General features: G+C 38.9%; 1 protein-coding gene and 1 long non-coding RNA gene across 6 annotated transcripts; both read left to right on the forward strand.

Moving 5' to 3' along the window:
* The first annotated feature begins 11,989 nt into the window (after positions 1-11,989).
* On the forward strand, positions 11,990-15,159 carry LOC127425158 (uncharacterized). The gene is made up of 3 exons (XR_007894568.1): positions 11,990-12,385; positions 12,660-12,743; positions 13,810-15,159. It is a non-coding gene; the product is annotated as an uncharacterized LOC127425158 (long non-coding RNA).
* A 1,468-nt stretch (positions 15,160-16,627) lies between these two features.
* LOC127425137 (oxysterol-binding protein-related protein 7-like) lies at positions 16,628-58,334 on the forward strand. 5 transcript variants are annotated; one of them, XM_051670812.1, is made up of 22 exons: positions 16,628-16,691; positions 21,580-21,790; positions 22,202-22,330; positions 22,426-22,479; positions 24,988-25,101; positions 25,193-25,363; positions 25,713-25,848; positions 26,067-26,185; positions 26,316-26,402; positions 27,275-27,413; positions 27,526-27,659; positions 27,791-27,883; positions 27,974-28,148; positions 29,724-30,013; positions 39,796-39,933; positions 40,031-40,094; positions 40,301-40,379; positions 40,841-40,985; positions 43,660-43,810; positions 44,702-44,828; positions 54,331-54,453; positions 57,309-58,334. In XM_051670812.1, the coding sequence occupies exons 2-22, from the start codon at positions 21,656-21,658 to the stop codon at positions 57,418-57,420; spliced, it is 2,715 nt and encodes a 904-aa protein (XP_051526772.1). In that variant the 5' UTR covers positions 16,628-16,691; positions 21,580-21,655; the 3' UTR covers positions 57,421-58,334. The 5 variants fall into 5 exon arrangements, with proteins under 5 accessions (XP_051526772.1, XP_051526776.1, XP_051526775.1 ...); XM_051670816.1 differs by having other exon boundaries at positions 27,278-27,413; XM_051670815.1 differs by lacking the exon at positions 16,628-16,691 and adding an exon at positions 17,160-17,279.
* The last annotated feature ends 13,755 nt before the right edge of the window (positions 58,335-72,089 follow it).

The following is a 72,089-nucleotide window of genomic DNA, read 5'->3' on the forward strand; positions in this document are numbered from 1 at the left end:
GTCTTATATCTTCTGTGTGCAATGTGTGATTTAGATCAAAATTGAGATGTATGTTTAGTCTTGGGGGCTAATGTGACTATTTTGGGTCACATCCATAGCATCACCGCCTGGCAGCAGGAAGTGTGGCTCTACCAACAGTCTTTAAATTAGTCCTTTTATATTTACCCAAATTGCTTCAAAATTGTTGATAATGTCAAATGCCAAATGCATGTGTCCACCTTGCATTGTTTTCCAAAAGTCACCAGGTGGAAATGGACCCATGGTGCTTGGGCCCGTCATCGCTGCTTGCAGCTATATTGTGGGCTTCTTTTTCCAGACTTGTTTCTCTTTGGAGATCTGGAAAGACTGATCTGCCACCCTAATTGTGGAGAAGGGTATAGCTGCAGGCATAGCTCCAAAAAGGGGCATGAGCTCCAAATCACCATTAAAGATATAGGGTGCCCCTTACTTAACACTTTCCCTAACCTTAACCCTTTTGGAGTTGGCGCAACCCCCTTTTGGAGTAACCCCACCCTCTTTTGGAGATTCCGCCCCCATTTGGAGGTCTCCGGCCTGCAGCTATATCTATTTGCAATTGTGGAATGACCTAGCTGTAGTGTGCTTGCTGTATTTCGGTTGTACTGGATTAGTAGCTGTTGCTATCTAGGAGTTTGACCTACACTTCTTTGACTGCTAAGGTAATCTCTGTTAATGAGTTCAAGCAATTCTGTCAGAGTTTCAGTCATTTTGCACTTAGTCACTTTGAGTGGTTAATTAAAGAGTTGGACTCAGCACTTGTTTGATATAGGCTATAAAGTACCCTCAATTCAATTACTACACAAGAAGCATTTTGCCTGTCAGAGTGAACAGTAGCTATAGTATGTTTGCTGCTTTTAAAACTGTATTAAATTTATATCTGTTTTGTTCTGTTAAAATCTGAAATGATTTGGAAATAGAATGCTGTGGGCAATAAATGTGACAAGAATTGCATTCTTTTTTTTCAGGCATTTATTTCTCAAATGTTCTAAATGAAATGTTAATGGAACCAGAGTAGTTAAGAGGAATCTGAGTAAGAACCAGAATCATTAACTTCCTAAAGATTTCCCTGTATGAAACAGAGTGCATTCCATTCAGAAGTGATCATCATCCCTCTTCCCTTCAAAGACTTTACCATGAACTGTGAGAGCTTTGAAAGGCTGAAAGATGTAGGGCTCAAAAATAAGTTATTTTATTGGAAATTCAGTTTGAAGCGATCTCAAAGCATGGCTATTATGATTATTCTCCCTTCGAAGTGGCCTTCGGAGGCTGATTTACCCGTTTGGAAAACAGGGACAGTCAACAGAAACAGAGAGTTCTTCCAAAATAAAAGATCCACCTGAACAAAAAGAAGAAACAGTAACCCAATGTGTTCACTGAGGAACATCCCAGAACAGTTCACTGCATTGAGTTTAATCACAACATTCAACTATTCTGAATGGACACACTTTACTCAGTCCATGAAGGCATTATACCTAAGGTTACTGCAGATGGATTGCACCTGTAATAACTCGACTGTAAGACACTTTGATTAAGCATCTCCTAACTGAGAACTTACTTGAAAATTACTAGTCAACTGAATGTGTTCTCTTTAAAGGAATAGTTCACCCAAAAATGAAAATTTTCTCATGATTTACTTATCTTTAAGCCATCCCAGATATGTATGTCTTTCCTACAATAGGGAACCAATAAGGCCATGAGGTCTTCGGAGCGCTTATTCGGTAGCTCCGTGGACACTGGTTCGTGGTCGCTGTGCGACGCCCCCAGATGATTTTTGCTGATGTGCAGTGTGTTTCCGCGTCGACCGGTGGTCCTCTGAAGATGACCAGAGGTGTCCCTGAGCGGCTTCGCCCCACGGTGGCCATGCTACAAGTGTTCAAAACTAACCATTTTTCTTGCAGTTCAGCAGCCGACCGCTGGGTGGCACCACCACGTCCCACCGCAGGCTTATTGCATTGGGCTCCCTCTCCGTTCAAATAAACCACAGGTGAGCTCTTTTTTGGGGAAGGTGGGGGCTGACCACGAAAACCCTATCCGTCCAAATACCCACTATATTGCATCATTTCCTCCTTGGGGGGCAAAGGACCGCCCCCACGTCCCATGGAGCCACTAAACGTCCCCTTACCAGCTATTTTGGGGGAAGAGCCCACGGAAGCGAGCCTTTGATTGGCCAACTGCGGGGGCGTGTCCGGTTGTGGGGGCTGACCACAAACACACTATTTGTCCACGTATCCACTATATTACAGGACTTTGTCCCTGGGGGACCACAGACCCCTGGAGTGTGTCCGGTAGGTGATGGGGTTGACCACAAAACAACTATTTGTGCATTTACCCACTAAATTGAACAACTTCCTCGCTGTTGGTCCGAGGACTCTCGGTGTGTGTCTGTGATACGGTGGGGCTGTCCAAGGACAAATTATTTGTCCACATTGACCACGTTAAAGTATTTATGATTTGTAAGTGGGTGCAATAGCATCATGGGGATGTGCTAAGTGCCGTACAGCTGTTTTTCTCAAAATTAGAACAGATTGGATTCAACTTTATTGTCATTGTGCACAGTACAAGTACAAAGCCAATGCAATGCAGTTAGCATCCAGCCAGAAGTGCAAATCGTAATATATTATAAAAATAGATGCAGGTAAAGTGCAGTTGCAAATGAGGTAGATATGTAGAATAGTGCAGATGAACATTGTAGTGCAGAGACATGGTAAGGCATGAGGTATAAAGTGGTTCAGAAGTGTATTTTATATATATATATATATATATATATATATATATATAGAAAATATATAATATATACAAGTAAATATACTGTGTGTAGGCATATAGTTATTGTAGTTATGGGAGTACAGCATAGTACTCTGTGCAAGTGGTAAGGGTTATGTAGTATTAAGAAAGGGCAAGAATGCATCATCTAGAACAAATTTCCATTAACCATCTTTTTTGTGGCAATTGAACAGATTACACATGGTCTGTCCACCTACAATGTATTTGAATGGCACCAGATGGTTGGTGGACATTTGATTTACTTGATTCATTTTTTATTTTTTTTTATTATTAACATTTTTATTGATTCATATACACATGATGGAGAAAAACTCAACACATATACGAAGAATCAACATTTGACATTTAAACCCCACTAATACAATCCCACCCTGACCCCCAACGAACACCCCTGTGGTCCCACATAATAACACATACACACACAATCCAAAAAATTAAAAGAATAATAAATAAATAATAAATAAATAAAATAAAATAAAAGAATAATAAACATACATGATTGAACTAAACTACACTCTCCACATCCCCTCCCCAAGAGTCCCCCCAAAAAACTAAATATTTGCCCCATTTTTTAACAAATAAGTCCCTAAACCCCAGCCTTCTACGTACCACTTCCTCAAATGCAGCTACCCTCCCCATTTCTACACACCACTCCGAAAAAGAGGGTGCTCCACTTGACTTCCAACCCCTTCAAATGACTTGCCTGCCGATCATGAGACTGGTCAGAACCCAATTTTTAATGTTACTATCCCCCAAATTCATGACCACCCCATCACCCAAAACACCGAGTCTGGGACAAAGCAAAATACGTTCAAAACATCACACAAATAATTCTGAACCTTTAACCAAAAATCTTGGATCTTAACACACCCCCAAAAGACATGGGTAGTGTCTCCAACTTCTGATTGGCATCCAGCAGGTGGGTGTGTCTTTAAGACCAAGCCTATATAATCTAGAGGGGGTCCAATAAAATCTATGTAAAATCTCTAGATACAGACTTGACATTTTTCAGAATCTTAGTCCACACTCCATCCTCCAATACCAAATTCAAATCATTCTCCCATAATCTCTTGAGAGAAGTTAAAGCTCGATCCCCCAGACACTGTGTTAGCAGGGAGTAATACACTGATGCCTTATGACCTTTTCCAAAAGCAGCAATCACCTCTCCCAAAGCACCTGCCGCCTTAGGGGGATGTGTGCTACTCCCAAAAACAGTACAGAGCATGTGGCGCAGTTGTAAATACCTATAAAACTGAGATCTGGGAATCCCAAAATGATGACCCAAATTCTTAAAAGATCTCAACATTCCACTCTCATACAGGTCGCTGAGTGTAGTAACCCCCCTCACAATCCACTCTGACCAGCAAAAAGGGGACTTGTTGATGCATAATTTGGGGTTCAGCCATATGCTTGAGGCAACATTTAAATAAATGTCAGAATCAAATACTCTGGCCACTCTTGTCCAAATCACGTGCAAATGTGAAATAACGGGGTGTGATTTAACTTTTCTGGTTAGTTTGATATAAAGGCTTTGCAGTGGCAAAATAGGGGCAAGGACTTCCTGTTCAATAGAAAACCAGGGAGAAGCTCTTTCAGGTGGAAGTGACCAATGAGCCAAATGCCTGAGACCAAACATGTGGTGGCTCAGTGGTTAAGGCTCTGGGTTATTGATCAGAAGGTCAGGGGTTCAAGCCCCAGTACTGCCAAGATGCCAATGTTGGGCCCTTGTGCAAGGTCCTTGACCCTAGCTGCTCCAGAGGTGCCGTATCATGGCTGACCCTGCACTCTGACCCCAGCTTAGCTGGGATATGTGAAAAAAAGAATTTCACTGTATATGTATAATGCAAATGTATAATGTGTGATAAATAAATACAATTATTAATAATAAAACAATAATAAAAGGGTAGACCTAGCCCACCTTTGTCAATTGGCCTATGTAGTTTGTTGAAATGTAGTCTGGGATGCTTACCATTCCAAATAAAGGACTTTGCTATGCTTCAAATTGCATGAAATAAGAGAGGGGGACATCTATATGGAGTGACTATAGTAGGTAGTTGAATTTTGGAATGCAATTCATTTTAATAACATTAACCTTCCCAATCATTGATAAATGTAATGAAGCCCACCTGTCCGCATCGCTCGAAAACCTTTTTATTAGGGGATCAAAATTAACTCTGACTAAATCAGACAAATTTGCTGGGAATAATACAATTACCAAATACTTAATGCCCTGTTTGGGCCATTGGAAGGCGCCTGGCTGAAAAGCTGTTACCGGGCAGTATGCTGTCAGAGCTAAAGCTTCAGATTTAGACCAATTGACTTTGTATCCTGAGAGCTTGGAGAAGGAATTAATAATTCTGTGGAGGCAAGGCATAGATCTAGTGGGGTCAGAGACAAATAATAAAATATAATCTGCATAAAGCAGAAGCTTATGTGCCACACCTCCCGGCATCACCCCTGGAAAAATCATCCTCCTTTCTTATCACGGCTACTAATGGTTCCAAGGCAAGACAGAACAGTAATGGGGAAAGAGGGCAACCCTGCCGAGTGCCCCTATTCAGAGTAAAATAATCTGAAATTAATCCATTTGTTTGTATCGCTGCTACAGGGTGTCTATAAAGTAACTTAATCCAACCAATAAATGTACTCCCGAACCCATACATTTCCAAAATCTTAAAAACTTAATCCCATTCTACCATATCAAATGCCTTTTTGGCGTCAAGTGGCAGCGACCGGAGACTGATCATTCGCCACTTACCATATGATATTAATGAAATGCCTAATGTTATCAGAAGAGCTACGGCCCCGAATAAACCCCACCTGATCTATATGTATAAGAGATGTCATAACTTTACTCAACCGGTTAGCCAAAATTTTAGACAAAATTTTAACATCTAGCTGAATCAGGGAAATTGGACGGTAACTCTTACACTCGCTTGGATCTTTGTCTTTTTTAAGAATCAGACTGATCTGGGCTTGTGTCATGGTTGGCGGCAGCTTTCCATTCTTTAGTGATTCCATATAAACTTCTAACAAAAGTGGAACCAGTTCTGTTGCATAAGATCTAATAAATTCAGTAGCAAAACCATATGGCCCCGGAGACTTGCCTGTAGGTAAGGCCTTAATTACCTCTTCAAGTTCCTCCAAGGTTATCTCAGAATGAAGATCATTTTTTTGCTCAGTCGTCAGTTTAGGAAGTTCTAATGGTTCCACAAATTTTCAAATAGCTTCATCAGTAGACAAAGACGTGGAACTATAGAGATCAAGATAGAACTCTTTAAAGGTATTTTTAATATCAATGGCCAAAGTAAAAATGTCACCCCCAGCAGATTTCACTGAGGGAATGGTAGAAAAAGACTCTCTGCTTTATATATCTAGCCAAAAGCTTCCATGCTTTGTCCCCCGACTCAAAGTATGACTGTCTTGCCCTGAACAACCAAAACTCCACTTTCCGTGAAAAAATAGCATTATATCTGTATTTAATCAAGTCAATTCTCTGAGGCCATCAGATGACATTCTGTGCTTCAGCTCTGCTTCGGCACTTTTAATATTCCCTTCCAACTCCACGAGTTCTCGTGCTTTGGATTTTTTGGTGAATGAGGCATACTGTATGATCCGGCCCCTAAGAACCACCTTAAGTGCCTCCCAAGCCGCGCCCACAGAGGACACTGAGGACCAGTTGGTTTCCAGCTTCATTGATTTCAGCCTTTAACATTTGTTGGAATTCAGGATTTTGCAAAAGGGATACATTAAAGCACCAACTATATGATTTATTTTTCTCCGTATATGGCAACACCTTTAAACTCACCAGGGTGTGATCTGAGACTAAGATGTTTCCAATTGAGCAATCAACAACAGATGAAATGAGGGACTTAGATATATAAAAAAATCTATTCTAGAATAAATCTTATGGACTGATGAAAAAAAAAATTATATTCCCTACCGGATGGGTTCAAAAGTCTCCAAATATCTGTTAGACCAAGATATTTACACATCCTGTGAAGCATCAGTGTTGCTCTAGGGGGCTTACACACTTATGCTTCGCTATGATCAAGGACTGAGTCCATCAATAGATTAAAGTCTCCTCCCAATATTATATCATGAGGGGTGCCAGGGGCTTGCAACATCCCTTCATGATCTATAAAAAAGCCCTGATCATTAGCGTTAGGTGCATAAATATTAGCCAAAATCAGACTTTGCCCCTGAATTTCTGCTAAAACAATAATGACTCTTCCTAATTTATCTTTAATCTGTTTGAGACATTTGAATTGTAGATGCTTACTTATCAGTGTAATGACTCCCCTGCTCTTACTTGAGCCAGCACTAAAGAATATTTTCCACCCCATATGTTCCCAAATTTTTTAGCTTCCTGCGGGGAAAGATGCATTTCTTGAAGAAACACTATATCATATTTCTTATGTTTAAGAAGAGAAATAACTTTCCTATTTTTTATGGGGTGCCCCAACCCATTCACATTCCACGTGGAGAGAGATAATCCACTCATACTAACATTTGAAATTTTGACATATTAGAAAAAATAGATTGTGTGTCAAAAATAAAATTATAAAGACCACATTCCACATTAGTGCAACAATCAAACCCCGAACCAAACAAACACAAAAAAGAAAAACATGCGCATTTACCCTGCGCATGACAGCGTCAACCGGCGTCCATCCCTCTAAAGTCAAACAGTCCATGTACACCTACAAGAGCCCCTGCAACAAATTTTCTGTCGGATTGCTCAAGTCCAGTATTTCTATACAATTTTGTAATACTGAATTAAACAACAGAAGATAATCTATAAAACAAACTCCAGCCAATAGGCGGGATAAACACAATGAACGTGTAGATTCATCCACATAACTGTCCCGAAGGTGTGTTCCTCCATAATACAAACTCCAGACTCTAGCGGAACCAGCACACACACACACACAAAAAATAAAATAAAAAAATAACAATAAATAAATAAATAAATAAAAATGTGCTTAGCTTCCTCGGACGATCAAGTGGATGTTCAGTGAGTCAGGCTCACTTGGCTCCAACATGAGAACCACAAAATAAATTAGTCATTGACTTTATCAAGGACATTGCTTGCTGGGGACATTGTAAATAATTTACGGCCATCCTTATCATCTATTTTAAATTTTACCTGGAACATCAGTGCAAAAGTGACCTTCCGTTGATGTAAGAGTTTCTTGCATTCCTTGAATCGATCACGTTTCTCTCTTGTCGAATTCGCAAAGTCTGGGAATAAGAAAATGCTGTGGTTCTTCCAAGAAAGCCTTCCTTTTCTCCTTGCGTAACATGAGATCTTTATTGGATGATCTTAGAAATTTGGCCCAGAATTGATCAGAGCCTGTCTCCCTCAGCGGATCGCCGAGCTGGGACCCTTTGAGCTCACTCAATTTCCAGCTTATGGCCTGTTATGTCAAGCAGATTTGGAAAGAGCCCATCCAGGAATTCCACCATATTCTAACCCTTTGCTCCATCAGGAATTCCAACAATTCAGACGTTATTCCACCAGTTACAATTCTCCATATCCGCCTTGTTCGCTAGCAGATTAGCAGCTAATTCCCTCACAGATGACTCTAGATAATCGATCCGTTTCTCGACGTACCCCACTCTTGTAACCACCTCAGTGAATTTCGTCTCCATGGCCGTGATCGATTGATGTATTGCAGCAAGATCCTCCAAGACAGCAATGACCTTCGTCAGCATTGCCGATACGTTCAGCAATTCTCACCGAATTTTTTCACATCTCTGGCCAAATCGACTCCCTAGCTCGAGGCCTCCGGAAGGGCGTTAGCTTGAGCACGTAAGTGTCTTTTAATTCTCCAGAGCCCGAGGATTTTGAATTCTTTGACATATTGTCTTCCTAGAACAGTTATGGATCAGGGTGTATCGAATCTCACCGGTTTATGACACAAAAAGTATCAAAGAGCGCAGAGCTCGCCGTTCACACATCCGAACCTCGCATGGCATCACGTGACTCCCCCAGGAAAAGTCTTTTTTGGAGTTCAAGCAAGATTCTCTCACACAAGCCTCTTGCACTCATAGTTTGACAGATTATTTTGAATGATTAAGGACAACTAGGGTTAGGGTTGGGATCTACACTCAGGAAGGTTCTAGAGACCCCAAATTTGGTCTCTAGAAATCTTGATTCTGATTCGGGGGGCCCTGATGGTGAAGGATCTCAAATTTCAAGGTCCTGTGGCCTTCAGAACCCCCTTTTCTAGACATCCCACTTGCCCATTAAACCATTGCAATTCCATAGGGGTTTCATGGATAGCCTTAAATTTGGTGCTAAGACCTGGGGGCTTTGAATACTTTATTGTTGGGGTCTCAGAAACAACCTATTAAAAATCTGTGTCCCTCAGTGATTGGGGAGTACTGTAAAAAAATCAAGAAAAATATTATAGAAAAAATAACTGTCACTTTTCTTTCACAAGTCAGCCAATTAATCATTCATTCAGACTTCAAATTTGCACACTTACTAAGGGTCCCCTGAGAAGCTATCTCCCTATTGGTCCCCCTATTGAAGCTTTCTGAGTGGCGTCCACCAAGCCGCTAGTGAAAATGAATGGTATAAACTGTATGTGGGATGCATTCAAGTGCCCCTTATCGACATACTAATAGGACTAAGGCCTAGGATGCAAAAAATATTTTGTATTATTTTCAAAAGATCTCTCTGCCTGTCATAGAAGCCTATGAAACAGACTGCCTATGAGGCCTAAATGCACATGTACATTCATCAGATCATTTATAGTTATTAGGATGAGTTTTGGGATTAAACCACATGCATGGCACTCTGGGCTTCCCATTGAACACGTTTACATAACCCACAAGTCTTGAAAATGTTGATTTAGCATGAAAAATGACTGTCCACGGACCACCTATTTGGCGGCCTTGAAATAGATTGCACGTGGGCACTTCTTGTTTGACCTGGTGAAAATAACCTCATATTTAGAGCTAAGACCTGGGGGCTTCGAATGCTTCATCGTAGGGCCCTTAGAAACAGCCTATTAAAAATATGTGTCCCTCAGTGATTGGAAAGTACTGTAAAAAAAAAATTCAAGAAAATATTATAGAAAAAAATAACTGTCAGCCAATTAAGCACTTAACGAAGTCATTCAGATTTCAAACTTTGCACACTTACTAAGTGCCCAGCACGAATTAAGGCGATGTATGGCATCGGGGGGCAAAGACATACCAAAGTGGTATTTAGTGGGTAAGGGGACAAATAGTGGTTCTGTGTCCAGAAGAAAGACTATGAGAACAAAATAGTGGGTAAGGGGTACACAGGAAGTGAGTTTGTGGACAACAGGAAGACCATTTAGAAGAATAGTGGGTAAGGGGGACAAAGGAAGTGAGTTCGTGGACAAGAGGAAGACTATGAGGAAGAATAGTGGGTAAGGGGGACACAGGAAGTGTCAAATGGACAAAAGGAAGACTAGTGGGTTTGTGGACAAATAGGGGCTCTATGAACGCTGTTTACATTACTAAGTGTCCCGTGGGCGATAGGTGGCTCGTGGGCATGCCCCGAAGTGACTATGACAACTCGAGAGTGCCCCTAGAGGTGTCCATACAGCGAGGTAAGGAGGAAAATGTAACTTACCCTGAAGTAATGGCAAAGTGACAGATAGCCACCAAGTTAATGGGCAAGTGGGAGTCCACAGAAGGGGTACGATCCATTGTCCCAACTACGGGTCCAATGGCAATTTAAATGAATAGGGCTTTCTCCCACGAACACCTTGGTTCCCTTACCTTCTTCAGCAGAACTGAAATTAAGATTTTATAACCTCTTAAAAACTTGCATATTTATTTACATTTAATTTATGTTTAATGCATGTTTAAACTGTGAAATTGTAAACTAATATTGACATCCAATATATCATTTGAAAGATCTGGGTCTCAAGATTTGATATTTTAAAGTGATTTTAACGATCGCAAAGTTGCAACAATAATATTTTATTAAACGTGTCAAGAGTGAAAATCAAAACCCGGAAAATAAAACCGGAAGTTCTGACCTTTATTGTCTACCAGCCAAACACAGATGAAAACAATCCTCCAAACTTTGATATGCTTTTCATTGCAAGAGTAAATAAATAAATAAAATACATTAGTGATTTTAGTCCAAAAATGTACAAATATGAAGAAATATTGATCAATCAGTCTTTGTTCAGGTTTTACATATTTAACACGTTATCATTCATGTCCATTTTCTGCAAAATCTTGCACTCGGTGTAGTGTTTCATAAGCAAAACACCCAAGCATGATTTTTGGGAGGGTCTTACGAACAAAATGAGCCCTCTCCCAACATTTTCTGTGTAGGTGTGATTCGGTAGTCACTCAGAAAAGCCAAACAGGACAGTCGACAGGAGTGATGTAAAGATTTGCGTCATCCAAGTTTGTCTCTGGATAAAGCCGGCCAATGAAAAGCTAGATCATTTTTGACTGATGGGTCGTGTAGCCAATGAAAAGATGAAAACAATGATATAAGGGTTGTTTATATCCCTGATGCTCATGCGCGAAGGTTCGGATTGGAATTCAGTGGACTGTGATTGTTTGTGTGCATAAATGCATAAATATATATGGAATGCATTATAATATATTCCCAAATAATAATAAAAATGATATCTTCATGTATATTTTGGTTTGTGTGGTATTTGTTACATTGAAATATAAATAAATTGTGTGTTTTGAACCAATGTCAACATTTGGCTTACGTAGATACTACAAGGGGTCTATTGGCGCCCCCAAGTGACCTTTTTTGGAAGTACACTTACATAAATCATTATGAAAGAAAGAGTTTTGAACATATTGACTTCAAACTTGTGTCAAACCTTCATCAAATATGTGGCTTTGTATCAGATGTGTTTTTGGGGCACTGCGCATAGTTTTGCATATTTAAAAATAAAAAAGTATTTTATAAATAATATTTGCGGTCACTATTCAAAATATTTGAATAGCTGTAACTAATTTTTTTTATACTACAATGTTACATTTTTACTCTTGAATAACAAATGTCTAAGTGTCTACTTTCAAACGAGCCCAGGTTTGTGTTTGTAGACCAAATGGTTCAAGAACTGGAAGAGTTTTACTTTGGGTATGTCGTTTTCAAGCTCATGCACAAAAAGAGGCCGGATGTTATTAAGCACATTTCAGCTTGTCCATACAATGAAAGCAAATGGGTTCCATCAGGCTGCTGGCTATTTGACAGTTCAGAAGTAATATTTAGGCAGCATAAAAGTAAACCACACAACTCCAGTCGATCAATTAATGTCTTCTGAAGCAAACCGATAGGTTGGTGTAAGAAACAAATCGATAATTAAAATGTTTTTAACCTTAAATCATTTTAAATGACCTGACTCTCGCATGACATTCGTTCCTCTATTGTATACAAAGCACGCGCTTCCGACTTCTCGCGTGAAGGCACCATTGCGCTTACATCACTGATGCATCAACTGCTGGCAGGAAGCGATTTTAAAAAGTATTTTTTACACAAAATGATCACTTTGCTTCAGAAGACTTCATTTTGGTTCTACTGAAGAAGGAAAGTCATACAATCTGGGATTGCTTAAAGGTAAGTAAATCATGAGAGGATTTTTATTTTTAGGGTGAACAAACCCTTTAACTCAAGACATTTCCCACTCATCCATGTGGCTTCATCAGTTGTGTGCTGTAATTGGCTGCCGTTGAACCTCTCTGAGTAATTTAATTAATGTTGTGAATTAGGGTGAAACTGGCGGAGTAAGGTTTGAAAAGAAACACATCCCATTTACTTCAATAATAAATCAGCTTGTCAGCTTGTTTTCAGTTGCTGTTGTTTGACCATGTCTTTCTTTGTCTCTGTACAGGAAGTGCAGAGATATTACAATCAAATGACTAAACAGAGAGAATTGCTTGTGTTTGCACAGAACTATTTACAGAGAGATAATAAGGTAAAATACACAATGTTACACACAAATCACCTATTTACTTAGTACACAAATTACACCGTGTATCATTTAATGTGTTGGTCTGCAGCAGATGTGCTGTGTTCTGCAATGACATGTACAGTGAAGCATTTATTAAGATGCAAAGAATTATTTAAGAGTAAACTAGGATTGAATATGCGATGCAAAATTAGCCTTGACCTTGAAAAATCCACACTCACTGTAAAAACAGAATTGTTGAGCAAAGCTAAAAAATTAAGACTTGAAGCAGGAAGATTTTTGCATTCCCTACAGTCTTAATAATTCTCCTCAGAAAAACTGCTTTTAGTCAGTTTGAATTTGTTTGTTCACTAAATGCAAAATAATTTGTTCAGCCTGTAAAGTCTAGTCGAGACAACTACAGATTTCTTGTTCAAGAAATTATCAATGATCAATACAAGGACTTTTATTCCCTCACAATTTCATTCCTATATATGGTTTATATTACTTTTATGACGTTAACTACAATCTTTGCCTCCGTCAATATGTAAGGCAAGACAAATCATGCAATACTGAATGCAATACAACAGTGGTAGAGACACAGCTCAACCTTTAACCCACAAACCTCAATAAGGGTGACAAACCTCTATATGTACAAAAAAAGCCACACATCACCACACAACAAATTAACAAGTAGTGGCAACAATAAACTTATAACACTAACCTCATAATTTATTCATGTAGATGGCTGGGAACTCACAAATCAGCAACATTATTTAATATGAATTTTTTCAGATGTTCAGACAACTCTGTTAGGCTAGTTAGGGTAACAATCAGAATCAGAAAGAGCTTTATTGTCAAGTATGCTTACACATACAAGGAATTTGTCTTGGTGACAGAAGCTTCCAGTGCACAAACAATACAACAAGACAGAGATAATAATAAAAATTGATCTCGCTCTCCCGCTGATCAGCTGATTCTGTGCCGGCCGTGCTCCATCACGGCCCGGCCATGCCCTCCTAAAAGGAATTGTAATTTACTTATGTGTCTATAGATATAATGTGAATGTGAGTTGTGTGTGTGTGTGTAACAGGATACAGTGAGTGCAGAGGAAGAAGCATCAGGTCCCTCATCTCCTCCTGATGAAGAGTTTGATGGAGTCGGTGACTATAAGGAGTCTTTCCTGGCTGAGTGGTGGAAAGAACCCAAAACTAAAGGAGATACAGGAGAACCAGCTGAATAAAACACAACAGTGCCAGTTTATAAATGTATCTGTACTGTTACCTTCAAAAAGACTTGTGCTCCATTCAAACCCACTGATGACTGTTCCCCCATTTTCCATTGGGAGCTGAATTAACTTCTCATTTTTAACCAAAACTTTGTATGTATGTATGTATTGTTCTGATGCAATAAGGGTCTTTCTTTTTAAAAAACAAAACAAAAAAAACATACACTGATCAGTATGTTACTAATTTAGAGGCAAAATACATATATTTGTAGTTTTCTATTTTAGAGGATATTTTTTTGGTACCACCATCTCATATCAAAGTGTTTTTTGTTGAACTTAGAGTGCCACATCGCCAGTCTAAACTCTGCTTTATCTTACAAATTACCACCAGGCCTGTACTGGGAAAGGCATTTGTACAATCATAAAGGGTGATGTTTTTTTATATTTAGTTATTTGAATACTTTTTCTTTTATTCAATGATGTGTTATGATTCCACAGAAGAGTGTTAATATTTTGTCAATATATTAACTGCCTTTATCTGCAAATGCAGTGTATATAATTCTGAGTCAAATCTAGACATTGATCTCAGGTCAGTTCTGTGCTATATGACATCCATTGTGAGGGATCATAAATGCCCTGCTGAAGAAACACAGATAAGAAACCTGTGATGAAATGTTTGTGTGTGTCATGAAATATAATTATGAAGACGACAGGTGGTCACAGTATTTCAACAATCACCTACATTTGGAACACACTGTAAAATCCACAAAGGCCAAAAACAAAAAAACTGCCTACATTTTTTTAATCAATGTAGCTGGTTGTAGTTCAGTTTTTGCAACACTTACTGTAGAATGAGCCATGTGCCAGGTTGCTTGGGTTTCAATACACACATTTTGCCGTCTTTATGATGTTACTGGACATTTTTGTCTGTCAAAAGGTATTTGAAGGAATGCTTTACCCCACTCTGACCTGTTAATACATCATGGGTCAGTTTAATATATTATAATTATTCACTTCATGATGGCTAATCTATTTTTCTCAGAAAACTGTATATTTCTTAAACGCAAACTTCTCTCAGGGTAGATGGTTTAATGTCAGTATATTTAACTTAATATGTAACTTGTGGCTCATGTGTTCCGCCAAAGTACAGATGTCTATAGTGACCATTTCTATTAGACACAGCCATTTGGTGCAGATATCAGGAAAGGAATTTTTCCACCTGGTTGATCTCGAAACTGATGAGAGACACTGATTCACTGTACTTTTAAGACATTTGGAGAATATACACAACAATACACAATAATTAAACTATATTCAACCGCAGTGAAAACATGACTAAAAATGATGTTTTAACAGATGATGGAGGACCTGGTATAACCTTCATTCAAGAGGTTGATTAGATAGATAGATGGATGGATGGAAAAGAGTGATAGATAGATAGACAGACAGAGACAGACAGATTAGGGTGACCATACGTCCTCTTTTTCCCAGACATGTCCTCTTTTTCGGACCTTAAAAAAGCGTCCGGCTGGGATTTCTAAATTTGCGAAAATGTCCTGGATTTGACTTTAGTTGCATAATGATGTGCATCTGGTCTAATACTTCATTGTGGGCGCGGGCATATTTGCATTATTTTAACCCCTCTTTGTAAGTCCCGCCTTCTCGCACACCAATTGATCGATTATAAGAGGCTTGCAGCAACTATTGGCCAAATTCCTGTCTGTCAATCTCTCTACAGGCTGTGGTGTTCGGCATCAAACAGTTGCTTGACAGTAGCAGCAAATGACAGCTGAGTGGAAACCATACCCAAACGAAAGTGCAAATTTACAGAAGATTTGCACAAAAAATTCCCACGCTTTCGTCCAGGTCAAGTTCCGTGGGAAGCAGAATGTATGACATGTAAAGCTGGCACTTATGTGTCAGTTGCTAATAAAGGTGCAAGTGATTTAGAAGTACACATTAGCTCTGCCAAGCATAAAGGGTCAGCAAAAGGTGAAAGTTCATTTCCATGGCCATTCAAAATTATAGTAATAGTAAATGAAAGTACACTCATGGCATCAAATATTTTATTTTAGTACATGGACATTCAAAAGAATGTTGGAAATTTTTATTTATTTATATATATATATATATATATTTATGTTATGCTAACAGAGTGTCTTTTTCACTATATTAAAGTTTGCATTCATAGTAACACTGTTTTGAACCCTATTAACCCCGCCCCCCTCCATTGAATGAAAACGAGAATATGGTCACCCTAAGATAGATAGAAAGAATATAAAGAGAGATAGACAGAGATAGAGAGAGAGGGATAGATAGATAGACAGACATAAATAGATAGACAGAGAGAGATAGATAGATGATAGAAAAGAGTAATAGACAGAGATAGATAGATAGATAGATAGATAGATAGATAGATAGATAGAAAGAAGCTGTTTATTATTTACTTAAAATGAACTCTGAAAATAATTGAAAGATATTAAATATTGTAGCCGACATTGTGTTGTTGTGCAGCACACAAATAAAGTAATTTATATATATATATATAAAATTCCAGGATTTTGATCGAACATGTGTAAATGAACAGGTTGGTTTATGTAATTTATGTTATGTAATGTAAGCCTATATGTTTAATTGTGTAAATTGGGTCTCGCGGGCGTGAACATGCCAATGACGTCACGATCGGAATTCCGTAAGAGCGCATGTGTTTGCCTCGCATGAAGCACGCGGAACTCCACATCTGTCAGGTAAGAATCAGATAATCTCTGAATAAAACTGTGTTTGTAGCAGTATAATGATACATAGAGCGGCAGTTTGTGCTAACAGCATCGAATTTTATGCCATCGAACAGAAGCAATATATATGGGCGGTTATATAGTGACTTGTTTGTTTGTTGTAGTTAGTGATATACTGCTATCTTTAATGAATTACCGCAACTCATAATTAAGCATTTCAAATTGGATCGTTCACTGTCATGTTTTAGTGCGAGCTTAGCGTGTCGCATACGACCTGGTATAATTTTATAACAATTGAAACAAGTCAAATGAAATAACTGTGATTTCTTAAAAAAGAAAGTCTTATTACAACAACCTGTGTTTTGACTCACTACATGGAGCCAAATTACTTAAAAATGATTTTTTATGTAAAGACATACGGTGTGTCATTTTAATCTGTGTTGATTTTAATTGGAGCATTCCAAACAAACAGTAACTCGTGAGGGAGAGAGGGATGGATGGATGGAAGTGCAGCGAAACTCCGCTAAACTCACCTGGGCGGTCTAATCGCATTCCACACACACTCACTCATCAGACCAGTCACACATGCATGCATCACAGGTTTCTCTCTATGAGCATTTCAATATTATTTACTGAAGACTCCATCTCAGTGTGAGTGTTTCTAATCGCATCACAGTTGAGCTGTTTCATTACTGTTTCAGTCTGATGAAAATATGTGACAGAGAACAGATAATGTAGGAGGCATTGGCCAGTTGATATCTTTACTAACAGTTTCAAATAGTTTAAGTGAAACATCTTTTGTTTTTTAAACCGGCTGGTTCACATTGCTCAGATTCTTGTGAGTTACCGAAGTTGAACACACGCTCACACAAAGTGAATGTATCATGAGGAAACTGATTTTATTCATAGCATTTCTACTGTTTGTCAGTGTTAATTGATTTCTATTAATTAAATCATATTTTGAGCTACTGTACAGTAATACAGCCTCATTTATTTCTTGTGGTCTATTTGAGCTGTTCTGTTGTATAGGTTAACACCCAAAATGAGGTGACACTGTGGTGCATCGGTATTTTAGCTGTGTGCTTTTCATGTAAGTCTGTATCGTGTTGTGCCATCATTTTGTAAGTTCATGAGTTTATTTCTTGTTTAGATGGTCCTCAGACAGAATGGAGGGCTGGACCATCCTATGATGATTTCTGTGTCCTGTGTGTACATTAAGGCCACATCCACACTAATCCATTTCATTGGACAATGCGTTAATTTCGCTACATTAATGATGCCTATTATTACATCTTCATTTATGCATTTGACAGACGCTTTTATCCAAAGCCACTTACAGTGCATTCAATGTGCAATAGGCTTTACATTTTGTCCATTTGTCATTTGTGTGTTCCCTGGGAATCAAACCCATTATCTGGGTGTTGCTAGCACCATGCACTGTTAGTTGAGCCACGGGAACCCTCAACACCCGAACAGCATTTTCCCAAAAAAAAAAAAAATAAAAATAAATAAATAAAATGCTCTCCATATCCGCATTCTTTGAAAAACAATGATATGAGAAACTGAAAATGAGTAGTGTGGACTTGGCCTAAAATGACCAGATTAACAGGTGTTATTTTGATTTTTGGGCACCCTGACAAGTTTGCACTCTGGGCCCCCTAACTTATTACAACCCAGTGTTTCCCTTAGGATTTTTTACAGCAGCGGTGCTGTTGTGCGCACGTCCACGAACCCTCAACGCCGGACCTGTAATGTTGGTTGAGGAATAACTTGAAATGGGTGTCAAACTCAATTTCAACCTGGGCCACATCAGCGTTATGTGTGCCTTCAAAAGAGCCAGTTGAAAATGTGGCACCAACACATGTTTTGGTAGCACACATACAATTACCAAAAATATTGCATATTTTGTGCATTGAGATGCACATTTGATAGTAAAGCATTGATTTTGAGCTTGGGATGCAGAGGAAAATTATGATATTAACAACATTAACATCTGTGGGAAAAAAAATGAACACCTAATTTTTATAAATTGAAATATTCTGACATTGTGACTAAGTTGGGTCTCGTTTACAGTTCCCTTACAACTCAGTACACTTGACATTGCGTTTGCTAATGCATATGAGGAGTGTCTTTCCACACAACCTAGTTGAAACCTCTCTACAATAATGGCAATATTCTAATATTGGCTATGGTGTTTGAGTCCCGCCCTTTTAGGCGCGAAGCTGTTCGCTATTAAAGCAGGCATGCAAACACCAGTCCTCAGAATTTCTTCCTTCAAGACAGTGATTCATCTCTCGTCTAGAAGCCCTCTACTGCTTCACCATCAACTACCACTTCAGCATCCTGATTCCCCGCAGCGCTTCGGCAGGAGTTGTGTATCCTTATAAGCTGTGTGTGTGTGTGCGTGTGTGTGTGTTAGGGATGTGCGAGACTAGTCGACTAAACGGTTCTGATGCTACTAGTTGGTTAATATTTCCCTCCATTAAACTTATCATAATTTTTACACATTTACGTTTGGCTTTATATTTTTACAGAGGCTGCACTTAAATTACGGTCATTTTAATGTTACATATTTTAAATAGAATTAATAATACAAAAATTATAAAAAAAAAAAAAAGAGGATATCTGGAGCAGATACAGAGTTTAAGTTCACCTCAGGCTGCACGTGCTGCTTCCCTTTCTCACTCGCGGCGCGCGCAGGAAAATGTCCTCTTGCTAGACAAGCAAACTGATAATGATAAGTAACTTTTATTTGGTGATTTCGGCTTAGAACAGGCTTTTAATGGTTGTTCCATTGATCCTGCACTATTCATTCAATTGTTTTCAATAAATGTGTCTTAAATATTCACTAACGTTGATTCAGTGAATCCGTGTCATGTTCTATATTTAATGTACAATGATCATAATTCAAGGCGAGCACGTCGCAGATAAATGCCCCTTTTCAGTGGAATTTAGCTTCGGATTTGGAATAGATTAAGTATTTTAAATGGGTCGCATAAACACTTTTTTTTTTTTTTAACTGTTTTCTGAAGGTTGGTTTCTCTTTAGACTAGTCGACTAGTCGGTTACAAAACTTCCGTTTAAACGAAAGTCAAATTAGTCGTAGCACACATCCCTAGCTTTTATAGCAAACAGCTTCGCGCCTAAAAGGGCGGGATGCAAACACCATAGCCAATATATATAGGTGTAAGGGGGTTTCGAGGAAAGGAGGAGGCGAGAACCGGCTTGACAACTTAAATAATAATTTATTAACTAAAAACACAACCAAAAACACACAACTAAAAACACAGCACAGCTGCCTGCAATTCTCTCTCTCTCGAACTGTCGTCCCCGGCCACCTTTATCCCTCGCGCGCCCCATCAGGCTGATTGGGGACCGGGTGTGTCTCATTCCAGCCCGGCCCCGCCCTCCTCGGCTCTACACTCCTTCCGGCATTGCCTCAGGCCGGGGAGCCCCCGGCATGACGTACACCCCCCCCCACCCTTCCTCTCCGGGTGGGGGGGGCGTGCCTTATGCCCCAACTGCCGGCGGGTCCTCCCCGCCTTCCTCGACCTGGGAGGAGACAGGAGGGGAAAAAACACCACAAAATGGCGAGGGAAAGGCCAACACGGAGCGGCAGAGAGAGAGAGAGAGGAGAGAGAGAAAAAGAAACTCACCGGTTCTCTGATGCGCCGTCGCGTGGTCCTCGATCACTACTCCACCCTCTCAGGCGGACTGCAGCCGCTCCTCCCCGGGCGGACCGGAGTCAGACCTCCGACCCCCAGTGGACAGAACGCCCCTCCGCGTTCCCGGCGTCCCGTGGGGACTCTCCTCCTCCACTGGCAGCGGCCCTACCACTCCAGGCGGTTGGGGAGTCACTTCCCTCCTCCCCCCCCCCCCGCGGACGGCGGTCTTCTCTCGACCCCTCCGCGTCCCCGGGGGACGGCAGGGCACTCCTCCGCCCCCGGCAGCGGCTCCCTCGCTCCAGGCGGTCGGGGAGTCCCGTCCCCACTCGCCTCGCGGACGGCGGCCGTTCCCCGCGTCCGGGTAGTCGGGCTACTCCGTCCCCCGTCGGACGGCAGCGGCGCTCCCCTGGGTGGACGGCAGTGTCGAGGACTCTGCGACGGGAATCCCTCCTCCTTCCCGGGTTTCGGCACCAGTGTAAGGGGGTTTCGAGGAAAGGAAGAGGCGAGAACCGGCTTGACAACTTAAATAATAATTTATTAACTAAAACACAACCAAAAACACACAACTAAAAACACAGCACAGCTGCCTGCAATTCTCTCTCTCTCGAACTGTCGTCCCCGGCCGCCTTTATCCCTCGCGCGCCCCATCAGGCTGATTTGGGGACCGGGTGTGTCTCATTCCAGCCCGGCCCCGCCCTCCTCGGCTCTACAATAGGCGTTATTGTAGAGAGGTTTCAACTAGGTCTTGTGGAAGGACATTTCCCATATGCATTAACAAATGCAGTGTTTCATCCCCTTCATCTCAGGGAACCGAGGTTACGTAAGTAACTGAGATGATTCATCAGGCTCCTGATTAAACTTCAGTCATATCTTGGAATTTCTGAAGGCAAAAAAAAAAAAACACATTTTCCTACAATCGGAGAGCATTACAAGAGAACAGATTTTGCACAGGTGGAAAACTGATAGCTTGGTCCGTAACGATTATGAAAATGTACCATAGAACTTCCATAATATCCATAGTTTTAACAATGGTATTGGTAGTAAGACCATGGTATCCATAGGTAAGAAAATGTAAAAAATGCCTAGTCTTCCCTACATTATTTGCATTCCTCATCGCACTGAAATAATTTAGAACGAAAGAGAAGTGAAGAGAAGAGCAGTGAATTGGTCTAAAGACATTCTGGTTTTTATAGCTTGTTTTCCACTCATGTCTGTGCTTGTCTTTTGTGTCTCAGAGCTTATTTATTTTGATGGAACGAAGAAACTGAGCCTTGAATAGCTTTGACATCTAGACGTATATTGATTGTATTAATGGTCGACAACGCACATCCACTGAGTAGCAACCAATCAGTTATGAGCATTCTGGATAAATCAACGGTCATCTCGGCCTTAAAACCAACCCACTCGCGCAACGGCAGCACAGGATCTTCACGCCATTCTCGACAGGTCAGTGAACTGAATTCAATTAACAAATGTTCTGTTACTACTCGACATTTCTGTGCAGAATATCCTTCCATAATGTACGTAAATTCATTAATTTAAACATAACAGCTTTGAATTTTTTTTTTTTTTGAGGTTTGAGTAGAATACCAAGAAGAAACTTTGAACAAACTCAAGCCACATCCACACTTAAGTTTTGGTTTTAAACATCTTTTTCAGTTTTCAGTGTCTTAATGTTATCGTTTTCAATGTATGTGGTAGTTTTCAGTGGAGGAAAATGGTGTTCTAGTGTGGTTGAGAGATGTAAATGTAGCGAAGTCAACACGTTTTCAAACAAAAATAGATTTGTGTGGAAGTGGCCTCAGAATGACGTTGGCTTTTTTATTTTACTGATGTGTGTGAATATTTCTGCTGCAGAACTCCAGAGATTGGGAGGTAATATCAGATCCAGAATCTGTATCCATTGCAGGAAATAACAGTGTTCCTGGCATTTGTGAGGGATTCCTCATGAAAAAACGCAAGTATCCTCTTCAGGGCTGGCATAAGGTGAGTTACGTAACATAATGGGGGAACATATTTATAGAGCAACTCATTTTGGTGATTTCATATATTTATGTGTCCCATTTTGTTTTTTCTTTTAGAGATATTTTGTATTGGATAAAGGAGTTCTCCAATACTCTAAAAGTCAGCAAGATGTAAGTCCAAAGAGTTTCTTATATATTACACCCACACACAGGTGCATCTCAATTTAGAATTTCCTGGAGAAAAAAAAATTTTTTTTTTTTTTTTTTTTTTTTTTTTTCCTCCATAATTTAATAAAAAAAAGTGGAACTTATATATTCTAGATTCATTACACAAAGTGAAATTTCAAGTTTTTTTTTTTTTTGTTGTTGTAATCTTGATGATTAAGGCTTACAGCTCATGGAAATCAAAAATCAAGTATCTCAAAATATTGGAATAAAGAATTTATAATACAGAAATGTCAACCTTCTGAAAAGTATGTTAATTTATGCACTCAATACTTGGTCGGGGTTCCTTTTGCACGAATTACTGCAAATAATTATTGCTCAGTGGTCCAAAGTCCTCTTTTCAGATGAAAGTAAATTTGACATTTCATTTGGAAATCAAGGTCCCAGAGTCTGGAGGAAGAGTGGAGAGGCACAGAATCCAAGTTGCTTGAAGTCCAGTGTGAAGTTTCCACAGTCAGTGATGATTTCGGTTGCCATGTCATCTGTTGGTCCACTGTGATTTCTCAAGTTGAGAGTGAATGTAGCCGTCTACCAGGAGATTTTGGAGCACTTCATGCTTCCATCTGCTGACAAACTTTATGGAGATGCTGATTTCCTTTTCCAGCAGGACTTGGCACCTGCCCACAGTGCCAAAACTACTAGTAACTGGTTTCCTGACCATGGTATTACTGTGCTTGATTGGCCAGCCAACTCACCTGACCTGAACCCCATAGAGAATCTATAGGGTATTGTCAAGAGGAAAATGAGAGGCACCAGACCCAACAATACAGATGAGCTGAAGGCCACTATCAAAGCAACCTGGGCTTCCATAACACCTCAGCAGTGCCACGGGCTGATTGCCTCCATGCCATGCCGCATTGATACAGTAATTCGTGCAAAAGGAGCCCCGACCAAGTATTGAGTGCATAAATTAACATACTTTTCAGAAGGTCAACATTTCTGTATTATAAATTCTTTATTCTAATATTTTGAGATACTGGATTTTTTATTTCCATGAGCTGTAAGCCGTAATCATCAAGCCTTTTTTTGTTTTAATCTTGATATATTTCACTTTGTGTAATGAATCTAAAATAAATGAAAGTTCCACTTTTTGAATTAAATAATGGAAAAAAATGAACTCTTCCATGATATTCTAAATTGAGATGCACCTGTATACACACTGGCAGACAAAAGTTTGGAATAATGTACAGATTTTGCTATTTCGGAAGGAAATTGGTACTTAAATTCATCAAAGTGGCATTCAATTGATCACAAAGTAGAATCAGGACATTACTGATGTAAAAAAACAGCACCATCACTATTTGAAAAATGTAATTTTTGATCAAATCTAGACAGGCCCCATTTCCAGCAGCCATCACACCAACACCTTATCCTTGAGTAATCATGCTAAATTGCTAATTTGGTACTAGAAAATCACTTTGTTATATCAAACACAGTTGAAAGCTATTTGGTTCATTAAATGAAGCTTAACATTGTGTTTGTTTTTGAGTTGCCACAGTATGCAATAGATTGGCATGTCTTAAGGTCAATATTAGGTCAAAAATGGCAAAAAAGAAACGGCTTTCTCTAGAAACTCATCAGTCAATCATTGTTTTGAGGAATGAAGGCTATACAATGCTTAATTGCCAAAAACTGAAGATTTCATACAAAGGTGTTCACTACAGTCTTCAAAGACAAAGGACAACTGGCTCTAACAAGGACAGAAAGAGATGTGGAAGGCCAGATGTACAACTAAACAAGAGGATAAGAACATCAGAGCCTCTAGTTTGAGAAATAAATGCCTCACATGTCCTCAGCTGACAGCTTCATTGAATTCTACCCGCTCAACACCAGTTTCATGTACAACAGTAAAGAGAAGACTCAGGGGTGCAGGCCTTATGAGAAGAATTGAAACAGAAAAACAAAAAGAAAAGGTTAGAGTGAGCAAAGAAACAGACATTGGACAACAGATAATTGGAAAAGAGTGTTATGGATCTTAACCCCATTGAGTTTTTGTGGGATCAGCTAGACTGTAAGGTGCGTGAGAAGTGCCCGACAAGACAGCCACATCTATGACAAGTGCTACAGGAAGCATGGGGTGAAATGTCACCTGAATATCTGGACCAACTGACAGCTAGAATGCCAAGGATCTGCAAAGCTGTCATTGCTGCACATGGAGAATTTTTTAATGAGAACTCTTTGAAGTAGTTTAAGAAGTTCTGAACATTTTTTTTTCAAATTGTAATAGTAATTTTTCAAGTTATTAATGTCCTGACAATACATTGTGATCAGTTGAATGCCACTTTGGTGAATAAAAGTACCAATTTCTTTCCATAAGAGCAAAATCTGTACATTATTCCAAACATTTGGCTGCGTGTGTATGTGTGTGAGACTTCTGGTGTTCATCTAAAGTGTGTGTGTGTGTGTTTGAGACTTCTGGTGTTCGTCTAAACATGTGAATGCTCTCGTCCTTAGATCGTCAGAGGCAAGATCCATGGCACTCTAGATGTGAGTCTTGCTGTCATGTCTGTAAATAAGAAATCTAAACGCATCGATCTTGATGCAGGAGACAACTTATACCATGTGAAGGTGTGTATCTGATTGACATTGTAGGTGTAATCGTTTTGAATACAGTAATAGATTAATTTGTGGATTACATTGGTGTGACGACTTTTTCCAGGCAAAGAGTGATGACATCTTCTACATCTGGCTGACTAAACTAACTGCTCATCGGCTCTTCAAGAAGAATGAGGCCATAAATGTTCATCAGGGTGTTTTACAAGCACTCTCAACAGGAAACAGCAGCATTTTACCAGCCATGGCGAGTCTTGCAAAGAGAAACCGAGTGATGGTAAGCATGAGACAGTTTGTCAAAAAAACTGAAGCTTTTTGCCAGTTGTTCAAGCATATACTTTAATGTTTCCAAGCTTTGAATTAAAGGACCCAGACACCTCATAGTAAAGCTGATTTAATCCAAGATGCATTAGCATGCATTTGGATTTGTTTTTCCAGAGACTTGGAGGTTTTTAAACAGTTTGTCATTTTGAGAATTTCCCAGTAGCAATGTTATTATGATGCAATGATATTTATGATCACATTTTAAATGTTCTTTTGAAGTAAATGTAGAGTTTCAGTTTTTTTTTTTTTTTTTTTTTTTTTTTTTCATGTCTTTCACAGCATTTGATCATTGATTTCCCTAGATTCCACACTCTCAGAGCTCAGCATCACTGTTCATGTCAGAGACACAAGGTTCACCATCAGCCTCTTCATCTCAAGTGAACAGTAAAGTTTCTGATTGGCTCAAGCAGACGCAGGAGGCCGCCATGTGTCAACAAGGTTTGCGCTTCCTAATACAACCATGAGTGTATGGAAGACCAATTTAGGGCCATGTACAACAAAGTAATCTTGAAATGTCAGTGTGTCAAAGGACATGTATGTACATTTAAAAAATTATGCACACATAGATTACATTACAGTGTTCAGAACATTAATTGACGAGAGCTGCAGGATATGTGACATTATTCACTTCCTCTAACAACGAGTCTGTCTCACAGAACTGGGCCGATGTCAGCTCGATTTGGCCGAACTCTCACATTTAATCCAGAGACTTCACCGTCATGAGGGCGGTCTTCACTTCACAGACACTGACCTGGAGCACCACATAAGTATGCAGGTACATTTGTGTGATCTTGTTCCTTCATTAGCCAAAAAAACGCAAAGCACTGTCAAATGAGACCACGGCAGTGTTGCAAAATCATACATGACCATGTTTATAATATTGGAATCTGTGATTTGTCTTTCAGAATCTTAGTCTTGAGAAGCCCAAAAAGAAGTCTGGAAAGATCTGGGGGCACTCACGAACATTGTCACGAATCGAATCTCTTGGTGTTGTAAGATTTTTGTTATTTCTTCTGTCACTGTCTTGGTCATGCTTCAGTTCTCTTCTGTTTATTTATCCTCCTTTTTTATGTCGCTTATAAAGCTCTCGTAACACCTAAGCAATTTATTATCATGTATCTTGTTTGGGATTTATTTAAAAATAATTTATTTATTTAAAGAATAAAATTGTCACTTCAGGGGAAATTGGCACAAAATGGAAGTTGAAGCCACTCTGGCTCTTATCAACTGTAATAAATTCCTTTTGGTTTAGAAGTGTGCAGACAAAACGCCATGACGAACTTAATATTCAGCGACACATGCCTCATGTCTGGGAACGAAAGTGTGTCACACAGTTCTGGGAGGTAATGGTAGCCAATAATTTTGATGACAGGCTTGGTCTCCGGCATTTCAGAATAACCAGAGCAACATTTTCAGATGCTATATTATATTGGTTCGCTGGTTAGTCTAGTTATGAGTGAATTATTCAGTCAAATGGCTTGAGGCAAAGTCACGTGATTTTTTTTTTATTTTTTTTTTTTTTATGCGTATCTTGGAATTTATCCAGTAAACGTGTTTCCATCATAGTTTATGCACGTCGAAAAAGGTTTCCAACTCAAGCAAGCAGATTGAGCAGGTTTTTTATTTTGTTAAAAATGCATTGTGGAGATTTTATTCACATCTTGATGTTTTCATCCAGGTGTGTGTGTGTTTTTTTTTTTTTGCAGTCCTAAAATTCAGATAAATACATATACACTGGGATTCCTTCTTGCTGTTCTAAACATTAATGACCCTGTTTTCCATGTCTTGTCATCTTTCTGCTTTCTGTACGACCAGGTGGTGGTGGTGGTGGTGTTATTGTCCTCATCTCTGGCTTTTCTTTCAGCAGTTTTCCTCTAGTCATTTGGAAACACTGTCTGGTCTGGCCTCTTCCCTTCAGTCCATTCCAGATTACGTTTATTCCCAGCTATCCTCACCGGAGGGGAAGAAACTGCAACTGGACATCTGTGCTATGTGTGAAAGAGGTACACATAAATTTTTCTGTTAGTAGAATCTCAGATGCAGCTGTCTGTTAGTCAAGAGCAACTTTCTGATCAACAAGCCATGGGATTAAAGAAATTATGTGTGTCTATGTAGTTCATGCATCTCTAAAGTCAATCCATGAATCCCTCACTGTGGAGCATGAGCGAGTCAGACAGGCTTGGACGGGACCAGACCTTCGGCAGTCCACATCACATCAGCTGGCTACTCTGTGCACAACCCTCTCAGAGGTGAGGTGGTAACCGAAAGAATGTACAACATTCTGAACACTATTGTTACAGAATTACCAGCCTGTTAGCATGGAGTGTTTTCATGTTTAATTTGTGACTGTTATTAACTTTAAATCTTGGCTTTTATTTAGCTTGAGATGCAGTCGCGTTTAACGAGAGTTCACTCTGTGTCACTGTCATCTGAATCCTCAGATGAGTCTTACCGCACGGTGTGTCAGGATCAGGTGTGTGCCATGTCCATTCAGTTTCAAAAGGAATTCTTATTTTGATGGACTTTTGGAATTGATTCTCATTGTTTTTGTGTCGTTCACCAGCCCACCCCCTCTCGGGACCATAAGATGTACCGCACACCATCAGTGACTGACTCCACAGCTGAGTATTTTGACGCCAGTGAGGTGGTTTGTGAGAGTTTGTCTGAAAATGAGATGTCTGATGAATCCGGCCTGAGTGACGTCGCCACAAGCAACTCTGAACCTGAGGAAGGCCACGGTACTTCTTAAACCGCACTAAATGATCTTTTGTTATCTAATGCAATGACATTCAGACAAACCATGTGTAATCTGCAAACAAATGATGCTATAGCTTGGCTCAGAACTAAATTTTCAGATCCATTTTTGCAATGACTTTAAGGCAGTGACTTTTTTTTTTTTTTTTTTGTGAAAAAGTGGATGTGTGAAGGATTCCTAGCAGAATAACCACAGTGCAGTCAATCACACTAACTACAGACATGTTCCACTTGCATTTGACAACAACATGCAACGTTTCTAAATACTTTTTGCGGCCACAACAGTAGTGACGCTACTAACTTAACTCCATTGTTCAGTAGCGTGACAGTAGCTCAGCTGTTTTCACAATATTGTAGGTTTGTAGCTATAACGAACTACATTTCCCAACAAGTAACGCTGTAGTGTCACAAAACACTACATTTGACGCTGTATTGTAAATGCAGCAATGAAGCAGAGGGAGTAATCGTACGGACTCTCCTAAACCTCTCTCTCTTCTCATGTAGCGCTGGGAAAACCAAATAATTTAAGTGAATCGGTTCTTTCAGACAGTTCAGATAAATTTAACTGATTCACTTGAGCTCTACACATCCTTAAAGGGATTTTGCATCCTTTTTTTCAAATGACATATTTTATTTTCCTGCTGTTTCACTATATTTGATTAAGTTATATAGAAGGGTGTTCTAGTTTTAAGTATAAATTTGTTCAATTTTAATGTTTAATCCTTTAATTTGTCACCCTAATTATTTAACCTTTTGTGAAATCTAACCATTGATTTACTGCAGTAATTGTAGTATGTAACTATGACTGTAATAACTATAGTTAGTTTTGTGGTTATTATATAAATTTTACAATGTAAATATAAAATTCTAGTGATGCATGATATATTTATTGGTGGCTGGTATATTATTCACCTATTACCGGGAAAATCAGTCAGTTGCTTCAAGCTACTAACAAATCTGGCTGACTCTTTTATTTATTTATTTATTTATTTATTTATTTAAAAGAGAAGGTTGACTGTTGTTTAAATACTTTTAAAGATGCTGTATGCATTTCTTTTTTTCATGGAAAGGCATGCAAAAAATATTTACTACTCCCTGAAAGATATTAATGATGTAATTGTCCTGAGATCTCTCACCCCTCTCAGTGACAGCTCTAGACTCTGTAAACAGCAAACAAAAATGTGTCTGCGGACTATGGCGCTTTCTGCCTGTCAGTCATTTTGCACGTTCTCATAGTATTGTTGTTGCAGCGAAATATTGAGGCATAAAGCCATTTTTATGCCATGTTGCTAATAACAGTTGTCAGTTGAGGTTGCTATTTTGATGCTGTTGTTATTGACAACCATGTCTGCTCATGTCGGTGTCAAAAAAATGCTCATTTGGTATCTTTGGAGTGCAGCTTTTGGAAAAAGGGGACGTGGCTACTCCATCGGCTCAGAATGGCTAAAATCACTTTGAGCACCTTTAAGTTAAGCTTAGAAAGCTACAGTCAAACACTGGGCCACTATATATGCACCTTCACCTGTTCATCAATGTTTCTTTTGTCTTCAATTTTACAGTCAGAGCAACTATGAAGTACAGAGCCAGTGTATGTAGTGCCCCAGATTTGCCCCCTACCACTCAGAAGGACATGGGGAGACGCACAGTGCTTCCTGCACACAGCACTGACAACAGCCATATCGGCATACTCGCCATCCTCTACAACAACATTGGAAAGGATTTGTCGCGCGTCTCCATGCCTGTCGCCCTCAACGAGCCACTCAATTTTCTGCAGCGTGTCAGTGAAGAGCTGGAATATTCTGAACTGTTGGATATCGCCAACCACACCGATGACCCCTACCAAAGAATGGTAAGAACAGACATGCAGTCTTTAGTTTAATAAAGATGAGAATTGTTTTTTTAATTTGTGATCAACAGTTATCGGTTCTGCATAGAATGACTCTCGTGAGCATTCCACAGGTTATTTGAAGTGTGTGATTCTTGTAGTCTTGCAGTAAGCAGACAGACCCTTGTCATTTTTGCTGCTGCTTCAGCTTCTGTTGTCTTTTCACCCTTTAAGCTGACAACTGTTATGAACAACATGATATAAAAAATTGCATTAACCCTTTAAGCTCGAATGTGCCCGCCGGCCTGGCCGCCTGCATGAAAAAATGTCAAAATATTAGTAACTACAGTCTTGACCAACACAAAATAGGTATTGTTTGAAAGCTTAGAAGCTCTACTTTACAATGCATGCTGGCATTATGACCGAAACTGAACAAGTGCTTTGAAATTTGCAGACAAGTCAGAAGTGTTCTGTTTTGATAATTTATGAAAAATTTTGCACTCTACATGTTCTTGTAATAAGTATAAATATCAAACTCATCAAACAGCCATGTGACATGTTGTTGGAAAGAAGAGAAGAATACAACCAGCCTATTTGTTTACTCACATAGGATACGTCTGATGTTTGTTTCGAACGAGTTGCTTAGAACTTCACTAAAAATAAACTGAACATAAAATATCACATACCATTACAGAGGTGGTGATTATCTTTCAAACGAGCCCACACACAAGGTAATCTGCTGCATACACTACAGGTCAAAACTTTTGAAACACTTGACTGAAATGTTTCTCATGATCTTAATCTTTTGATCTGAAGGCGTATGCTTAAATGTTTGAAATTAGTTTTTTAGACACATAATTGTGCCTCCATATTTATTTCATTATAAAACTAAAATTTAAAGTTTCTGAAATTGATGTCTTTGACCAAATAATAAAGAAAAGCAGACAGTAAGTGCCCAACATAGATGGAAACTCCTTCAATACTGTTCAAAAAGCATCCCAGGATGATACCACAAGAAGTTGGTTGAGAAAATGTCAAGAGTACATGTCTGCGAAAAACTAGGTGACGCCATGCGAGAGACAGACGTGTGAATGACGAGCTCTGCGAACTTTGCTAGTTTTTTAATTATTTTCATGTTGTGATCCGGTGAGATTCGATACATCCGATTACATACTTGCTCTTTGAGGTAAATATGGCAAAGAAGTCAAAATTCTCAGACTCTGGAGACATTAAAAGACACTTTACGTGTTCAAGCTGAGGCCTCTGACGGGACTGCGGACCGGAGACTCGATTTGGACGGCACGTCGGGAGAAGATATTCAGCGTCAGTTGTCCAACATGTTGGTGATGCTGACGAAGGTTCTTGATGACTTGGAGGATCTCGCTGAAATACGTCGATCAATTACGGCGATGGAAACAAAATTCTCCGAGTTGTTTACAAGAGAGACAGAAGTTGAAAAACGAATCGATTATCTTGAATCATCGGAAAGGGAATTATCCGCTAATCCGCCCGCATCCAAAACAGATTTGGAATTAATTTCGGAAAAACTGGAATATTTCGAAAATATGAGCCGAAGAAATAACATTCGAATTGTTGGAATTCCTGAGCATGAAGAGGGCAGAGATATGGTGAATATTCCTGGACGAGTTCTTCCCGAGTCTGCTCGACATAACGGGCCACAAGCTGGAAATCGAGCGAGCTCGCACAACTGCTGAGGGAGAAAGGCCTTGATGCATTCTGGCCAGATTTCTGAAATCATCCGATAAAGATCTCGTGTTGCGCCAGGCGAGGAGCAAAGGGAAGCTTTCTTGGAAGAACCATAATATTTTCTTGTTCCCGGACTTTGTGAATTCCACGAGAGAAACGCGATCGGTTCAAGGAATGCAAGAAACTCTTACATCAGAAAAAGATCTCGTTTGCTCTGTTTCTGGCCAAACTGAGAATAGAAACGAAGAATGGTCGCAAAGTATTTACTTGTCCAAAACAGGCACTCTCCTTTATAAATATATTGGAGTAAGCCATTTGATGTTTCTTATTTTAGTGGACTGACTCGCGGTTTAGCAGCGCTATTATCTGAGGAAGCTGGGTGCCATTTTTGTTTCTTTTTGTGCTGACTCCGCCTACCGGCTGGAGTTTGTTTTATGGCATGACTCCAAGAAATTGAGAGATTTTGCATTGACGGAAGATTTTTTGTTACACTGAAGTTTCTGTATGCTCACATAAAGGACGTCTTTTATAAAGTTGACGGGCTGAGTAAGTTATGGTGTTTTTTTTTTTTTTTTTTTTGTGCGCGGCCTTCGAGTTAGTTTGGCTCTTGATCATCCGAGGAACCGGGATGCCGGTTTTGTTTTTCGCGCTGGCTCTGCCTAACGGCTGGAGCTTGTTTTGTGGAATTACACTACTTCGGGACAGTTGAGGTCAAATATGTTTGTTCTTTTGTGCTTATGCCTCCTAGTAGAATGATTACCTCATCTGCTGCACTCATAACAGCCAGTTCACTGAATAATTGTTTGTCTGTCCGAGGAAACTGAATGGTTTTATATCAGCTGGAGTTTATTTTGAGGAGAAACACACCTTCAGGACAGTTCTGTGAATGAATCTACATGTTTTTTCTGTTATTCTGCCTGTTGGCTGGGGTATGTTTTACAAAGTATTTTCTGTTATTGTAATTGTCTCACAAAATTTGTGCAGAAGCACCGGACTCGAGCATTCCGATGGCGAAGTTGTCGCGGGGGTTCTCGTAGGCGTACATGGACTCTTTGAGTTTTAAGGGATTGACGCCGGTTGGCGCTGTCGTGTGTGGGGTTAATGCGCACGTTTTTCTTTTTTCTGTTTGTTTTGTTCCGGGGGAAGTTCGGGGTTTGATTGTTGCATTAATGGGGAATGTGGTCTGTATAATTTTGTTTTTGACTTTTTTTTTTTTTTTAAATATCAATATGTCAAATGTTAATGTGAATGGGTCATCTCTCCACATGGAATATGAATGGGTTGGGGCACCCCATAAAAAGAAGGAAGGTTATTTCTGTTCTTAAGCGCAAGAAATATGATGGTGTTTCTTCAAGAAACGCATCTTTCCCCGCAGGAAGCTGAAAAATTTGGGAAGATATGGGGTGGACATGTTTTCTTTAGTGCTGGCTCAAGTAAGAGCATGGGAGTTATTATATTGATTAATAAACATCTACAATTCAAATGTGTCAAACAGAATAAAGATAAATTAGGAAGAGTCATTGTGTTAGGAGAAATTCAGGGGCAAAGGTTGATTTTTTTTTTTTTTTTTTTTTTTTTGGCTAATATTTACGCACCTATCGCTGATGATCAGGGCTTTTTTATAGATCTTGAAGGGATGTTGCAAGCTGCTGGCATCTCTCATGACATAATATTGGGAGGAGACTTTAATCTTTTGATGGACTCAGTCCTTGATCACAGTGAAGCAAAAGTGTGTAAACCCCCTAGAGCTACATTGACACTTCACAAGATCTGTAAAAATCTTAGTCTTGTAGATATCTGGCGACTTTTGAACCCATCTGGTAGGGATTATACTTTTTTTTTTTTTTTTTTTTCTTCAGTTCATAAGATTTACTCTAGATTTTTTTTATATCGAAGTCCCTCATTTCATCTGTTGTTGATTTGCTCAATTGGAAATATCTTAGTCTCAGATCACACCCTGGTGAGTTTAGAGATATTGCCACATACAGAGAAAAGGAAATCATATAATTGGTGCTTTAATGTATCCCTTTTGCAAAATCCTGATTTTCAACAAATGTTAAAGACTGAAATCAGTGTCTATATGGAGACCAACTGGTCCTCGGTATCCTCTGTGTGCGTGGCTTGGGAGGCACTTAAGGTGGTTCTTAGGGGTCGAATCATACAGTATGCCTAATTTATCAAAAAATTCAAAGCACGAGAACTTGTGGAGTTGGAAGGAAATATTAAAAGTGCCGAGGCAGAGCTGAAGCGCCGTATGTCATCTGATGGCCTCAGAGAATTGACCCGATTGAAATACAAATATAATACTATTCTGTCGCAGAAAGTGGCGTTTTGGTTGTTCAGGGCAAACAGTCATATTTTGAGTAACGGGACAAAGCAGGGAAGCTTTTGGCTAGATATATTAAGCAGAGAGAGTCTTTTTCTACTATTCCCTCAGTGAAATCTGCTGGTGGTGAAATTTTTACCTCAGCCATTGATATTAATAATGCTTTTAGAGTTCTATCTTGATCTCTATAGTTCCACATCTTCGTCTACTGATGAGGATATTAGGAACTTTGTGGAACCATTAGAACTCCCTAAACTGACGAATGAGCAAAAAAAAAAACTCTCTTGATTCTGAGATAACCTTGGAGGAACTTGACGAGGTAATCAAGTCCCTACCTACTGGTAAGGCTTCGGGGCCAGATGGTTTTGCCGCTGAATTTTTTAGATCTTATGCTACAGAACTGGCTCCACTTTTGTTAGAAGTTTATACAGAATCATTGAAGAATGGAAAGCTTCCACCAACCATGACACAAGCCCAGATCAGTCTGATTCTTAAAAAGGATAAAGATCCAAGCGAGTGTAAAAGTTACCGTCCAATTTCCCTGATCCAGCTAGATGTAAAAATTCTGGCTAAAATTTTGGCTAACTGATTCAGTAAGGTTATGATGACATCTATACATATAGATCAGGTGGGGTTTATTCGGGGCCGCAGCTCTTCTGACAACATTAGGCGTCTCATCAGCATCATGTGGTCAGTGGCAAATGATCAGACTCCGGTCGCTGCCGTCTCACTTGACGCCGAAAATGCGTTTGATATGGTAGAATGGGATTATCTTTTTAAGATTTTGGAAATATATGGATTCAGGAGTACATTTATTGGTTGGATCAAGTTACTTTATAGACACCCTGTAGCAGCGGTACAAACAAATGGCTTAATTTCAGATTATTTTACCCTGGATAGGGGCACCCATCAGGGTTGCCCTCTTTCCCCTTTATTGTTCTGTCTTGCCCTGGAACCATTAGCAGCTGCGATAAGAAAAGATGATGATTTTCCAGGGGTGATGGCGGGAGGTGTGGTGCATAAGCTTCTGCTTTATGCAGATTATATTTTATTATTCGTCTCCGACCCCACTAGACCTATGCCTTGCCTCCACAGAATTATTAATTCCTTTTCCAAGTTCTCAGGATACAAAGTTAATTGGTCTAAATCCGAAGCTTTGGCTTTGACAGCATACTGTCCAGTAACGGCCTTCCAGCCAGGCGCCTTCCAGTGGCCCAAACAGGGCATTAAGTATTTGGGCATTTTATTCCCAACAAATTTGTCTGATTTAGTCATTTAAAGGGTCAAAACTAACTAAAACTGTTTTCAGGCGATGTAGACAGGTGGGCTTCATTACATTTATCGATGATTGGGAAGGTTAATGTTATTAAAATGAACTGTATTCCAAAATTTAACTACTTGCTATAGTCTCTACCTGTAGATGTCCCCCTCTCTTATTTCAAGCAATTTGATAGCAAAGCGAAGTCTTTCATTTGGAGTGGTAAGCACCCCAGACTACATTTCAATAAATTACATAGGCCGATTGACAAAGGTGGGCTAGGCCTACCCAAGATTTTGTTTTATTATGCATTTGGTCTCAGACATTTGGCTCATTGGTCGCTTCCACCTGAAAGAGCCCCTCCCTGGTTCTGCATTGAACAAGAGCTCCTTGCCCCTATTTTGCCATTGCACAGCCTTTCCATCAAACTAAATAGAGAAGTTAAATCGCACCCCATTATTTCACATTTGCACTCAGTATGGACAAAAGTGTCCAGAGTGTTTAATTCAGATATTCATCTAAATGTTGCCTCGAGCCTACAGCTAAACCCCAAACTATGCATTAATAAGTCCCCTTTTTGTTGGTCAGAGTGGATTGCGTGGGGGGTTAATTCACTCGGTGATCTTTACGAGAGCAGTGTGATGAGATCCTTTTGAAAATCTGGTTCAATATTTTGGGATCCCCAGATCTCAGTTTTTTAGGTATCTTCAGTTACGCCATTTGCTCTGTACTATTTTTGGGAGTAGCATACACCCCCCTAAAGCAGCAGATACTCTAGGAGAGGTGATTTCTGCTTTTGGAAAGGGCCATGAGGCATCAGTGTATTACTCCTTATTAATTCAGAGTCTGGGGGACGGAGTCTCAACCACTCAAGAGATTATGGGAGAAAGATTTAAACCTGGGATTGGAGGAGAGAGAATGGGCTAGGATTTTAAAAAACATAACTGCATCAAGGGATGCAAGAGTGCGCCTTATACAATTCAAGATTTTACATCGGTTCTATTGGACCCACTCTAAATTGTATAGGCTTGGTCTTAAAGACACACCCACCTGCTGGCGATGCCAATCAGAAGAAGGAGACATGGCCCATGTTTTTTGGTGGTGTGCTGAGATACAGGAATTTTGGTTGAAAGTACAGAGTGTTCTGTGTGAAGTGTTGGGCATTCAGATTTCGTTTTGCCCCAGACTCTGTGTTTTGGGTGATGGGGCGGTCATCGACGTAGGTGATAAATACATAAAAAATTGGATCCTCACCAGTGCGATGATAGGCAGGCAGATTGTTTTAAGGGGTTGGAAGTCGGTGGGAGCACCCTCAATTCGGGAGAGATGGGAAGGGTGGCAGCCTTTGAAGAGGTATCATGTAGAAGGCTGGGGATATGGGATTCTTTTATTGGGAAATGGGGTAGATATTTGACGTTTTTGGGGGGCTCTCGCAGTGGGTCTGTGGAGGGAGCAGTATAGTTTAGAGGTGTGTGTGTGTGTATTATTATTTTATTCTCTATAAATGTGTGTACTTATGTAAGACCACTGGTATGTTCGTTTGGGGTGGGGTTCTTGATTGGGGAGGGGAAATAGTGGGTGTTAATGTCGATTCACTGTATACATGTTTTGTTTTTCTTTGTTTTGAAAATTAAAATGTTAATCACAAAGAGTACATGTCTGCAAATTCTAGGCAAAGGGTGAATACTTTTAATAATTATTAATTATATTAATTATTACTTTGTTAAAATATAACACCGTTTTTATTTATTTTGGATATTTTGATTTTTAGTCACAACATAATTCCCATAGTTCCATTTGTTATTCCTTAGTTTTGATACTATCATTCTAAAATGTGAATATTTTTTTTTTTTTTTTTTTAATAAAGAATAAGTGTTTCAAAACTTTTGACTGGTAGTGTAGATCATTAGATAATCCACACAAAGCACAATATGCACAAAGTTTGTATAGCATTGGTCTATCTGGCATCATGCAATCTGGCTGAAAACACTTCTGCTTTGCTGTATCAAATGACATCTTCGGAAAGATGTAGTGTCATGGAATGCTAAACCAATTGGATTAGGTTCTGATCGGTGAAAAATCATCCATATTTAGGCAGAGAGACATGTGATTGGTGATTGTTGCATATGGCCATAAGTACATGACCGACTCGATGCAGACTCATTGAATCAAAAGGCACTCCTTCTATAATTTTTTACAGATTAACTTTCACACATTAAAAGGTTTTTGCGACCAAAGCAAATTGAGAAGCACTGAGACATGGGACAAAATATGTTTGTTGCCATTAGTTTTAAAAATACCTTAATTTCTACTTGGAAATTAATCAAGATTTCTGAAAATGTCTTATAAATCTGCGTTATATATTTATATACATACACTGGTGACCAAAAGTTTGGAATAATGTACAGATTTTGCTGTTTCGGAAGGAAATTGGTACTTTTATTCACCAAAAGTGGCATTCAACTGATCACAAAGTATAGTCAGGACATTACTGATGTAAAAAACAGCACCATCATTATTTAAGAGTCATTTTGGATCAAATCTAGACAGGCCCCATTTCCAGCAGTCATCACTCCACCTTATCCTTGAGTAATCATGCTAAATTGCTAATTTGGTACACTTGCCATTGTCAAACACAGTTGAAAGCTATTTGGTTCATTAAATTAAGTTTAACATTGTCATTGTGTTTATTTTAAGTTGCCACAATATGCAGTAGACTGGCATGTGTATGAAGTGTATTTGTATGAAGATTTCATACAAAAGTGTACATAGCAGGCTTCAAAGACAAAGGACAACTGGCTCTAACAAGGACAGAAAGAGATGTGGAAGGCCAGATGTACAACTAAACAAGAGGATAAGTACATCGGAGTCTCTAGTTTAAGAAATAGACGCCTCACATGTCCTCAGCTGACAGCTTCATTGAATTCTACCTGCTCAGCACCAGTTTCGTGTACAACAGTAAAGAGAAGACTCAGGGGTGCAGGCCTTATGGGAAGAACTGCAAAGGAAAAAGCCACTTTTGAAACAAAAAAACAAAAACAAAATGTTAGAGTGGGCAAAGAAACAGACATTGGACAACAGATAATTGGAAAAGAGTATTATGGATCTTAACCCCATTGAGCTTTTGTGGGATCAGCTAGACTGTAAGGTGTGTGAGAAGTGCCCGACAAGACAGCCACATCTATGGCAAGTGCTACAGGAAGTGTGGGGTGAAATGTCACCTGAGTATGTGGACAAACTGACAGCTAGAATGCCAAGGATCTGCAAAGCTGTCATTGCTGCACGTGGAGGATTTTTTTAAATTAGTTTAAGAAGTTCTGTTTTTTTTTTTTTTTTTTTCAAATTGTAATAGTAATTTTTCATGTTATTCATGTACTGACTAATACATTGTGTTCAGTTGAATGCCACTTTGGTGAATAAAATACCAAGTTCTTTCCATAAGAGCAAAATCTGTACATTATTCCAAACTTTTGCCGTGTGTGCGTGTGTGTGTGTGTGTGTGTGTGTGTGAGAGAGATAAGTAATTTTGCTTGTTTTCTGTGTCTCAACATGTCAAATCACAAAATGAGGGAAATTATCTAAAAATCCCAAACAAATTGAGTAGCTCATGTTGGCAGCTAGCAACACCACATTCAAAGTGGAAGAAACAAAATGGCTACAGAATTTAATACATCTGATATCCAAAATAATGTTTTGTCAACACCATCAGACCCTTTTTTGTTTTTTATTTATTTTTTTTATATAAAGTTTTATTGCTTGTTTTCTCCAAGTCTCAATCAATGCACTGAGTACTGCATAGTTGAAGTATATAGTGTTTGACATGCTGCAACTGAGGGTTGTTACCTAGAGTTGAACATGAATAAATTAACATGCTACCATTCAGCTTAAATTCTGTCAGAACAAGACAAAAAGCAGTTCTTCAACAGATGAAAGTTAGTAAGTTTAAAATTGATGTATCAATATAAACAGAAAAAAGGCAGAAGTGTTTATCACAGTGGCCTAAGTTAGTTTCTTACAATCACTATACTGCATGCAGTTAATTTTTCATAGTGAAATCCTAAATAAATAGCAAGACATGAGTATGATATTTCTGCTTGTCTGTTTTGTTGAAACAAATATTCACTATTTAACCACTTACCATGTTAACCATTTCTTCCAAAATACTATAGTTACTGCAGTTATTGTTATCAGAACTATTGATATTTTCCAGTTCAAACTGGATGTAGATCAAATGCTTTTTTTTTTTTTTTTTAAATCATTAGAGTCTGTCATTTGTATATGTGTGTCTCTGTATAAATCAGTGGATATAGAAGATACAGCATACAGCACGGTTTTGTAAGTGTGGGACCCAGGTGTAAACAAAGTCATATTAGTGTCCTGGGCCGAGAAAGTTTAAGAACCCTTGCTCTAGTGTTTCTCTGAGCTGACCTGAATCATGTACTTCATTTGCTGCATTACCCTTTTTAAAAAATGCTATAAGCATATAGAGTAATATGTTTTTTTTTTTTTTTCTAGGTTTATGTGGCTGCGTTCTCTATCTCGGGCTATGCCTGGGCCAGCTGGCGTAATCGGTACAAACCCTTTAACCCTGTACTAGGAGAAACATATGAGAGTGTGCGTGAGGACCGTGGTTTCCAATATGTTGCAGAACAGGTATGAGCGCTTCATCCCTATTAAATATTGTAGTACACATTGGAAGGGTATTATTTGTAATTATCTGGTTTTTGGTGTTTTGTTTTGTTTTTCCTAGGTCAGCCATCACCCACCTTTGTCCGCTTGCCATGCCGAGTCTGAGAACTTTGCCTTTTGGCAAGGTAATATATCTAACATAGCCATTTACTCTTGATGAGGATTGCTTTTCTTGAGTAAAATCATTGCTCAAGTTTTGCTTTTATAATTGACTATTTGTTTTAAGTACAAAGTACATTTGTAAAAGATGTAGTTTATTATAATTTTTTTGTTTCTTTACTACAAATGCTCTGTGAATCTCCCCTAACCTTATTTCCTAAATTCCCATTAGACCAGCGATGGAAGAATAAGTTCTGGGGGAAGTCTGTGGAAATTGTTTCGACAGGGATGGTTAATGTCACTTTACCTAAGTGAGTATTGAATTAATGAGCTCTGTCCTCTGTTACCTTCTGATAGATGCAGTTTTTAAAGATGAAAATCATTAAAGATGGGGGAACAGATCATTGAAAAAAGATGTAGCTGAGGATTTAATTTGTTGTATTTTCATTCTTACAAATATAATAGTTAACATGAAGTTGCAAATAAGCAAATGCTGTTCATTTTTAAAAGGAACCTTTTTAGTTCTAAATTATCAAAGTGTGCTAGACTTCATAAAGTCATGGTTTATCAGGGGTCTGTGGTCCATGTAAATTGTTCATTCTTTTTTTGTTTTTTTCGAGAAAAATAAATAAATATTATGCTCTGAATGTTGCAAATAAAACAAGCAAGGTGTACTTTTTTTGGTCTTTGAGCAGTTAACTTTTTTACAAAATGAAACGTATAAGAATTGCTTTTGAAGAGGCCTCATAGCTGCTCTGATGTTTCTCTTCAGCTACAGTGATCATTATGAGTGGAATAAAGTGGTGACATGCATCCACAACGTGTTTAGTCAGCAGAGATGGCTCGAGCACTATGGTGACGTCCACATTCGCAACCTCAACAGTGACGAGTGCACCTGCAAGATCACCTTCATCAAAGTGAGTTTGATACACTGCTTACATTATCACAACAATATTCAGTAATGGCATGTCCTGTACAGAATGAAGTAAGACTCTCTGTAAATGATACGGCTTAAATCCACTAAATATCCCCTCAAACTCTGGTGCTTTTTTGGGCTGCTGCCTGCAGTTTTTCACACTCAAATTTAAAAGCTCACCATTCACACATACTGTGGACTAACTGCAAAAAATTGGTCTTATTTTTTAGAGAACTGCCCAAATAAAAAAGGCTCCAATTATTCAGAAATAATATTGTATGTGTTTTATAATCTTATGATGATCTTCTTTTTTTTTTTTTTTAAAAAGAAATAAAGTTGAGCTATTTGGGGCTTACAGCAGCAGTTATCGGAGCATAAAAGAGATGTTTGTATTTGATGTCTTACATAAATCATAGTACACTTTTTGATTATTTTTTGAAAGTCTTTTCGAACTGTGGTATTAGGGCAACACAATTAACTACAGTCACATTCCTAAGAGTGAGGGCTTTCATTTGATGTAAGATTTGTCCATTGCAGATCCTTGGCATTCTAGCTGTCAGTTTGTCCACATACTCGGGTGACATTTCGCCCCACGCTTCCCGTAGCACTTGCCATAGATGTGGCTGTCTTGTCGGGCACTTCTCATGCACCTTACAGTCTAGCTGATCCCACAAAAGCTCAAAGGGTTTAAGATCCATAATACTCTTTTCCAATTATCTGTTGTCCAATGTCTGTTTCTTTGCTCACTCTAACCTTTTCTTTTTGTTTTTCTGTTTCAAAAGTGGCTTTTTCTTTGCAATTCTTCCCATAAGGCCCGCACCCCTGAGTCTTCTCTAACTGTTGTACATGAAACTGGTGTTGAGTGGGTAGAATTCAATGAAGCTGTCAGCTGAGGACATGTGAGGTGTCTTTCTCAAACTAGAGACTTTGATGTACTTATCCTGTTTAGTTGTACATCTGGGCCTTCCACATCTCTTTCTGTCCTTGTTAGAGCCAGTTGTTCTTTGTCTTTGAAGACTGTAGTGTACACCTTTTTGTATGAAATATTCTGTTTTTGCCAATTTCAAGCATTGTATAGCCTTCATTCCTCAAAACAATGATTGACTAATGAGTTTCTGGAGAAAGCTGTTTCTTTTTTGCCATTTTTGACCTAATATTGACCTTAAGACATGCCGGTCTATTGCATACTGTGGCAACTCAAAAACAAACACAAAGACGATGTTAAGCTTCATTTAACAAACCAAATAGCTTTCAACTGTGTTTGACATAATGGCAAGTGATTTTTCTAGTACGAAATTAGCAATTTAGCATGATTACTCGAGGATAAAGGTTGGAGGGATGGCTGCTGGAAATGGGGCCTGTCAAGATTTGATCAAATGACTTCTCAAATAGTGATGGCGCTGTTTTTCAGTAATCAGTAATGTCCTGACTATACTTTGTGATCAGCTGAATGCCACTTTTGGTGAATAAAAGTACCAATTTCTTTCCATAAGAGCAAAATCTATACATTATTCCAAACTTTTGGCTGCCAGTGTAAATATTTCTACCCCATTACCTCTAGAGGGTGCTAATTCTCAAAGTGAATGTTTTGAGGCTTTATTTTGTTATTTTAAGTAACATAAATGCAGAAGTGATGGTTATCTCTGAAAAGTTCAGTTTCTAAGCTTTCAAATGAAATCTCATATGCCTGACTTATGTATATGGAGACTTTAATGTTTTAAGTTTAAACGATTATTGTGATATAGCACCCCCATAGAGTTTAGGGTATATTTAGTAATTTCACATTTAGTGATTAATCTAAATTGAACTTAAGTTCATACATATTACATGAAAATGCAGTCTTCCCTGTATACTAAAGCTAATGTGATGTTTTCATTAGCATTAATGCATGTCAAAAGGACTTTATATTAAAATGTACTAATGAAACAGGCTTCCTGTAATGTAAAAAAACATAACTGATGTACTGTATAAACTTTTTTTTTCCACCCAATTTGGAATGCCCAATTCCCTATGCGCTCTAAGTCCTCGTGGTCGCGTAGTGATTCACCTCAATCTGGGTGGCGGAGGACGAATCCCAGCTGCCTCCGCATCTGAGACTGCCAACCCACGCATCTTATCACGGGGCTTGAGCGCGTTGCCACAGAGACATAGCGAGTGTGGAGACTTCACGCCATCCACCGGGGCATCCATGCTCAACTCCCCACGCGCCCCACTGGTAACGAACCACATTATAGCGACCACGAGGAGGTTACCCCATGTGACTCTACCCTCCCTAGCAACCGGGCCAATTTGGTTGCTTAGGAGACCTGGCTGAAGTCACTCAGCACACCCTGGGATTCGAACTAGCGAACTCTAGGGGTGGTAGCCAGCGTCTTGTACCACTGAGCTACCCAGGCCCCCAGAACAATTTAAATCTTAAGGAAATCTTTAAATCTCACTGTTGAATTTGTAACTTGTGCATCAGCTCAGTGATAAAACACATACAAATTTAGCAGAACACAACATCCAATTAACATTGCCTAATTCAAATGGTAACAGAATTTTAACAAATTGGATGAACAATATTTCTAAATTAGAATTTGCCCATTCAGCATTTTAATGTCATCCTTTCCACTATTTAATATACTTGCCAAATAATTTGACACTTGCCTGCTATGCTTTATTTGTCTGTTCAGTCACGTTACTGGGGTGAAGATAACAGTAAGAATGAGGTGCAGGGTAGCGTCCTGGACCGCAGTGGCAGAGTCGTGCGTCGCTTTGGTGGATCGTGGCATGAGGGCATTTTCTGTGACACGCTACCCAACCCACAATGCATCTGGAAGCCAAGTGAGTGATAAAATTGCCCAACTATTTCAATTGAAACATTATTTTTGTTTTAAGTAGTTGAAACATCTGCAAAGGATAGTGTAAGCGCGTTTTAAATAAGTTGAGTCATGAAACTCGACACGGTGCAAGCTGATAGGTTCTTTGACATGTAAATCTGTTAGCCAACCAACTTGTGTTCTCTTTTTGTCTAACATTTAAATAGCTGTTGTTTGTAGATAATCCGAGTTCACTTCAGCACACACTGGACCTTGACACTTACTTAGTTTACTAATCATAAACCTTGACCTGCACTGGACATAAATTATTAATATTGGCATTATATTCATGTTTATCCAGAGGGGAACTGGCCCCAACAGTGAGCCTGGTTTCTCACAAGGTTATTTTTCTCCATTGACCAACATCTTATGCAGTTTTGTGTTCCTTGCCACAGTCGCCTACAGCTTGCTCACAGGAGTTCTAAATACAATTATTATTGAATTTTTATACACAATTTACAATCATATATATATATATAATATAATCAAACTACATAATGATCACTCTAAGACTTTAGATATTACAGTTTCATTTTTTTGTTAATGCATGATTTTCTGTAAAGCTGCTTTGAAAAGATGTGTGTTGTGAAAAGCGGTATACAAAGAAAAATGACTTGACAAAACACGTTCTCAACCCCCCCCCCCCCATGTCTAGTTCTGCTTCAAGGGGATGTTTCAGCAGCATGTCTGTGTAATGTTCTGGCCATAGCAAGTCTTCATACCATGACCAAACCTAGCAACTTGTCATATCCATTATAAACCACAACATTTTTTCGAGAGATGTCATGACTGAATTTTTTGACAAAATGTCTAACAGAGCACATTCAGATGTAATTGTCTGTATTATCATTCACAGATGTTCAACCAGATGATTACTTTGACTACTTTGGCTTCTCTCAGTATGCCAGAGAGCTCAATGAACTGACTCCTGATATAAAGGATAAACTGCCCCCAACAGACACACGCTTCCGTCCAGACCAAAGGTATGCTACACAAAGAGATGAAGAGTGATCATCAAAAATCATTTTGACCTATTGCACGGGTGTCAAACTCAAGGACCACAGGCCAAATCATTTTAGGCCCACAGGCAATATTCCTTTAAAAAAACGTTTATTAAATACCCCTGACTATTGTAATATAAAAAATGGTTTAGTTTTGTATTTCATGTTAACGTGTTACTTGCGTTGAAAGTGCTAGCTAAGATAAATATGGAAAAATTCTTGGCACCCGTCAAGTTTTCATTTGGATAATCTGTTCCCCGCAAGAAAGTAATTTAAGAGCCCTGACCTTAAAGAACTGTGGTAAATTTTCATATTTATAATGGACAAAGCTCTGAGCTTTCCTTCTGTGTAAATTTTTTTTTTTTTTTCTGATTGTAGAAAAAAGTAACTGGATTTGCCTTCAGATATTCCAAGAGATGACTGAACTTTAATTAGGGATGCACCAATATGGAATTACTGGGCAGATACAATAATTCGCCGCTCATTGTTTTATTTAATCCTTTAACCTGGAACTGCTAGCTAATTCATTAAAAGCTTCTCATTTGAAAAATAGGTGTCATTATAAGCTTAGAATTTGGACTGCTATTTAAAGTTTGGCAGATGTAACATGAAACAGAAATGTGCCTATAAAACAAATATATGCTGATTTGAAAGAGATGAATGACAATACACTTGTATACATTTTATGGTCCCTATTTATGAGTATTTACGGTAATCCTGATGACTCGCTCACAGAGAGAGAATGAACTTCTAATAGATGTAATAACTTAAAGATCATGCAGTAACACCATAACTGATTGTATGTCGTCATTAATTCAGAGACCCTCCCCTTGAAATCCAAACACAAGTGGTCACAGAAAACATATTTAAGCGATCAGATGTAAACAGCGATGTGTTTCACCGGAGATGCATCCTAATTCCAGGTGTAAACGGGGAGTCACACTGACAGAATATTGCATTTTAACCCTACATAAAAATCACTTTTAATTGTCACACAACCATATACACAAGTGCAACAGTGAGAGAAAGTCTTTGGTGCAGTTCCGAGCAACATAGCAGTCATGACAGTGATGAGACGTATACCAATTTACAAGAAACATCAGATTTACACAGCACAATTTACATATCTAATATACACAATTACACACAACACAATATACAAATAGTAATATACAATGTACAGTATACAATACACACAATATAGAACACACACACAATATAGAATACACAGCATACAATAAAAATAGTATATATAAAATATATAGTACGTTGTATTGTGCTGTATTGACATTCAGGCTGTCAGTTGATAATCAGTTGCCAGTGTGTTGTTAAGAGAGAATATAATTTATGACAGTCCGGTGTGAGATAATAAGATTAATAAAGTGCAGTGCTGATGTATATTGATCGTGAGAGATCAAGAGTTCAAAAGTCTGATTGCTTGGGGGAAGCTGTCATGAAGTCGGCTGGTGCGAGGCCTGATGGTAGCAGTGAGAGCAGCCCATGGCTCTGGTGGCTGGAGTCTCTGATCCTCCGAGCTTTTTTCACACACCGCCTGGTATATATGTCCTGGAGGGAGGGAAGCTCACCTCCGATGTTGTGTCTGGCAGTTCGCACCACCCTTTGCAGGGCTTTGCGGTTGTGGGCGGTGCTATTGCCATACTAGGCAGTGATGCAGCCAGTCAGGATGCTCTCTACAGTGCTAGTGTAGAACCATGTCAGGATGTGGTGGTTCATTCCAAACTTCCTCAGCCATCTCGGGAAGAAGAGGCGCTGATGAGCCTTCTTCACAATGGCCTCAGTGTGTACGGACCATGTGAGTTCCTCAGTGATGTGGACACCGAGGAACTTGAAGCTGCTGACTCTCTCCACTGGTGCTCCATTGATGGTGATGGGGCTGTGTTCTCTGTCTTTTCTCCTGAAGTCCACCACAAGCTCCTTGGTCTTGCTGACGTTGAGGGAGAGGTTATGCTCCTGACACCAGTGTGTCAGAGTGTGCACCTCCTCTCTGTAGGCTGTTTCATCATTGTCAGTGATCAGACCTACCACCGTCATATCATCAGCAAACTTAATGATGGCATTGAAGCTGTGTGTTACCACACAGTCATGTGTGTGTACAAGGAATACAAGAGTGGGCTGAGAATACAGCCCTGTGGGGCTCCAGTGTTGAGGGTCAGTGATGAGGTGTTGCTGCCAATTCTAACCACCTGGCGTCTGCTTGACAGGAAGTCCAGGATCCAGCTGCACAGCGAGCTGTTTAAGCCCAGAGCCCGGAGTTTCTCATCTAGCTTGGAGGGCACTATGGTGTTGAATGCTGAGCTGTAGTCTACAAACAGCATTCTCACATAAGTGTTCTTTTTTTCCAGGTGGGAGAGAGCAGTGTGTAGTGTAGATGCAACAGCATCATCAGTGAAGCGGTTGTTGGGGTAAGCAAACTGCAATGGGTCCAGTGAGGCAGGCAGCACAGAGCAGATGTAATCTCTGTTTAGTCTTTCAAAGCATTTGCTGATGATGGGGGTCAGAGCAACAGGACACCAGTCATTTAAGCAAGTAATTTTGGATTGCAGGCACAATGGTGGACGTTTTGAAGCATGTGGGGACTACAGACAAGGAGAGCGAAAGGTTGAAAATGTCCGTAAAAACACCAGCCAGTTGGTTCACGCATGCTCTGATGATGCGGCCCGGAATGCCGTCTGGACCCATGGTTTTATGGATATTCACCCATCGGAAGGATCGGGTTACATCTGCTATAGAGACGGAGAGTGAACTAGCTTCGTTCGTGGGAGCTCTCTCCACGAAGGCGGTGTTATTTCCCTCGAAACGCGCATAAAAAGTATTTAGCTCATCCGGGAGAGAGGCAGCGGTGTTCACGACTGAGTTTTTATCCCTTTGTAATCCGTGATGATATTAATTCCCTGTCACATGCTTCTAGAGTTGGTGGTGTTGAACTGTCCTTCAATCTTGTCCCTGTACTGTCGTTTTGCTGCTCTGATTTGTTTTTGCGGAGGGCATAAATGGCTTGTGTTGGGCCTCATGTATTCAGATAGAAGACAAAGGCAGGCCTAACACAGTCGTAAAAACATAACTTAAGCCCCCACCTTCTAAGTCGTAAATCTTACTGATAAAAATCGCGCCAAAATCAAACAAAGGGAGTCCAAAACCGACTACAGATCCATGAAGCCTTGCCCTCTAAAGGATCGAGCTCTCAACTCCTATTGGATGAGGCACACAACAGAACGTCCCTCAAACATGACATCATTAGGACTTCAAATAATTCTGAAATGCTTCCAAAGTGGCTTCCGGCGACTTCGTTCACCGAATACGGACGTAGCTTTTTGCTGCTCTCCGGTGCAACCTCGTGGCATAAGGAAGTAATGTCCGACTTGAAACTGTAGCCATACAATCTCCATCTCGCTGGACGAGTTGAGATTACTCTGTGTTCAACCGAACACTCTAACGGATCCGAAGGAGACCGCCGAGCAATCCGCATCTTCATCCGTTTGCCTACAGAAGTGAAGAGATTAAAGATTTCTCTTCCATCTTCAATCAAGTCGACATTTCTGAGTTCTCCGCCAGCCCGCCGAGAATCAACAGCCGTACCGGCCGCCGACAGCGCGAGGAAACGGCTCTAGTCATCACACGAGCCTCAAGAAACCGGGTCAAAGTTAAAGGACGGAGGAAAACACATTCTACCTGTGTCCTCATGCGATTCAAGTAAGAGGTTTACGTCTGGGCAGAGATAGAATATTATAGCGTGTTATTCTTGTGTTTCAAGGTTTTTGCTTGTACAGTTTACGGACCGCCATGTCCGCTCATTATTAATACTCAGGGTATTAATTATCACGAATTTGTTTTGCTGTGTTGTGGTCCAACCAAATTGGACTGTTGTGCATTTTCGCCATCGCGGGTGAGACAGCAACTGAGTTCATCCATTAGAGTCAAATAACAAGGGACTTTTACGAGCCCCGCTCGTAAAACCGCGTCTCTGAGTGATGAACACGGCTGCTTTATCTCCAGCTATCGTGAAATCAGCTTTCGGGCTGTCACTTAATCATCTCTCTCTCTCTCTCACTAACCACACTGACACACACACACACACAGTCACACAAACACCTTATGTGTTATAGGATTATTTTTATTTCTATATCTAATCATATCACTGTTTAGTTTGTAGTTGTAAGTCAGAAGTTTATTGACTGCATTGTATTAATTATTAATTGATATTACTGCATAAATAAACTGTTATATTTCAAAGAGAAGTGTTTTGGTTTGTTTTGCATACGCCTGTGTCATGCTGACGGGATGTCAGTGCTCGGATTCAAACCTTCATTGTTTTTTTTCCCGAAAATCGATATTCTTCGGATGTCAATTTTCCTAAGAAAACAATCTAATATTGAGACTGTTTTAATATTCGGTTATTAGTCCCTGATTTCAGGGTGGTGCCCCGTCAATGTTAATCCTTATTAATATTCTATTGATTTTTGATAATTGATAATTATCTTTGATTGAATTTGAATGATCAATAAGCTAGTGTTAATTGTAATTAATGTTTCATCGATGTTAACAATTAACGATTATCTTTGATAAGTGTTGATTTTAAAGGATTAAAAAAAAAGCTAACATTGATTCTCATCAATGTTCTATTGATTTTAATAATTAATAATTATCTTTGATAATTATTAATTATTGCTAATAACCAAACTTGCTCCTAAACGTAGCACACTACATTTACTGGAGTCCCATATGAGGTTTTAATGAGTTAGATCCAATTAATTAATTTAAATATTGATTAATAACTACAGAAATAATTACCAATTATTTCTGATAGTAACACTGATCTAAACAACCAGTAAAGCCCTACGCTTGTTTATGCTCCTCCGTGTTCCTGGAATTAAAAGCGGAGGTCTGCGCATTAAGTGCCGCACAAACATCGCTATTAATCCATGGTTTCTGGTTGGGATAGATCTGTATTTAACTTGGGTGTTAAATGATTTTTGTTGGGGTTTAACAGATGTAACTGTTAATATCATAATTAAATGGGAGCTACCAAATCAGGTGCAGGTGCATTAAAGCCTGTACTACCAAAACTTTGGAAGTTTACCACTGATTTCTCTTCAACTTAACAGGTTTTCTGACTCATGACTAGGGATGTGAATCTTTGGAAAAATTTATTCAATTTACGAATAATAGGTTTTTGATTCCAAAGCGTTTTGATAATTTTTTTTCACAAATTTGATTCGATACACAGTGAAATTTGATTAACTATTTGATTTTGTATTTTTGTTTTTTCAATGCATTTTATATTTTTCTTTAAATACTTCCCCGAATGTGTCTAAAGCAAGAAATGGAATGACAAACTAAAGATTGTTTTGTTTGTTTTTTTGCACCAAAAGTAACTCAAAAGAAAACACATTGTACATACAGGCTACTTGGAATACAACAGAGTGCAATGTGGCAATAAAATGATTTCGATCTGAGCATAACTACAAAAGTATGCAATATTTTACTATGAAAAATCTGGGTTTTTTAAGATCTATTAACTTTTCCAGGTCTGGAAATCACATTTTTTTAAATTCCCTGATATTTCCAGGTTTTCCATGACTGTGGGGACCCTGAATCGTTGAACTAATCCCAATATTACAACACTTAAGTACCATCATCTGACTACACTCAGTTTCAAAAAAAGAGAAGCAATCAACTAGATTAACTTAAATGTTTTCTGCACACCAAGTCCCCAACTAAACATTGATACCAGTAAAATGGCACTATTTTATCTTATAGAAAATAAAGTTAGTTTGGCAAAATAAGTTTTCCCACAATTACATTTTCAGTAGTGGCCATGCAACGAGTTGGCAGCTCTGTCAAATGGTCTGAGCACGTTTGACTCTAGATGGGCGCTATTGCGAGCTGTCATTTGCTTATGTGATAGTCGGTGGCTGTCCGGAGGAGAGATCAGACATAAGGTGCTCGAAAGCCTTGGAAAGCTGTTCAGAAAAAGTTTCAATGAGAGTTACGGACAGACTGAGAGCAATGAGATGGCGATGGAAGACTGCAGCGCGCGTCTGTGAGAGCTGTGAGGGTGCAGGCTCCAAGGCATGCTAGAGAATGACGCTGCGCATGTCTTCTTTAATCGCACATTTAACAAAGTTAATATTTATATTTTCTAAAATATTGTATACTATTCATTATTGACCAACACTAATGATCCTCGATTCAAAAATCATATTTCAAGATGGATGCATATGCATCGAGAAAACGGGTGAATGTTACACCCCTACTCAGAACTAAACAAATGTATCACAAAAATAACTAAATTGCTGACTTTCATTTAAGTTTACAAGATGAAAAACATGACATCTAAAAGCACTAGTGTCACACTAGTGGAACCCTTTTGAAGAACCTTAAAGAAATGTTCCAGGTTCAATACAAGTTGAGCTCAATCTATAACATTTGTGGCATAATATTGATTACCACAAAAATGTATTTTGACTCGTTCCTCTTTAAAAGCAAAAATCATGGTTCCAATGAGGCACTTACAGTGAAGTGAATGGGGGCCAATTTTTGAACATTAAAATACTCCACAAGAGGAAGGATATGTGTGTAAAAATTATTTTAGTGTGACTGGCCATAACTTTACACAGAAAAGGTTAGTAAGTGAAAAGTTATTGATTTTACAACTTGGTTACCATGACTATGTAAATTCAAACGACCCTAAAAGGACTGTAAAAATGACAATTTAAACAACTTTACAGCTCAAATAATACACAAGTTTTAACAGAAGAATTACTGCAAGTGCTTTTATACAATTATAAGCTTCATGTTTCTGTGTTTAAACCCTCCAACTATTTTGTGGTAATCGACATTGACACAAATGCTGTCGATTTGAGTTTAACTTGTATTGAACCCAGAACATTCCTTTTAAGGCAGCCTTTCTGTTCTTTGAGAAACTATTTAGTCTTCCAGGAACTGTTAAGGTAGAGATGGACAACATAATGAATTTAAAAACATTCTGGTTCCAATTCCTCTTAATGATTCTGGTTCTTTAACAGTTCTGTTTTGACAATTATTTTAGTACTTTTGGGCAAGTAATATTTGGAAATGGTGTTTGGTAAGTTACTTAAAATGATCCAAGACAAATGACTATTTGCTTCTATAAAATTGTAACCAGTTTATGGACTTTTTTTTCAGGGAAGTAATCAATCACACTACTAATTATTTTAAGTTATTTTCTGAAACACTGTTCACATAAGTTTGTTTTTTCCGCTCAAAAAATTCAAAATAATGTAACTGTTGCATGCAAGTCATACAAATTCTTACAGATGGGTATTTTAGAGCTCCTTGCACAGGATGCAAAAATTACAAAGGTTTTTATTCTTCAAGAAAAGTGACATTGAGTTTGCAGGTTAGTGTATGAAACTGGTTTAACTGCACAAACTGAATGATTAGAAATTATGCAATTTCTCTGTATGTATCTTTTGAAGAGGTTTCATTCAAGCGGTCAAACCACAAAAAGACATACTTGTAACACTGTGTAGGCTAAATGAAAGATGCATATAAATCTATCATCCACTGATGGCTAGAATAAATCTTTGTCCTTTTTGATAATGATTTGGGTCAAATTTAATGGAAAACTATGAGTTAATGCTCCGTGGCACTGTAGTTTGACCAGCCTCCAGAGACGGCAAGCCTGCGCAGTGTATGGACCTTCATGGAAAATTATTTTAACATTTTAGAACACGCCATGTCTTCTGCCAGACATGTCCAGTGTGCTAAATTACCCTGCTGCTCAAGCTTTACCACAGTTGTGTAGAGATATGTTAAAGACCAAGACTATTGTGCAATTAGCAGCCCGATTTATACTGGCGGCCAGAAGTTTGGAATAATGTACAGATTTTGCTCTTATGGAAAGAACTTGGTACTTTTATTCACCAAAGTGGCATTCAACTGATCACAATGTATAGTCAGGACATTAATAACATGAAAAATTACAAACCATTACAATTTGAAAAAATGTTCAGAACTTCTTAAACTACTTCAGAGAGTTCTTATCAAAAAATCCTTTGCAGCTTTGCAGATCCTTGGCATTCTAGCTGTCAGTTTGTCCAGATACTCAGGTGACATTTCACCCCATGCTTCCTGTAGCACTTGCCATAGATGTGGCTGTCTTGTCGGGCACTTCTCACACACCTTACAGTCTAGCTGATCCCACAAAAGCTCAATGGGGTTAAGATCCATAACACTCTTTTCCAATTATCTGTTGTCCAATGTCTGTTTCTTTGCTCATTCTAACCTTTTTCTTTTTGTTTTTTTGTTTCAAAAGTGTCTGTCTTTGCAGTTCTTCCCATAAGGCCTGCATCCCTGAGTCTTCTCTTTACTGTTGTACATGAAACTGGTGTTGAGTGGGTAGAATTCAATGAAGCTGTCAGCTGAGGACATGTGAGGAGTCTATTTCTCAAACTAGAGACTCTGATGTACTTATCCTCTTGTTTAGTTGTACATCTGGCCTTCCACATCTCTTTCTGTCCTTGTTAGAGCCAGTTGTCCTTTGTCTTTGAAGACTGTAGTGTACATCTTTGTATGAAATCTTCAGTTTTTTTGGCAATTTCAAGCATTGTATAGCCTTCATTCCTTAAAATGAGTTTTTAGAGAAAACTGTTTCTTTTTTACCATTTTTGACCTAATATTGACCTTAAGACATGCCGGTCTATTGCATACTGTGGCAACTCAAATACAAAAACTATATTTGCTTCATTAAATGAAGCTTAACAGTTTTCAATTGTATTTGATATAATGGAAAGTTATTTTCTTGTACCAAATTAGCAATTTAGCATGATTACTCAAGGATAAGGTGTTTGTGTAATGGCTGCTGGAAATCGGGCCTGTCTAGATTTGATCAAAAATGACTTTTTTCAAATAGTGATGGTGCTGTTTTTTACATCAGGAATATCCTGACTATACTTTGTGATCAGTTGAATGCCACTTTGGTGAAATAATGTACCAATTTCGGCAAAGAAACGGCAAAATCTGTATATTATTCCAATCTTTTATATCTGAAAAAACAATGTATTCATGTTGTTTAGCCAGAGGGGCGCAGTTCTCCTGTGGCTAAACAGCATGAATAATGCCAATATTAGGTATTTGTGTAGTAGAAGTCATCGTTCAAAATTAGTAAACTAAGTAAGTGTTAGGGGCCAATGTTTAAACAAAAAAATGTTGTATGAACTGTAAGATTAATGACTGAAGCCTTTGAAGTTCATCCTGAATTTACTGTGGAAGTGAATGCAGATGCATTGTCCTTTTGTTATTTGGTTGATGAAGGCTTTAGTTGCCATTAATGTGTTTGCTATGAATTCCATTTTAAGAGAGTGTAGTCCATACTTTGACCAAGGTGATGCAGGGAGAGGTCAGTTTTAATGCTAAAGCATCACTAACATCACACAGGGTAAAGGCTGAATTCACTTTTTTTCTTTTTTTTTTTTGGCTCTAGACTACTTGAAGAGGGTAAAGTGGAAGAAGCTGATAAACGTAAGGATGAAATAGAGGGAAAACAGCGAGAAAGACGTAAGGAACTGGCCAAGAAAGGACAGGAGCATGTCCCACGGTTCTTTAAGTGAGTCCCAATTGTTTGTCTCACTGTTATGTTCCTTTTTTACCAGTATACTCTGTCAGGAATAAACACTGATGAATTTATCCTCTAGCCATTAACGTGCGTGTATGGTGGGGTGGGTGGGGGGGGGGGGCAGGTTTAAGTGGTTTACGAGGACTTTTTTTTTTTTTTAAGGATATAAACTGATAATTACAAAGGTATTATGCTATAAATGTGGTTTGAGGACATTTCTAGTGTCCCCATAATTCAAATCACTTAAACATACTAAATGATGTTTTATTGAAAATGTAAAAATGCAGAATTTTTGTGAGGTTTAGGGGTAGGGTTAGGGGATAGAATCTATAGTTCGTACAGTATAAAAATCATTGTCTTATAACCACCGACCACAATAGCGGCACGCAGCTATATATATAAATAAATATATATTCTGAATAACAGGAGGGACCCACCAACTATAAACTTAATGCTGCTAAAAAATCTTATTATATTTCCCAGTGTGTTGTCAGAAACAATAAAGACAAGAATGAAATGTTATACCTTTTATATAAATTGAATGTTTTGAGTAAACCAGAATAAACAGATAAATGCATGTACATGAAAATTAGAATGAAATGAAACCAGTACAGTAAATCAAAGCAATATACCCAAAGATGGCCTGTAAAGTAATGTGAACCAATAGAAAAATAAAAATAAAAAAGGCTTATCTGATCAGTTCAAGTTGTAGGTGAGTGATTCTTTGGGTAAGTATGGAATCACTACAATGAAAGTTGAAATGGTCAGTGTTTAGGATGATGTCCAAGTCCCTTTGATGATTGAAAAAAAACCCACTCACACAAAAAATAGAAAATAGCCCTTCAAGTGCTCTTCATATAATCCAACAAAAACAATATAGTCCACAGAGTCTAATCCTTGTACTCGGGATATTTGATTATCCATAAGGCAATGCAGTGAGAACAATCCATTGGGGAGAAACCACTTGATATCCGTATAAGTGGAGCCTTTGCAACTACTTATACAGTTTCAAGATGACAAAATATAAAGCAACATTTAAAGAGTCCATCTACAAAAAGAAAAGGAATCTAGCATTAGCTAGAGAGCCCACAGATAAATTATATACATCAAGTAAATACAAATACACAACATAAGGAGAAACAAAACTTACATGATTGAACTGGAAACAAAGTTTCTCAATCAGGACTCTGAGTTTTGCTGGAGGTGCTAGGATAATACAATGCTTCCCTCTTCCAAACAAACTGACTTTTATGATACTACCAATTTAAATACCAGGGGTTTTAGCGCTCAAGCGCCCCCTAGTGGTGAGTATGATAAAAAAAAAATAACAAGGGTAACGGCTGTTACACTCTGTGGAGAGTTCTCCATAATGATAGCTGCACCAGCGCGCGTGTGTGTGTGTGATTTTTTTTTTTTTTTTATGTTTGTGTATATGTATGCACTGTATAAACAGTGCATTCAGAAAGTATTCAGACCCCTTCATTTTTTTCACATTTTATGTTGCAGCCTTATGCTAAAATGCTTGAAATAATTTTTTTCACATTAATCTACACTACATACCCCATAATGACAAAGCAAAAACAAGACTTTGCAAATTTATTGAAAAGATAAAACTGAGATATATTGACAAGTATTTAGACCCTTTGCTATGACACTTGAATATTAGCTCAGGTGCATCCCATATTTCTGGATCTTCATCTTTGAGATGTTTCTACACTTTGATTGGAGTCCACCTGTGGAAAATTCAATTGATTGGAAATTGGAAAGGCACACACCTGTCTATATAAGGGGGAGAAGGGCCTTGGTAAGAGAGGTGACCAAGAACCCGAGCTTCAGAGATCATGTGTGGAGATGGGAGAATCTTGCAGAAGGACAACCATCACTGCAACACTCCACCGATCTGGGCTTTATGGCAGTGGCCAGACGGGAGCCTCTCCTCAGTGCAAGAATGCAAAAAAAACACTTAAAGGACTCTCAGACAGGAAACAAGATTCTCTGGTCTGATGGAATGAAGATTTAACTGTTTGGCCTCAATTCCAAGAGTCATGTCTGGAAGAAACCAGGCACTGCTCATCACCTACGCAATACCATCCCAGCGGTGAAGCATGGTGGTGGTAGCATTATGCTGTGGGTGTGTTTTTCAGTGGCAGGGACTGGGGGACTGGTCAGGGTTGAAGGAAAGCTAAATGCAGCAAACTACAGATATATCCTTAATGAAAACCTGGTGCAGAGTGCTCAGGACCTCAGATTGGGTTGAAGGTTTACCTTCCAACAGAACAATGACCCTAAGCACACAGCCAAGACAACACAAGAGTGGCTTAGGGACAACTCTGTGAATGTCCTTGATTGGCCCAGCCGGAGCCCAGACTTGAACCCAAACATCTCTGGAGAGACCTGAAAATTGCTGTCCACCGACAGTCCCCATTCAACCTGACGAAGCTTGAGAGGATCTGCAGAGAAGAATGGCAGAAAATTCCCAAATCCAGGTGTGCAAAGCTTGTTGCGTCATACCCAAAAAGACTTGAGGCTGTAATCGCTGCCAAAGGTGCTTCAACTAAGTACTGAGTTACTTACGTCAATGTAATATTTCAGTTTTTTCTTTTTAATACATTTGCAAAGTTATCAAATCTGGTTTTTGCTTTGTCATTATGGGGTATGGAGTGTAGATTGTGAAAAAAATAATTGAAAGCATTTTAGCATAAGGCTGCAACATAAAATGTGACAAATGAAGGTGTCCGAATACTTTCTGAATGCACTGTATGTGTGTGTATACACGTGTGCATGTATTTTTAATTTATTTTTTTATTATTATTGTTAACTATGTACAGTTATTTTTCTTTGATCAGAAAAACCATGGATCATGCTGGAAGAGATGTGTGGGTGACAAACGGAACTTACTGGAAGATTCGAGAGAGTCCAGGATTTGATAACACTGACAATCTGGATTTGTGGTGTTGATGGGATTGGTGATGTCACAGTATTCTGTTTTGATTGAGATTGACATGTCACTTGTTTTAGTGTATGTATATAGATGTGGTTTATGTAACTGGTGTGAATTTTGTAAATTACAAACCAAAGAGCTTATCCACTGACAATGATGTTATTCACAGACTAGTGCATGAGTGCTGCTGGTGACTGTTAATGGGGGTTTGGGGGTGTCCATTGTGGAACGGTGGTGCCATAAGGAATGAAGGAATAGAGTTTTGGGAGCATGTTATTCCAAACCATGATATTCCTCAAGTCACACGTCTCTCCATTTTACTGATGTCAGTGATTAGAATAGTCATTTAATTGCGTTAATGTGCAAAATACTCTCTAGGTTGTCCATATTATGTGTTAGGAATCCGCTACATGAAAAATGATTTTTTTTTTTTTTTTAATCTGGACACATTTTTATGAAAAGATCAACAGTTAGAAAGCCAGAATACTATATTAATTGTTAGCCTCAGACTGTAATCGACTGTTGAATGTTTACACTAAGGGGCATGTAGTGATTTCACTTACTCATCAATCTTAGTGGTTTAATACAGATGTTTTAAGTTTACTGTTTCAGTTGGACTCTGTGTAAATATTTCCTGTCCATAGTGTTTGCTCTAAGTTATTCATTTTAAGAGCTGGATTTATTTCCTCTCATTGAATGCTATCAGATGATCTCACCGCATAAAGAACTTGATACTTTCATACTGAGTAATGCCTCAGATAGTTAAAACGATGTAGTTGAAATTATGAAAATTAGTTTTCTTTGGAGGTTTCAGCTAAACCTGCTGACAAAAGAGTTTTATATCTTGGTGAAAAGTATAATCTGTTTATGTGCCTTTTCATGTATAAATGCATTTCTAATCAGATGAGACTTTAATAAATATTAAATTTAAACACCACAAATTTGTACTTTGTATTTGCAATCCAAAGAAAACATATGAAGCATTACAGTTTGTTTGGAATGGTTAAAACCCTTATTCCTAGATTCAAATTCCGGAATAAAATGTAAATTCTAATCTAATTTATCCTATATGCACATCAAAACAAGTCATGTGACTTTCCCTCCTGTCATGTGACTGATCAATTTGCTCACAACTGGACCAGTATCATCACATAGCATCTGAAATGTTGTGCTCTTTATTCTTAAAGGCCAGACACGAAGCCTGTCATCAAAATTATTTGCTACCATTACCTTCCAGAAGTATTTGAGATGCAAATTAGCATGTGCTATATAATCTCAATGTACAACGCATCTTTTAAATGTTTTTTCCTGCTGAAATTGTTTTTGCGTTGTCCATACAAATATCTGACCCACTTTCGCTTCCAGATATAAGGCATCTGGCACTGAACGCTAGCAAACATGAAGTTCTTTAGTGTTTTCCTGTGCACTCCAAACCCAAAGTAATTTATTACATTGAACAAAAGAGCTACTGTGGCTTAAATTTCCATTTTGTGCCAATTTCCCAGGAAGTGATGATTTTGTTTGCTCTTGAGCACATGAGATGGAAATGCTGCTTTATTTGTAAAAAAAAAAAAAAAAATTTTTTTTTTTTTTTTTAAATATTCCAATTTATCACAAATTTGGATGGAAACATGACTTATGCTACCTTTTAAAAAAACCGACCAGATTAGGTGTGTAACAAAAACGAACCGTACAGTTCGCCACCCACTGTTTAAGCATTCGCTCTGCAGATCATCTCAAGTATAAAAGTCCTGATATACTTCTGAAGTTCTTCTTCATTCAGGGGTAAAAAGAAGTTTGAAACGGCTGAGCAACGGTATACTGTTTGCGAACAGTATACCTAACGGCACTTAAGACTACATGTAAAACCTTAACTAATGTGACAGTGTTATCAATGACTTTAGAGCAGAATTCACACAACATCAGAAAAAGCTGTTTTAACCACACGATGATGATTTAAAGTAATATATATGCAGAAGATAATGTTTAATTTGTCTCGTTTACATTCTGAATTCACAACGCTAATATGCAGATTTTCACCTTAACCATAAGTTTCTGCTGGCACGTGGTGAGTAAAGCTGATCGAGCATTTTCACTTCATTCCTATTGAAGCAGAGCGGCACTTGTGAGGTGGATTGTGGGATTGACAGCAAAGCAATCATGGAAAGCGGTTGAGGGCGTCAAAAAGTTGAGAAATGCCCTGGTTTACAAAAATGAGAAATGAAAAATGGTGGGTGGCAGCCAATCAATGTGAGCTGAATGCAATGACATCTGTCATAAGCACTTCAACATTTGAAGATAGTGGGTGAGTTCAACTTCATGCAGCGCTGCGCAGACCGATTGGTGCCATACTTGAAGTAGTGCGTTTTGGTTAGAAATTTTGTCCAAATTGAGATGGCGTCATTTTGACATGCCGTCAAAGTACAGCAAGAACGATTCAAGAGCAGCTGTCTGGCTCAGCCGCTGCAGTTTCTCTTTATTTTTTTTATTGAAAGAATTATTAACAAAAATATTACTCAACATACAAAGACAACACATTCATAATTACGGAAATCAAATAACACATGCTGATGAGTAAAATTAAAATTAATTAATGCTGGTCTTGATGATACAAAGTTAATTCCAAAATGTCACAGTGTGATTGCAATTCCAAAATAAATGAAGAGCTGTTTCTGAATAATTGTTACAAAAAGAGCACTAGTGTCAATGTCATTTTTTATTTTTTTAATAAAGCTTTTAGCCGGATGAAATCTATGTAATAATTTAGAGAGATATCCTTTAACTTTGTTAACCCAGTTACACATTAGATGAAAATGTATACCACCCAACTGAGAGAAGACAGACGATGGGGTACTAAGAAACTGTTTCAGCCAATTCATTTAAAAAGTGTTTTCAATGTAGTAAAGTCAAGGACTTTCATACCTCCACAAGCATTGGTATTCATTGTGACAAATTTCCTAATGTAATGATTTCTATTCTTCCAGATAAAATTAAACAGTATTTATCAATCCTTTTAGTCATTATGTTATCAGTGTGTAGAGAGACACATACACTATATTGCCAACAGTATTCGCTCACCCATCCAAATAATTGAATTCAGGTGTTCCAATCACTTCCATGGCCACAGGTGTATAAAATGAAGCACCTAGGCATGCAGACTGCTTCTACAAACATTTGTGAAAGAATGGGCCGCTCTCAGGAGCTCAGTGAATTCCACAGCGTGGTACTGTGATAGGATGCCACCTGTGCAACAAGTCCAGTCGTGAAATTTCCTCGCTACTAAATATTCCACAGTCAACTGTCAGTGGTATTATAACAAAGTGGAAGCGATTGGGAATGACAGCAACTCGGCCACGAAGTGGCAGGCCACGTAAAATGACAGAGCGGGGTCAGCGGATGCTGAGGCGCATAGTGCGCAGAGGTCGCCAACTTTCTGCAGAGTCAATCGCTACAGACCTCCAAAGTTCATGTGGCTTTCAGATTAGCTCAAGAACAGTGCGTAGAGAGCTTCATGGAATGGGTTTCCATGGCCGAGCAGCTGCATCCAAGCCATACGTCACCAAGTGCAATGCAAAGCGTCGAATGCAGTGGTGTAAAGCACGCCGCCACTGGACTCTAGAGCAGTGGAGACGCATTCTCTGGAGTGACGAATCACGCTTCTCCATCTGGCAATCTGATGGACGAGTCTGGGTTTGGCGGTTGCCAGGAGAATGGTACTTGACTGCATTGTGCCAACTGTGAAGTTTGGTGGAGGGGGGATTGTGGTGTGGGGTTGTTTTTCAGGAGCTGGGCTTGGCCCCTTAGTTCCAGTGAAAGGAACTCTGAATGCTTCAGCATACCAAGAGATTTTGGACAATTCCATGCTCCCAACTTTGTGGGAACAGTTTGGGGATGGCCCCTTCCTGTTCCAACATGACTGCGCACCAGTGCACAAAGCAAGGCCCATAAAGACATGGATGAGCGAGTTTGGTGTGGAAGAACTTGACTGGCCTGCACAGAGTCCTGACCTCAACCCGATAGAGCACCTTTGGGATGAATTAGAGCGAAGACTGCGAGCCAGGCCTTCTCGTCCAACATCAGTGTCTGACCTCACAAATGCGCTTTGGAAGAATGGTCAAAAATTCCCATAAACACACTCCTAAACCTTGTGGAAAGCCTTCCCAGAAGAGTTGAAGCTGTTATAGCTGCAAAGGGTGGGCTGATGTCATATTAAACCCTATGGATTAAGAATGGGATGTCACTTAAGTTCATATGTATCTAAAGGCAGATGAGCGAATACTTTTGGCAATATAGTGTATGTTAGCCAGATTTCATTCCTGGGCATGAATCTCGACTCTGTTTCTATTCTGGTCCACCTGACAGAAGAAACACATTCATTCCATTCTCTGAAATTTGAACACATTCAAGCTGGAAAAAAACCTTTGTTGAAGCTTTTTCAACGGCCTCTGGGCCTCATGGCGTCCGCATCAGCGGTCATTCTGCTGGGACTACTGCGAATGAGACCCTTTCAGTGCTGGTCCAGATCAAAGGTGCCTCATCATTCATGGCATCACGGTCGCTTGCGTCTTGTGGTATCACGCTGTGTTGACTATATGGAAAATACCCACGGTCTATCAGACAGGCATGGCACTCTGTCAAATATGCTTTGAACATGGGCTGGGGAGCCCTGTACGACAGGCACATAAACTGTCTGGAAATACTCGCTGTATTTCTAGCATTAATGGCTTTCTGGCCAGCCGTCCAGGGGTTTTTTCGGATCAGAACCAATAACACAGTGGTTGTGGGTTACATAAATCACCAAGGGGGTTTCGATCATGCCTCTTGATGAACTTGGCGCATGAGCTTCTCCACTGGTGCAAGAAACATTTCCTATTGATACGTGCGATGCCCATTCCGGGTCACCTGACCCACGGGCAGATTTGTCTCACGACAGGGCACTATACAAGGAGAAAGGAGACTTTGTCCTCAGACAGTGCTGATGATATGGAATCAGTTCGGGAAAGCAGAAATAGATCTATTTGCATCCCCGGAGACAACGCATTGTCGACTTTGGTATTCCCTGACTCATGCCTTGCTGGGCCTGGATGCTGTAGCCTACAAATGGCCAAGTATGCATTCCCTCCCATCCACTTACTTCGCCAAGTATTCTGCAAAATCCGGGAGGACGAGGAAACTGTACTGCTAGTTGCGCCATAATGGCGCAATGGCAGACATTCTGATCCTTAGATCCCCATCTAAGCATTTTGAATGGAAGTCAATGGGGTTTGGTTGCTAGGGTGCTCTAAATGGTTGCAAGGGCATGGCTAAATAGTTTCCATGATGATACTTGAAGAGTGATTGCTCACCCAAGTTAAACAAGCCAATTGTCATTTCTCTAGGACATTCTGATCCAAAGATATCACTCTCAGCCATTTTTAATAGGGCTGGTTGCTAGGGTGCTCTAAATGGTTGCTAGGGCGTGGCTAGCCAGTGACCAGAGAGATCCCTATTGGCTGATTACTGACCTGACTTAAAAGATCCAATCGCCAAGTGTCTACAAAATTATGTTCTGAAGATACCCTTCTGAACCATTTTGAATGGAAATCTATGGGGGTGGTTGCTAGGGCCATTTCCAAGATGATACTTAAAGACTGATTGGTAGCCCAAGTGAAATGAACCCGCCCCTATGTCTCTATGACATTCTGATTGGGAGATATGATCCCACAAAATTCATTGTCTTGTCATAGTAGGAAACAATTGTTTTCATGGGCAAGAGCATTGCCATAGTATGCCTATGGGGCACTTTTGAGCAGCATTTTACAGTTTTCGGACGCAGCCATATAGAAATGACGCGAAACAGAAATGGGGATCATGGAAAAATAAACAGATAATATAATTCCAGACATATGTAAACATATCCCTAAAACAATGTGACAGTTAATCATGTCTGGCGTCTTGACAAATATGTTTTCAATATTTTTAGGATATGTAAAAATTAAGGTGACATTTGATTATCTATAATCATTTTGGAAATCACAGATTTATTGCAAACTAATATTATAAAAGTCAGAAGACATTGTCAGTGTACCACATTTCTTCAAATACATTTATATGTATCCATACACTTATGAAAGCCTTAGACATAAAAGGATTTCTTATCCTGTGGCTCACTCTGGTGGTCAAAAAAAATAGTATTACAGCTTTCATTGGTCAGATAAATGGTTGATAATTTAAAATTAGCTGTTAGCCCTCCGTTCATTATAAATCCATGAAATTTAGTATGATTCCTTAGAATGTCCTGTTTTCCATATTTACACAGTTTTGTGAAGTTTGGCATTTGTGCACACAAGATACAGGAATATTAGTCATAATGGGCCATACTAGTCAAATATATCAGATTGTATCTTCTAAATGATTTAATGGATCAAAATTATTTTGATAACTTTTTGTCTGCATGGTCAAGCGCTGACCTGGCCAAGTTTGGTGAAGATCTGATTAACGCCCTAGGAGGAGTTTGAAAAAGTAGGGTTTTCAGTAAATTAGAATGGCAGAAACATTTTATAAAATGAAATAAAACTGACATATACATTTTGTTGGACTTGATGCAAGGATTTAGGTAAAAAGCAATTTGATTTTAATGTGCTCGGATATGGAGTAATTAGCAAAAAAGTAAATGTTTTTGTTATAGCGCCACCTTGTGGCCGATTCTCACAAAACTTGGTACACAGCCTCATTTTGACACTGTGTATGAATATCTCAAGTTTCGCAATGGCCGGCCATTCAGATTTGAGGTTATTAGCTGCTGAAATTTGATTGGCTGCTGGTGGCCATGTTTTTAAAGATATGCGACTGTGCTCATAGACCTTGATGGCACCTTTGACGAAGACAGTGCATGCAAAATTTCAAGTTGATCGGACCAACGGTTCCATAGATTTTTAATTTTTTAATTATTATAGTGCCACCAAGAGGCAAAGGTATGTGACCTCAGCATGAGCCCATACATACATTTACCAAATTTGGTGATAATACCTCAATCTGTTCAAAAGTTATAACCATTTTAGTAAAATGGACATGCCCACTACAAACGTTTTGGCATACCGTTTGACAATAAATCAGAATTTTTTTAATTCCTTTGATAATTTTTCATATTGGGACTCTGCTGAATTCTGCACTGGTTTGGTTCCGATCGGGCAAATGGCCTAGGACGAGTTCGTTCTGAATTTTTACAAACAATCCAAAATAGCAGGAAAACGAAGGGGTGGAGCAAAATTCTGGCAGGGATAAAACACTTCGGTATCACGCAAGGAATCAGAGAAAAAAAGAATTTTGTTTCTAGCCCTTACGGTACAAGATTTATGGCCCAAAATTAGATTTTTGTTTGTTTTGTTCGCAATAGCGCCACCTAGTCTCTGAAAGATGTGTGTCTGTATGAGTAGTGGAGGGGATTTGGAACCATCCTGCCAAGTTTGGAATCTCTACGATTACGGTCTCTGATGCACAGACACTTTTAGGGCAGAAAAAAAAATAATAAATATAGCTGCGAGCAGCAATTAACGGGGTTCAGGCGGTTTAAGGCCTTTAAGCACATACGTAAAAAGGTATTATGTTTTATTTAGCAAGCATTTAACCACCTAGATCATAGATGGAATAGATCTTTTACAGCCAATACAGGCAATTTACCAAGGAAATACATGGTTTTTAAAGCTTTTTTAAGCTCATAGTGCCACCTATGGTCTGATCTCCATAAAAGCATGTGCTCAGCTAATTTCGTGAAGTTCTGAGTTTTCGTTTAGGAATTATGGACTTATTTGTACACTTGACCATGGCCATTTTCTAAATTACACTGTTATAGCTACCAAAGGGTAAAGGGTGTCCGATTTCTTTCAAATTTCTCACAGACCTCTAGGGCCAGGAGTTGAACAGGCCCACCGAGTTTTGTGCCGATCGGCCTCCGTTAACCTTGTCTAATAGGTGCTCAAATTTCATTGGCCAATGACGGCCATGTATTTTGAGATATGCCAATGTCCTCATAGATGTCCATAGTCATGGCACATTGGACAAAGACACTGCATGCCGATTTTCAACTCAATCAGACTAACGGTTGTGTAGTTAGAGCTGTTTTCATGTTTTTTTCCTGTTATAGTGCCACCAAGTGGCCAAACTCCGCGTTTTTTTTTTTTTACTGTGACCTAAGATTGATCTCATACACATGTGTACCAAGCTTGGTGAAAATATCTCATTTCGTTCTGGTGTTATAGCCATTTTAGTAAAAATGGCCCGCCCTTTTCGAACATTTTGGCACCCCTTACAACCGTGAGTCGAAATGTCAACTTTGTTTATTTTTTATAATTACTGATAATCAGACTCCAGAGTATATTTCTGCACTGGTTTGCTTCCAATCGGGTGAAAACCTAGGACTAGTTCGCAAAAGTAGGTTTTTAACATTATCTGAAATATTTACCGAACGTTTGACAGACACCAATGCTGCTTGAGGCAAAGTTGTTTAGAATGAGATCAATGAGGTGATATGTATTACTTGTGTTTTTTCACAACACTGCATTATATATAATCAAGTGGCCGATTTTTAAAAAAAACTTTGCACAACCCTCTTAGACCAAGAGTCAAATAGGTCCACCAAGTTTCGTTCCGATCGGTCATTGTTAACCTTGTGTAATAGCTGCGGAAATTTGATTGGCCGATGGCGATCATGTTTTTCAACATACGTGAATGTCCATATAGACAATGATGGCAGCTGAGACAATGTATGCAAATTTTGAAGTCAATAGGATTAACGGTTTCATAGTTACAGCCAATTTCATGTTTTTTTGGTATTATAGCGCCACCATGTGGCAAAACCGCGCAAAAACAGCTTTTCTGGGCGACCAAAGATTGACCTCTTACATATGCATGCCAAGTTTGGTGAAGATATCTCATTTCCTTCAAGAGTTATAGCCATTTACGTAAAATTGGCCACTCCTGCTTCCAATGTTTTCACATACCGTAGCTAGCTCGAGTCAACAGTTCAAACTTTTTTTGATAACTTTTGATGTTGAGACTCCATTGAATCGTTTGGCACTGGTTTGGTCCCGATCGGACGAAAAACCTAGGACTAGTTCGCAAAAGTAGGTTTTTAACATTATCTGAAATATTTACCGAACGGTTTGACAGACACCAATGCTTCTTGAGGCAAAGTTGTTTAGAATGAGAAGCGCTATCAGGTGATATGTATTACTTGTGTTTTTTCACAACACTGCATTATATACAATCATTAACACCTACAAAAATCGTGATAGCACCACCTAGTGGCCGATTTTTTAAAAACTTTGCACAACCCTCTCAGACCAAGTGTCAAATAGGTCCACCAAGTTTCGTTCCGATCGGTCATTGTTAACCTTGTGTAATAGCTGCAGAAATTTGATTGGCCTAGGACTAGTTCGCAAAAGTAGGTTTTATGAAAAATCCAAGATGGCGGAAAATTTTATTAGGTGGTAATGAATTCGGAGATATACATTTTGTTTGGTTTGAGCTAAGGATTCCAATGGTATAAAGTCTACAACAAGCGGTCTAGAAGTTATGAGCAGTTTCACGTTTTTGATCACTGTAGCGCCCCCTATTGACCGATTTCGCCGAGTCCATGTTTCTGAGTAGCGAGCAACACTACTACCATCTGACCAAGTTTCAAGACTCTAGGCCTTACGGTTTGCTCTGCCCAATCAGTTTTATGGAGGAATAATAATAATAATAAAAATCTTAACAATTACGATAGGGTTTCAGCGCTAAGTGCTTGAACCCCTAATAATAATAATAATAATAAAAATCTTAACAATTACAGTAGGGTTTCAGTGTTAAGCACTTGAACCCCTAATAAATATAGAAGCAAGGTTCAAGCCTTTTAAGAACTTTCAAAGTATGCAAAAAAGGTATGTATTTGTACACGTATATGTACTTTGTAAGTTGCTGAATTTGCAAACTGGTGTTAAATATGACCTGATGTCTTGTGTTCAACGATCCTGAAACTGGATAATTGTTATGGTGGTCATTTATTTATTTATTTATTTATTTTACTTTTTAACTGTTATAAAGCCACAAAGCACCCAGTCTCCAAAAAGTTTTTAGAAATTTGAATATTTATTTTAGGAATTATAGGCTTTTGGATACACTTGGTCAAACCCACATGATAAATGCAACCCCTAAATAACTAAATAAATAACTAAAGTTCAATTTTTTTGAGAATTGGATATACGGCCTAGGAGGAGTTCGAAAAAGTTTCTTTTTTAGAAAATTAGAATAGCAGAAACTTTTTATAAAATGCAATAAAATGAAGATATACATTTTGTAGGTCTTGGTGCAAGGAATTAGAGGAAAAAAGAATGTTGAGATTATTCAACTCGGTTGCGGAGTTATTGGCGAAAATGTAAATGTCCTTGTTATAGCGCCACTTTGTGGCCGATTTTCATAAAACTTGGTACACAGTCTCATTCTGACGCTGTCTACAAATATCTCAAGTTTCGTAATGGTTGGCCATTCAGATTTGATGTTATTAGCTGCTGAAATTTGATTGGCTGCTGGTGGCCATGTTTTTTTATTTGTCCGATTATGTTGTAGGATATGTTAGCCTTTAGCCCCTACAGGTTGCATACCAATTTTCAACTTCATTGATCAAACCGTTGCGGAGTTATGAGCATTTTTTTGTTGTAGCGCCCACTATTGGCAAAATATTTCACGACTGCGTGCATCCTCAGAATGTCCTGTTCTCTATGTGTATCAAGTTTCATAATATTTGGCCTTTTCATTTGGTAGATATTGGTCAATACATACAAAATGGACGACGCCTGACCAATTCGTTGGCTTATATCTATGTAATGCTTTGACGAATCAAAATTTTTTTTGATAACTTTTTGTCAGGAGGGTCCATAGTAGACAAAAACCGATTTTCGTGCAAATTGGACATATGGCCTAGGAGGAGTTCGAAAAAGTATGTTTTTTTTTCATGACGGAAATGAAATCGGAGATATATGTTTTGTTCGTCTTGAGCAAAGGAATCTAATGATTCCACTTGAGTGTGCGACAAACAGTTTAGGAGTTATGGGCCAAAATGTAAAAATGATCACTATTGCGCCACCTTGAGGCCAATCGGGTGAGTTCAACATTTAAGTGAGTTCAACATTTTTACCCCAAAGGGTAAAGTTCAACATTTTTTTTGATAATTATTGACCTAGAGAGTCCAGAGAATTGTTCTGCATTGGTTTTATTGAGGTTGAGCGAAAAACCTAGGACTAGTTCACAAAAGTAGGTTTTTTTTTTTACATAATCGTGAATATTTAATTCGATACACCCAGTTACATACTTGCTCTTTGAGATAAACATGGCAAAGAAGTCAAAATCCTCAGACTCTGTAGACAATAAAAGACACTTACGTGTTCAAGGTGAGGCCTCTGACGGGCCTGCGGACCGGGGACTCGATTTGGGAAGCACGTCGGTAGATGAAATTCAGCATCAACTGTCCAACATCTCGGTAATGCTGACGAAGGTTGTTGCTGACTTGGAAGATCTCGCTGTAATACGTCGATCGATTACGCCGATGGAAACAAAATTCTCTGAATTGGTTACAAGAGTGACAGAAGTTGAAAAATGAATCGATTATCTTGAGTCATCAGAAAGGGAATTATCCGCTAATCCGCCCGCGTCCAAAACAGATTTGGAATTAATTTAGGAAAAACTAGAATATTTTGAAAAAATGAGCCGAAGGAATAACATACGAATTGTTGGAATTCCTGAGCATGAAGAGGGCAGCGATATGGTGAAATTCCTGGACGAGCTCTTCCCGAGTCTGCTCGACATAACAGGCCATAAACTGGAAATCAAGCGATCTCACAGAGTCCCGGCTCGCAGAACTGCTGAGGGAGACAGGCCCCAATCAATTCTGGACAAATTTCTGAAATCATCCTATAAAGATCTCATGTTGCGCCAGGCGAAGAGCAAAGGAAAGCTTTCTTGGAGGAATCACAATGTTTTCTTGTTCCCAGACTTTGCGAATTTGATGAGAGAAACGCGATCGGTTCAAGGAATGCAAGAAACTCTTACACCAACAGAAGATCACTTTTGCACTGATGTTCCCGGCCAAACTGAGAATAGAAACGAAGAATGGTCGCAAAGTATTTACATGTCCAAAACAGGTACTCTCCTCATAAATACATAGGAGTAAGCCATTTGATGTTTCTTATATTAGTGGACTGACTCATGGTTCAGGAATTCTATTATCTGAGGAAGCTAGGTGCCATTTTTGTTTCTTTTTGTATTGGCTCCGCCTAGCGGCTGGAGTTTGTTTTGTGGCATGACTCCAAGAAACTTTTGCCTTGACGGAAGATAATTTTTTACACTGAAGTTCCTGGCCAGATCGAGAATGGACACTATGGATGACCGCAAAATATCTACATGCTCACATAAAGGACGTCTTTTATAAAGTTGACGGGCTGAGTAAATTATGGTGTATTTTTCTTTTTCTTTTTTTTTTTTTTTTTTGTTCGGCCTCTGAGTTAGTTTGGCTCTTGATCATCCGAGGAACCAGGATACCGGTTTTGTTTTTCGTGCTGGCTCCGCATAGCGGCTGGAGCTTGTTCTGTTGAATAACACTCCTTTGGAACAGCTGTGGATAAATCTGTTCGTACTTCATGCTTATTCCTCCTGCTGGCTGGAGTTTGTTTTGTTGAGTATTTTTACGGGACATTGGAATGATTATGTCATCCACTGAACTCATAACAGCTGGCTCACTGAACAATTGTTTGTCTGTCCGAGAAAACTGAACGGCTTTATATAAGCTTGAGTTTGTTTTGCGGAGGATCACACCTTCAAGACGGTTCTGTGAATGAGTCTACAGGTTTTTTCTGTTATTCTGCCTGTTGGCTGGGGTCTGTTTTACAAAGTATTTTCTGTTATGTAATTTTGCCTCACAAAATTTGTATAGAAGCACCAGACTTGAGCAATCCGATGGCAAAGTTGTCACGGGGGCTCTTGTAGGCGTACATGGACTCTTTGAGTTTTAAGGGATTGACGCTGGTTGGCGCTGTCGTGCGCGGGGTTAATGCGCACATTTTTCTTTTTTCTGTATGTTTTGTTCAGGGGGGAAGTTCAGGGTTTGATTGTTGCATTAATGGAGAATGTGGTCTGTGTAATCTTGTTTTTGACACACAATTTATTTTTTTATTATATCAATATGTTAATATGAATTAGTTGTCTCTCTCCACATGGAATATGAATGGGTTGGGTCACCCTATAAAAAGAAGGAAGGTTATTACTTTTCTTACACGTAAGAAATATGATATAGTGTTTCTTCAAGAAACACATCTCTCCCCGCAGGAAGCTGAAAAATTTGGTAAGATATGGGGTGGACATGTTTTCATCAGTGCTGGCTCAAGTAAGAGCAGGGGAGTTATTTCATTAATAAGTAAACATCTACAATTCAAATGTCTCAAACAGATTAAAGATAAATTAGGAAGAGTCATTATTGTTTTAGCAGAAATTCAGGGGCAAAGGTTGATTTTGGCTAATATTAATGTGCCTAACGTTGATGATCAGGGCTTTTTTTTAGATCTTCAAGGGATGCTGCAAGCCGCTGGCACCCCTCATGATATAATATTGGGTGGAGACTTTAATCTTTTGATGGACTCAGTCCTTGATCACAGTGAAGCAAAAGTGTGTAAGCCCCCTAGAGCAACAGTGATGCTTCACAGGATGTGTAAAAATCTTGGTGTTGCAGATATTTGAACCCATCTGGTAGAGACTATACATTTTTTACATCAGTCCATAAGATTTATTCTAGAATAGATTTTTTTTTTTTTTATATCCGCGTCCCTCATTTCATCTGTTGTTGACTGCTCAATTGGAAACATTTTAGTCTCGGATCACGCCCTGGTGAGTTTAGAGGTGTTGCCACATATAGAGAAAAATAAATCATATAGTTGCGGCCTTAATGTATCCCTTTTGCAAAATCCTTATTTCCAACAAATGTTAAAGACTGAAATCAATGTTTATATGGAGACCAACTGGTCCTCAGTATCCTCTGTGGGCATGGCTTGGGAGGCACTTAAGGTGGTTCTTAGGGGTCGGATCATACAGTATGCCTCATTCATCAAAAAATCCAAAGCATGAGAACTTGTGGAGTTGGAAGGGAATATTAAAAGTGCAGAGGCAGAGCTGAAGCGCAGAATGTCGTCTGATGGCCTCAGAGAATTGACTCGATAGAAATACAGATATAATGCTATTTTGTTGCGGAAACTGGAATTTTGGTTATTCAGGGCAAGACAGGGGACAAAGCAGGGAAGCTTTTGGCTAGATATATAAAGCAGAGAGAGTCTTTTTCTACCATTCCCTCAGTGAAATCTGCTGGTGGTGAAATATTTACCTCAGCCATTGATATTAAAAATGCTTTTAAAGAGTTCTATCTTGATCTTTATAGTTCCACGTCTTCATCTACTGATGAAGATATTAGAAACTTTGTGGAACCATTAGAACTTCCTAAACTGACGACTGAGCAAAGAAATTGTCTTGATTCTGAGATAACCTTGCAGGAACTTGACGAGGTAATTAAGGCCTTACCTACAGGCAAATCTCCGGGGTCAGATGGTTTTGCTGCGGAATTTTTTTAGATCTTATGCTACAGAACTGGCTCCACTTTTGTTAGAGGTTTATACAGAATCATTAAAGAACA

The sequence above is a fragment of the Myxocyprinus asiaticus genome, chromosome 34 (assembly GCF_019703515.2).
Source record: "Myxocyprinus asiaticus isolate MX2 ecotype Aquarium Trade chromosome 34, UBuf_Myxa_2, whole genome shotgun sequence".
Taxonomy (NCBI): domain Eukaryota; kingdom Metazoa; phylum Chordata; class Actinopteri; order Cypriniformes; family Catostomidae; genus Myxocyprinus; species Myxocyprinus asiaticus.

Coding starts and splice junctions, on each gene's coding strand:
- LOC127425137 (XM_051670812.1), top strand. CDS start 21,656: ATGGTCGACAACGCACATCCACTGAGTAGCAACCAATCAGTTATGAGC. Junction 26,186..26,315: donor AGCACCACATAAGTATGCAG/GTACATTTGTGT, acceptor TTTGTCTTTCAG/AATCTTAGTCTTGAGAAGCC. Junction 54,454..57,308: donor CATGTCCCACGGTTCTTTAA/GTGAGTCCCAAT, acceptor TTCTTTGATCAG/AAAAACCATGGATCATGCTG.